This window comes from Tachypleus tridentatus, chromosome 3 (genome assembly GCF_004210375.1).
Source record: "Tachypleus tridentatus isolate NWPU-2018 chromosome 3, ASM421037v1, whole genome shotgun sequence".
NCBI classification, from domain to species: Eukaryota; Metazoa; Arthropoda; class Merostomata; order Xiphosura; family Limulidae; genus Tachypleus; species Tachypleus tridentatus.
In genome coordinates, this window is record NC_134827.1 from 88,411,099 (window position 1) to 88,472,607 (window position 61,509).

The following is a 61,509-nucleotide window of genomic DNA, read 5'->3' on the forward strand; positions in this document are numbered from 1 at the left end:
CTATCATGCAATTCATTCAGGAATAAGACTTGTTTTACAGTGATTCTAAGCGTGCAGAAAATGTTTTGAAAGGTTACGTGAAAGGACAGAGAAGATAATTAAGCAACTGCAACTGAATGAATTGGTTTGCAAAAGATTCCTAGTATAACTGTTATAAGAATGTTATAGAACAGAGAAGGTCAAATGGCAACTAAACAACTTGGTTAAATTATGGAAGGTACATGTTACATTGTTCATCATCTTTTAAATCTTTGATTTTTTTCAGCAGGAAGAGATTTATATTTCAGGTATTTTAAATTTCAGGTGATTCATTAGTAATTCAGCCCAACATTTGAACATCTCAAGATGATGATGCCACTGCAGAGTGTAGTGGATGGAGAGGTGGGATGATGTCATTAGAAGACGCGGTCGTTGTTCCAAGTTTCCACGATAACAATTCTGTTCTGCAACAAAAAAAAAAGTTTGTATGAAAAGAAACACTAATTAATATTCACTTTGCCATGTTGAAAAGCCAACAAATATAGTTCTATACATACCGTTTAATAATTTGGAAACTTTAAATACTAATATTCAAAACATACTCAACGATAGAGTAAATAGTAAAGCGAAGTAAGAATATGTGTTTAGTCAAACCATGTTGATAAACCAATCAGCACATGCTTATAGAATAAGGATATTTTAACATCGGAAATGATTTGAACTACAGTAGAAAAAAGTAAATCAAAGTAAAATATATATATATATATATATATGTACAGGTGTGGCCCGTAAGTCCCTACCCATCCATATGTTATTATGTTATATTCAATTACGCATTTATTATAAATTTGTTTCTTTTTTTCAGAGAAATATGGCCGACGTAAGCCTATTTACACTTGAAGAGCGTATTGTGACAAGTACATGAGCGCAATGAGAATGAGGGACAACACACAGGTACATTGGATACATTAGATATATGGATGGGTAAGGACTTACGGGCCACCCTGTATAAAACTGAAGTTACTATGCTGGAACGAGTAGGTAGTACCAGATGTAAATTATCATATATCAGTCTTGGCAGGCGTAAGAAAAATTAATTATTCCTATAACTAACAACAATGACGAGCTTTGTTGTGCTAAAAGCATCACTCAGAAAGATTGAAATTACAATTATATTAGAAACAACAGCAAACATTATAGAATCGCATGGCTAATATTTCACAAGGTCCAAGTGGCATAGAAGATATTACTAAATTTGAACGTCATTTTCAAATACATGTAGTTTCGTCTGAAAAACCTTAATCGTGTGATATATAAAGGCTTTTCACACGCAGAGAAAATCTTTCGTGGTATCACGATCACCATTTTGACGTTATAACGTCAATGAAATGTTTCCTCTGAATAAATTATAATATTTCTGCATGCAACAAATCATTTGAGCATTTAAACAAACATCATTGTTCAAAGTACTGTAACGTTTGTTATAGTAATGATTGTTTTAAAAGTCTATTTCTTCTGATTATAAGATATTTTGTAAATCTGTAGAAGGTCACAATCATTATAAATCTATGACCAATGAAATCTTCGTGTGATAAATTTTACCAGTGCAAAAATGTTATCATTATTGACATATAGAAACGTAATCCTGGATTTCACCGTTCTGGTAACTTCGTTTGTGAAGACGTAAATTATATGTCTTAAACAATCATTCATGTTTTCTTCAGGAAAAATATTTCAAAGACCTTTCAAATGAATATGTATTTTTTAAATTCTGAGACAAATCAGTAAACAGCAATTAAGGAGGTGAACTGCTTTGTGGTTCGCGATTTTAATATAAAGGAAACAGTTTTCAAAAAAATATAATCCATGTGACGACATCTGTAAATTCTTATGAAAGGTCTTGATGGCTACTTTATTTTTAACTCTCTTATTAGTCAAGGGATAAAACCTGAGTTTATTGTAAACAGTGAAAAAATTATGATCATGACCATCAAAGGTCTTGGAATATGGATAATTGTCAACTACAATTTACACATGTCTTTGTCATTGTTTCCAAAAACATTTGGATTAAAACAACTGAAGAAAGGATATTTTCCTTACTCTTTCAACAACAAGTGAAATCAGAAACATCGGGGATGTATTCTGGATGCCAGTTTTTACTCAGTTGATACAAGGAAGTAGAGTACATCTTTGATTTTCAATAATCATTATAATTGTTTTTTCTTATTAATTGCCTTTTGTAGTTCTCGTGAAAATCTTTTGTTGATAAAAAAGACTATCATTATTGATTCTTATTAATTACGTTTTGCTGCTGTTGAATTTTATATTTATCATTTCTTATTTTACTTTAGATACTGCCAATCTGATGTAGATATACTTCGACTGTGCTGTTTCCAGTTCAAGGATACATTTCTCACAATCTGTGACATACATTACATGGCTAAAAGTATCTGGACACCCGACCATCACACCCATATATACTTGTTGAATATCTTATTCCAGAATCATGGGGATTAATATGAAGTTGGTCTTCCCTTTGCTGCTATAACAGCCTCCACTCTTCTGGGAAGGCTTTACACTAGATTTTTGTAACATGGCTGCGAGGACTCGCTCCTATTCAGCCACAAGAGCATTACTGAGGTCAGGCACTGACGTAGGGCGAAAATGCCTGGCTCGCTGTCGGCGTTTCAATTCATCTCAAAGGTGTTAGATGGGGTTGAGGTCAGGGCTCTGTGCAGGCCAGTGAACTTCTTTCTCACCAACCTCAGCAAATCATGTCTTTATGGACTTCGCTTTGTGCATGGAGGCATTGTGATGCTGAAACAAAGGAGCTTTTCCCAAACTGTTGCTAGAAAGTTGGAAGCACATAATTCTCTAGAATGTCATTGTATGCTGTAGCATTAGGATTGTCCTTCACTGAAACTAAAGAGCCTAGCCCAAAGCATGAAAAACAGCCCCAGATCATTATTTCTCCTCCACAAAACTTTACAGTTGGCACTATGCATTCAGGCAGGTAGCTTTTCCTGGCATCCCCAAACCCAGATTCGTGCATCAGGCTGCAAGATAATGAAGCGTGGTTTATCACTCGAAAGAATGCGTTTCCATTGCTCCAGAGTCCAATGGCAGTGTGCTTTACACCACTCCAGCATGGCATTGCGCATGGTGATCTTAGGCTTGTGTGCGGCTGCTCGACTAGGGAAACCCATTTCATGAAGCTCCCGACGAACAGTTCCTGTGCTGACTTTGCTTTCAGAGACAGTTTGGAACTCGGTAGTGAGTGTTGTAACTGTAAGCAGACGATTTTTACACGCCTCAGCACTCGGCGGTCCCGTTCGGTGAGCTTGTATGTCCTACCGCTTCGTGACTGAGCTGTTGTTGCTCCTAGACGTTTTCACTTCACAATAATAGCACTTACAGTTAATCGGAGCAGCTCTATCAGGGCAGAAATTTGACGAACTGACTTGTTGGAAAGGTGCCACGTTGAAAGTCACTAAGCTCTTCAGTACGACCTATTCTACTGCCAATATTTGTCCATGGAAATTGCATGGCTGTATGCTTGATTTTATGCACCTGTTAGCAATGGGTGTGGCTGAAATAGCCGAACCCACTAATTAAAGGGGTGTCCACATACTTTTTGGCCATGTAGTGTAAATTCCTTTAGATACATTACCATTGCTTCTGTATGCAATGTTGTATATAGAAACAACTTTAATCCACCGTGGTCTATAGCTCTAATGCCTAATCATAGATGTATTATAACCAATAACTACAGCCAAGTAAGTACTTGATGATAAGAATATATACATAATTCTGAGAGGGTTAAAATGCAACATGCATTAAAAGGTGGCTTCTGTAAGGAACAAAACATGATTTAGGAGTTTTATGCGTGTTACTATCATGTTTTGATAAAAGTACTACTCTCACTGAGCTGATCCCTGAAAACATAAATTTTAATCCAGACAGAAGGTCAGTTGCAAAACTGTCTTAACTGTTTCTGGGGTTGTTTAGGTATGTCAAAGGACAAATCACAACTGATATACGTAACTTCTGTTAAATAATATAATTTGTTAATGAAATATGATGCCAAAATTATAAAATATGTTACATTGACTAATGAATAATGTATCATTGGAGACATTAACACGAATATCTGCTCCAGGAAGATCAAAGAGTCTTTCTGGAGGCTTTCTAACAACAAGTACCAGTTTAAAATTACATGATACATTATAGAAGTTATGTTCGTCTGTTTGATATTATGATATTATGATACGGATTCGCGCCCGCGTCGCGCTAAACATGCTCGCCCTCCCAGCCGTAGGGGCGTATAATGTGACGGTCAATCCCACTATTCATTGGTAATAGAGTAGCCCAAGAGTTGGCAGTGGGTGGTGATGACTACCTGCCTTCTCTCTTGTCTTATAGTGGTAAATTAGGGACGGCTAGCTTTAGATAGCCCTCAGAGTAGCTTTGTTCGAAATTCCAAAACAAACAAACAAACCAAAACAAGTTTATAATATATATGTAAAAACGGCTCGTTTGGGCTGAGAATTTTTTTTTACGTAGAGGAGTGAGCAACGTTTTGACCTTCTTCGATCATCGTCAGGTTTTTATTAAGTTTAAAATATTGTTTAACTAAACATATACACAATAAATTTTACTAACATGATTAACATCACAGTAACTGTTGCAGAAGTAGAAGGGTTTTATCTGATGAATTAAGTTATATGCAATTAAAGATCCTGTATTAACATATTTATCCATTGGGTATATAATAAAGTTTTTGTTTATACAACCGTTTTCAAGTAAATATTTTTACAGATTCTAATCGACATCAGTGTAATTTGGTGATGTAGCATACTCATAGCATTCGTTGGAAATCTAGAAATATTAACTATCCCTACTTGTGAAGTGTGGCTAAATTATCGAAAGAGAACTTTACTATCGTTTGTAAAAGAGAATATAGAAAGTCTTGTTACAATCTGGAATTTCTGGATGTCCTAAGGTTGATCAGCTTCTAAAATCTACTGTGTCATGTCCGTTTCATATCATCAATTATTATAACTGTGACGTGGAGAAAGATGTTGTTATTGGGTATATAAATAAATGGCTTTCATATGCTGTACTCACAGTCTCTTTACATTCATTCATCATGATACTGAGAATTACACAACATCAAGAGAATGCTTCGTGCGTTACATAAAGCTATAAATAAACAGATTAAAGGAATAATTGCTGGAGCTAAAAATCCCTTTATCTTGTGTACTTGTAAATGTGTTTTATATATTTTTTTAACAGAGTAGTAACGTTCCTGTGACGAATATATAAAACAGAAACTTAGATGATACAGATCATTACTAAGAGAGTTGACTGTCAAGAAAACACCAGTTAAACAGGGAAGATGATTTTTATTATTATTTGTTGCACCAATATATATATCTCAGGACGGCTTGTATGGGTATTAACACTTTCACTAATAAAATAGAGAACAATGTTTCGACCTTTCTAGGTCATCTTCAGATTAACAAAGAGAGTTTTGACCAATACTTTCATTATTTGGTGGTTTTTTGATTTGTATATATATATTTATGCTAGAAACTAAAAATATGGTAAAATAAAAGATTCTCATTCAAAGTTTATGAAACGCCTGTACATAAAATAGTAAGCTTTATAGATAATTATACGAAGTCATTCATAGAAAGTAATAAATTGTCCTCAAATGATGAAACGCAGATTATAAACCAACTGCAACATGGTCATCAGGCCTTTTGCTATTCCTCTTCCTTTCCCATTTTTAAATTTACCTGTTTCGGTTTTACGATCTAGGTTGTACCTTACAGTGCATGGGGGCATTTCAAGTCTGCAGCAATTTTTGGAGAGTCCAACCAGCATCATATAAAGTTTTTACGTAAACTCTCTGCTTATATGCTTTTTGTGTCATGGAATGACAAAAAAACAACAACACACAATATATAGTATTATACACTGTATTTATCCAGACTTATTTGTGAAGTGCTATTAAATTGGTTTCTTCTACATATACTGGTACCATATACTATCTCTTCTCTAGCTTCTTTGTATATAGTTTAGACAATGCATGAAGTATCTAACAGTTATTTAAGATCTTAATTTGATCAATATGTTCATTCAAGCAGCAACCTGGGAATTTTGAAGAATGATAAGTATTCTCGGTCTTGCTTATTCAATTGTCAACAAGGACCAATGAAGCGTTAACATAGTGTTTAAATTTACATTGTGTAATGCCCTGAAATAAGTAATATCTAGACTAAACGGTCTTTTTACTTCATGCCAGTTTTGTAATACAAATCAGTATACCTGTTTGGCTTTTACAGAATATTACACTCTCTTCACGCTCTTTATTCTAGTATTTCACAAATGATACTGGGTATATGCAAAAACTACGTTTTCTACTAGTTTGTTATTTATTACAATATCATATTCATTAATGTTGCTACTATTTTCTCGTACTTTCATTTTGCAATATATATTTCTGTTACATCTTAAAACTCATACGAACAATTTGGAATTTTGGGCATATTGATGTGATGTTAATTGGGTGACTCGTGTGGGACTGATATAAGATATTCACTATTACATCCTTGTGAAATTCAGGAGTATGTTTAAGATAGGCCCTATTTTGTTCTTATGAATCTAATTAATGCCAACAGTGTCAGAATCTGTGAACGAAAGAAAAAGGATATAGCATACAAATATGATATTTATTTTTACCTTTATAATGAAGAATTCAAAAGAAAATCTTAGTGAAACAGCATCAACATATTACAAAAATATTCCTATAATCTGTGAAGTCATTTCTAAGACAGATTGTGTATCACTCTCTTTTATTTCAATGACTATCGTATGCTAATGCAACTTATAAATGGTGGAGACCTTCATACTTAGAGGTTTGGAATATCAAACCATTTTATATGGATCTGTTTAAAAAAAAAACACATCCAACTGGCATACCTATATTTTAACACTTCTATTCCCACTATATATATTTTCTTAATTTTATAAAGAAGTACTTCTGTTACTAGTATGAAATTCAAGCATACTTTTTTGACAGGATAAGAATCTCTTCCAGAAGATCATATTTTCCTCCCTGACAAAAGTTTTTGTAAACATAGCATCAAAACACATTTTATATAATTTTGCTTGATTTGTTTAAGAAATGCACATATTGTTTTAAGAAATTAACTTATTAAAATTAATAATATTATTGATATTAGTTTCAGTTTGATTATAACATTTAGCTGATTCAATTTTTCAAACACCCAAACTATTACACTTTTTTTTTACTTCTTCCGATTCAGAAGAGTTTACATGACAATTTTCAAATCTTATTGTTTTATATTGTTGTGTAGCATTTTTTCTGTATTCAGTTACTGATATAATGATCTTCTTGAGCTTAGCAGAGGGTTCTTTTTTCAGCCGTTTGTGATGTAAAAATTACATGGCAATAGAATGATGCTTCTTTTCAAGTTTGCAAAATTTACTGTGTTTTTTGCTTATGGAATATTGAGTTTGTCCGATTTCTCATTTTAATTTAATTTCAGATATTTTTGTAAATCATTCAAATGTCATCTAAGCTAATGCTTTTATTATTTCAGTAGCTATTCTGATTAACCAATCGTTAACAAATAAAACACTAGTGATTTAGATGTACCAATCTTCAGCGAGCTGTATCTCTATTCTCTTCAATATATTCCTATACTTATTTTGTTACAGTTTTCTTTGACAACACTGCAAAGTTTCTTACAAAACATGTGTTATTAATTAATGGTTGTTTTAAATTTCTTCTAGTACTTGTTCTTTAATGATGTTATATTTAGTACTTTCAAAGGTCAGTACTGTAAATATACTATAGTACTTTGATCATTTACACCTTCCACAACCTTGCAGTTCTTGAGCTTATATGAAACTCGTGGAAACTTCTTATTACAATCTATCTTTTTACTTCAAGAGTAGATTACGAAAATCTAGTTCTACAAATCCACGGTGATTGTCAGTATGGTTCTGGAAAAACATTTTTTTAGCTTTTCTCAGTCTTCTGGTGGTGTAACGATTAGTTTGCACACTTACATTACAAACATCTGTGGTTCTATTTCTCGCGGCGAACATAATGTTCCTTTCATCCCTCTCTGTTTTTATTTGTGTTCTCTAAACATATATTGTGCAAATCAACATAATCATATTAAATTAGAAGTCTCTGTTCGTGTAGGGTTTCGAGTTTCATCGTGTAGAAATTGTTTTATATATAGATGCATACCTTACTGATTTGTTTTCTGTCTCACTAAAGGTAAAGTTGAAGGCAAATACGTGATGTAAAGGCCCACCCGATGCTGTGTACTGTAGTTTCGCTTATTCAAAGCTCATCAGCGCAGTTTGAGTCAACGAACCAAACACTCAGAACCTTGTCTTGTTGGAATTATAAAAAATATAATTTTTATCAAATTGTGCCTGATTTGAATTTATTCTGACTATATTCCATTTTCAGATCCATCATTTGAGATCCCCAACACATAATCCACCACCTATGATGCCTAGGTTAATTTGTATAATTTAACCTCACTCTCACCTAAAACGTCTCTTCAGTGACATTTATGAAAGTTGATAATCTTCTGTAACAGTAAACCTTTATTTCGACAATTCTCTATTGGAGTTAAATTAAACAATTTATAAAAAGAAGAAACACATTTCTTTCATACACCGTTCAGAATGAAACAACTAATGTTACTGAACCCATTTTGTTTTGAAAAAGGTACATGTTTGATTGGTACATATATCAATTAATGTTCAGGGGTTAGACTTCACATTGCAAAGTCCAAGGTGCAAATAATATTATGCTACTAAACATGACTTTGTAACAGGGACTCACTCATGTTGTTCGGATAAGAGTAAATACAATTTGCTAACTGTTTTCCTTCCATCTGGTGAAAAGCTCTAACTACCAAATGGATATGTCTGAGTCCTAACAACCATTGATCTGGCCTCTTACCTCCTGAATAGCATGAAGGAGCAACTTGTGTGGAAAAATATCATGATAGGAAAGGCTGATGTTGTTCTGTCATGTAGCAAGCTTTCTATTGTCACTGGGTTCGACCTACCTTCGTTAATTTATTTATTACCATGATATTTTGTGTTAGGATCATAAGTTACCGACTCAAGGAAGTTTATATAAATAAAAAACAACAACTTGGAAACCATATAATACAAAACATATAATTGAATACATTTCGATAATTTACACCCACCTTGCCATCTTTAACGTTCAAATATCTCATGAACAATTCTTGTATTATAGTCTGCAGGGTTCTCAGTAAATTCCTAAAGTTTTTTCACTCTACAATATAGTAGTTTATGTCGTAAAAATAATAGTGTAACCTAGGTGATCTTAATGATATTTAAAATATAAACATAACCCAATAAATTTCCATTCACAGGAATGTACAGAAAGATAATTTAAAATGACTTGCTATGTTGTTCACCTTTTGATTCATAGCATTAGACATTTATTAGTATACATATCTTGTTTAATTACTAAAACGAAACATATTTTAAAATTCTTCAATAACTAAAAACAACAATTTTTAAGGAAAGATAAAACAAAAAGTTTCATACAATAATATGATATAATGATCAATTTCACAGCAAATAAGATAAAAATGACACAATTTGCATCAGTATTATAGCGTTTACCAACCTTAATAGGTAGTAACTCCTGAGAATTGTCTTTAGAATTGGTGTTACAGTGTTACTGTGACCTCCAGAATAATTTATTTTGAACCCTTGAAAAATATTCAATTTCGAAAACAATTATAATAAATCATTAAGCAAATGTTTAGTAAACATGAAATAGATCTAATTTATTTGTAAAGGCTTTTTCTGCAAACTTTTTTTAGTAAGACATGCTCCCATCACTAGCGGCGCTATTAAACCATTTGCTAACTTGAGTCGACTATTAGTTTTACCTGCTTTTTTCATATACTGAATCTGAAAATCTGTCTTGATTCTCTTTGTTCTGAACCCAGCATCCATAGTGTCTGCCACTTTTTCTTGCCAGTGATGACTTTTTAAATAACTCCAGCTGCTTATGCTGAGGTTTTTGTTGTTGTTTGTTAGTGATAGATTTGCAATTTTTCTTGGCAATATGTCCAATTTTATAACAAACATAGCATCTCTTCTATATATTAATCTTCTATTACCTTTGGTAGACTCTTCCTTATCACTGGTTTCAAATTTAGCTGGATTTGTTTAGATTTGTTACTTATACGAGGGCTGTTCAAAAAATACGCGGACTGTTTGAATTGCGCGGCTCCAGTTGGTTCCAGGGGAATCCGCTTGGTGTCGCTAGGTTCGCACAGATCAGCTGATTACGACGCCATTTCCCGATTGCAGATATCTTCATTTGTGTATTAGCTACGCGGTTTTAAGTCAAGTGCGATTTTTTTCGTTTGGCGGATTTCAGAATGAATAACCTGAAGGAGCAACGACTTGCTGTGAAATTTTGTGTTAAACTTGGAAAATCTGCGACTGAAACTTTTGCTATGCTTAACACGGCTTACGGTGATGCTGCTATGAAGCGTACGGCATGTTTCAAGTAGCATGAACGTTTTAAGGATGGTCGACAGTCCATTGAAGATGATGAGCGTCCTGGACGTCCTTCCACGTCAACTGACGACCCACACGTCGACAAAATCAACACCCTGGTGCGGGCAAATCGATGTCTGACTGTCAGGGAGCTTGCTGAAGAGTGTGGGATATCAGTTGGATCTTGTTACGAGATTTTGACAGAAAAATTGAAGATGCACCGCGTTGCTACGAAATTCAGCCCTCAGAACTTGTGAGTTTTTGGCCAAACACTCGATCACTGTTCTTCCCCACCTCCCTACTCACCTGACCTTACTCCTTGCGATTTTTTCTTGTTCCCCAAACTCAAAAGACCCTTGACAGGAAGAAGATTTGAGACGATTCTCGAGATTAAGGCAAATGCGACGAAGGAGCTGGAGGACATTACAAAAGGTCTGTCAGTTCCTCAAAACTGTTTTCACACATTGCCGTGTTAGTCCATTCGGTGACAGATGTGCCACAAACTGAAATAAACTATTGGATTTCACTTCTCTGAACTTCAAGCGAAAACCTTTATTAAGTTCATATCGTTTCATTAAGCCACTTTTAACATGTTATAATCCACGACATCTCATGATGTCAAGTCTGCATATACTTGTAGATCTTTCTCTGTACGAAGTAGACTGAGACAGACTGCTCAGTCGACTTTGTACAGTTCTGACTTTCAGTAAATTATTCATATTTCTCAGGAAAAGAATCCATGCCATTTATATGTTCATCATGTTTGGGCAGCTATGGTCGGCTGGCCCTAACTCCATTGTCATCCTTGGATTCTTCTTCTTTCAACTGTGTGGATTTTGTAATCTCAATTTGTGCTCTTATTCTCTCTATTTCTAGTCTCTTTTTTTCTCATTTTCTTTTTTAGTCTTTCTCTCTTTTTTATTTCTTAATTTGTCTATTTTGTTGCCAATGAACAAATTCTAGTTGCTCAATGTCTTTAAACCCAAGGTGAGATTCTCTTTCTACTTGTTTATCGAAATTTGTTGATATGGTTATATATCGTTATCTCTACGCTATTTTCTTCACTGCTACAGTTACGTTTATATAGACTTACTACTTTTTGTTGTTGTTCATGCTTACTTCAATCGCCGCTTACCATTGTACAATCCTGGCTGTGGTTCACCAATTGTCAGATGTTAAAGTTGTTCTTGTCAATTGTCAGTTAAATTGTTTTACTTCTTTATAGGCCACTCGGTGGCACAGAGGTATGACTGCAGACTTACAATTTGGGTTTCAATATCCGTGGTGGGCAGAGCAAAGATAGTCCTTTGTATTATGTATGTTTCATAACAAACAACGTATTAATATTCAGTTAGTGAATAACAAAGTTGAATGTTAAAAATCTGAGATATTTGAACAACGCTTAGCTGTTAAAAAAGACATATTAACAATACAGTAAAGTATAAATTAAGATTAAATCCCAAAAGAAATGTATATAAACTATGTAACTTTAGTAATAATTATATGAAAATATATAGTCTTAAAGTGTTACTTTGTGGAAAGTACATCTCTTATTACGGGAAGACGAAATTTTTACTATTCAATAATATGACGACCAAATGTGAAATTTATCTTGTGAACAAAAGTTCAGTATTCAATGTATGAGGCTACAACGTTTTTCTGCTGTTACGTATTACACTTCATCTTGGACGAGTATCCGATTTATTATGTTAAGTGGCCATTTTATTAGGTACACTTGCTTTTTAACGCAAATAACTAAATAGCGAATTAGTTGTTGTTTGATCATACGTTATAATGGGGAAGATGCATTGATCTAAACGACTTTGACCGTGGAATGACTGTTGGTACCAGACGTGATAGTTCCAGCATTTCAGAAACTGCTGAACTCCTGGTATTTTCACGTACTACAGTCTCTAGAGTTTACAGGGAATGGTGCAAAAAAAAACATCCAGTGAGAGGCAGTTCTGTCGGTGAAAACATCTTGTTAATGAGAGAGGTCAGAGGAGAATGGCCAGACACGTTCAAGCTGACAGAAAGGTCACAAATACCCAAATAATCTCTCTTTACAACAATGTGCAGAAGGACATCTCTGAACGCACAACGCATCGAACCTTAAAGCAGATAAACTACAGAAGCAGAAAACCATGCCGAATTCAACTCCTTTCAGCTAAGAATAGGAAGATGAAGCTACAGCGGGCATGGAATCACCAGAGCTTGATAATCGAGGATTGCGAAAACGTCACCTGGCCTGATGAATCTCGATTTCTGCTACGATATGAAGATGATAGGGCTATAATTTGGCGTAAACAGCACGAATACATGGATCCATCCTACCATGGGTCGACGGTACATGCTGGTGGTGGTGGCGTAATGGTATAGGAAATGTTTTCTTGGCACATAGTAGGACCCTTAATACCTATTGAGCATCATTTAAATGCCGCAGCGTACCTAAGCATTGCTACTTTATGTGCGTCCCTTTATGGCCACGGTGTACCTGTTTTCCAATGGCTACTTCCAACAGGATAATGCTCTACGTATGTCATAAAGCACGCATCATCTTAAGCTGGTTTCACGAACATTACAGTGCCTTAAGTGTACTCTAATGTCCTGCACAGTCCCCAGCTATCAAGTAAAGAACCTTTGGATGAGGTCGAATGGAAGGTTCGCAGCATGAATGTGTGACCAACAAATCTGCAAGGAGTGCGTGATGCTATCGAGTCAGAATGGACCTAAAGCTCTAAGGAATGTTTTAGCACCTTGTTAAATACGTGTCATGAAGAATTTAGGCTGTTCTGGAGGCAAAAAGGGGATCCTATCTGGTACTAGATAGTTGTACCTAATAAAGTGACTACTAAGTGTGTGTATTAAAATTTCAAATAGCTGGAAACTTTAATTTGAATTTAAATATTAATTGAATGTCAATATGTATGAAATTTATTATATTTGCGAACAAGATTGATACACACAGTTTTCTTTCTTAAAATAAATATATTTTAATATACAAATAACAATACAACTTATAATAATGGTTATTACAAATAATGGTTTACATACAAGAGTTTGATAAACTTACAAACAGTACTGAGTTTTTATCTGGTCTGCAACTGAATCTTTTATTGACGTTCACAGAAAGCGAATTAATTCTTTGTTCACACAATTGTCATTTCTTTTGACGACTAGCTTGCTTGAAGCTTAAGTAAGCTTTCTCTGACGACAATATCTAATGTCTTTGTAGAAATGCTAGAATAAATGTTAACTTCCAAAGTTAATTCACTGAAGTCGAACGGATTATAATTTTCGAAATCTATAAACGTTCTTTGTCAAATTCTATAGTATTCAGATTAATAAGCGTCAATCACAATTGTAGTTTCCGGGTCTTGTAATATACTGACAGTAACGACTAACAATATTCTACTACTGTCTCTTGTCTAGCTTTTATACCAATAAAGCGAGATTCTCGAGCGTTAAACAACATTCAAAAATATGCCAGTGCTTTTGTAAAACATATATTGTTGATTCTTACTCTCGAGAATGTTTTACAAATTTAGAGAACAAGCGGGACTTGCGCAATACACGTTTATCAATATACGTTACATGCATTCAACTAAATGTATAACAGTAAATCCCTTACACTGTAAAAATGTTTAATAATTATTAGATTCTACTTTATTTCAGTAATACTCTAAGGCTAAAATGTTTCAAGACAGTCATTGGAGCATACATCAAAACCATCCTCAAACATTAAGGCCAGTTTCATTTAAATATTTTGAAAAGTTACCCAAAAACGTGATTGGAAATATATTTCTTTGCCGTTTCTTTCTTTATAAAGCCAAGCCACATTAGAAATCAAACACATGATTTTAGTGCTGTAAGTCCACAGAATTACCTCTATTTAACACATAATCTTAGTCTAGCTAAGTTTAAATACACATAAGGTTTTAAATTATGTAGAAAGGAGCATGTAATGCTTTTTCAATGTGACTAATCAAAGTTTATCGACTGACCAGGCAATAGCCTCACACTGTATGCGTGATCGCCTTCAAAACAATCTTGTCTTGACATCAGTGTTTAGACTGATTGTGTCTGACCTTTCTAATTCTTAAACTTCTGTTTCTATATTATGTGTGTGCAATTGACTGTTTGTGTCTTAACCTTAGACATTTTGAAAGTTGTAAACAATAGCTTTGATAATCTGTGTATTGGTGACGTCAATATTTCTAAGCTTTACATTTGGTAATATATTGTCACAAATAACTATTTATGTTGTAGACATCAGATAAGGGTTTGTTAGTTTTATGAACTTGGAAACGACATGCAGACATTTGTATGTGTGTTTCGTGATAGACAGTATAAAAGTTGTGGTATTTTAAATATTAGTAATCAGTAACTCGTTCACTTAGATGTAGGGGTGATTATTGGTTATGTATGATATTTGAAACAGTGTTCTACAAATCATTTAAATAACTTTCACAAGTTTATGTGCATTTGGAGGTGATAATTGATTACTTAGAAAGTGGACGAATACAGTAAGTTAGTAATATATCATTTTTAATTAAAAATATTGATTTTAACATAATGAAATGTAAATATTGATAACTTTTCAACAAATTATTTTGTTGCAAATTTGCAAGAGATTTGTTGCATAATAATCATTTTATTTGTGATGTACACTGTTGTATTATATGTTTTAATTATTGCAAGATATTGCTCTTTTTACGGCAGTTTAAACCTATAGGCATGTATTGTATGTATGGTAAATATATATATAATTTTTGTGTTAAATTTTTTTTTTATATTTTATTACATCAGTGAAAATCTTTAATCACTTGATCAAGATATAGCCTTTTAAGGAGGGGAAATTAACTTAACTTGTAAATTAGCATTAACCATCTTTTTAACGAAGAATTAATTATAAACGAATTAGTGTTAACTGTCCTTTTTAGGATGATTTAGTTATAAATGATTTAATTAACTAGGGAATTAATGATTAAATATATTCTTGTTGAGACACTATTGCCTAGAAACATGTTCTGTACTTTGTGATAGGATGATTTAGTTATAAATTAACTAATTCATTAGCTTTCACTTTCCTTTTTAGGACTAATTAATTAATTTATTATCAACATGAAGAAACATGTATTGTATGAGTTATAGTCACCTGTCAGATGTCAATTGTTGGCAAAACGCAAGAAAGCGCATACGGAGGTCGAACCAGTCATTGCGTTAGCGTCAGCAATCATTGTTGAAACTATGCTTGGAACGGATGCCGCCAAAAAGGTTAAGCAAGTTCCACTGTCCAATGACACAATTTCGCGCAGAAGGATCAAGTTTGCGAACATTTTGAAGCGCCTAATTTTTAGCCTGAAGGGCTAATTCTTCTATGATATTTCAAAATTTGAACTTCAACTCCATGGTAATGCTTCACTGATCCTCGTTGACAATGAATGAGCCGAGATGAAAATATTTATCCTTCTTTACTACAATTTCCATGTACTTGTATCAGGGCCATGCCATAAGGGTTCTGCTTGAATGTACATACTTATATATATGTTAGATGAAATTAATTTAATAGCAATCCACAAAAAAAAAAACCTTGATAAAAATGGTGTTTAACATTGTATATTAAGTTGATTGTTTGGCATTTTATGGCGTTAAGCAACTAGGCTATCTGCGCCAAACAATCGGCAAAGTACAGAAAGCCTCCGTGCAGAGCCAAAACCTCTGATGATGAACGGGGTCCAGCATCTTCAAGGCTGAGGTCCTGGCAGAGCCATAGAGCAAACACCCGTAGTCCAATTTTGATCGAATGAGAGCACAATAGATCTTTAGTATAGAACATCAATCTGTTCTCCAAGAGGTAGAAAAGAGGACACGTAGTATGTTCAGTGTCCTCGTACACTTGCTTCGTAGCTGCTTGATGTGTGATATAAAGGTCAGCTTAAGGTCAAAGATAAGCCCCAAGAACTTTGCCTCAGGAATCATCGGAAGTGCAACTTCACCAACACAGAGTTCAAGATCAAGGTGAATACTTCGTTGGCAGCAAAAGTGCATGCAAACGGTTTTAGAGAGAAAAGTTAAAACCTTTTGCTGTGATCCACTTCAGTAAACGACTGAGGGCAGTCTGAAACTGTTGTTCAGTAAACCTTATGTTTGGCGACTGACACGCGATGTAGAAGTCGTCGACAAATAACTTGCATGTAACAGTAGGAGGGAGTTGTCCAGCGATGGGATTAATCTTTATACTGAAAAGTGTAAGACTCAAGATACAGCCCTGAAGGATCCCAAGTTCTTGTAGGAAAGAACGGGAAAGTGTCAAACCCACACAGACTTGGCATCGCCTGCTCATCAAAAGGTTTTGATAAAAATTATCAAATGGCCATGCAACCCATATGGTGAGGGTCTCGCAAAATGCCATAACTTCACGTAGTATTGTAAGCCTTCTCAAGGTCAAAGACTACTGACACAAGAAGTTGTTGTTTGAGAAGGGCTTTTCTGATTGACGTTTTAAGTCGAATCACGTGGTTTACAGTGGAACATTGTCGTTGGAACCCACACTGGGTGGGCGAGAGAAGGTTGTATGGTTCGAGGAACCTAACAAGACGAGCATTAACCATCCTCTCTAAGATCTTACAGAGACAGCTCGTCAAAGTAAATGGACAGTAGTTTGAAGGAATTTTGGGATCCTTCCCAATATTTAAGAAAGGTAGGACTATAGCCAGGTGCCACGCATCAGGAAAACATACTCCTGCCAGATTCAGTTAAAAATAACCAGAAGAAGAGCAAAAATAGAAGGAAAGAGATAGTGCAGCATCTCGTAATGTTTCTCAGGACAGCTGATATGGGTATTAATACTTTTACTAACAAAGCAGAGAACAACGTTTCGACGTTCATAGGTCATCTTCAGGTTAAAAGTTGTCTAGCCCCCCCCCCCCAGTAGCTCAGCCGTATGTCTGTGGACTTACAACGCTAAAAAACGGGTTTTGATACCAGTGGTGGGCAGAGCACAGATAGCCCATTGTGTAGCTTTGTAATTAATTCAAAACAACAACAAAAGTCGTTTACTTTGTTAACCTGAAGATGACGTAAGAAGGCCGAAAGGTTTGTTCTCTGCTTTGTTAGTAAACGTTTTAATACCCATAGCAGCAGTCCTGAGATACGTTTTTACTTCAAATTGGTTTCTCGCAATACGAATTACATCTCGTAGTGCATGCCATTGGATCTGACTGATGTACTGCCAGACTGATGAAGAGCCAACTTGATTTCCACCAGTGTAAAGTGGCGATTATAGTCATAAAAGACGATCAACCAGAAAGGAAAGAGGCGATTGCTTTGCTTGAGTCTTGATGGATAAGAAGGTGAAGGATGAAGTGTAAGTGCGAGATAACTGGCAAAAGCTTTCGCCGAAAGTATCGACGATGCTCTGGGCATCAGCAACTTCCTGGCCATCGGAATCTTGTTCCATATGATATTGAAAATGGTGGTAGAAGAGATGGTGGTTGTGAATTTAATCCAAGATTTCTTCTGGCATTGAAGTCTGACCTGTTGAGCATGTGCACGGGCTTGCTGAAAATCAATGCAGTTCGAAAGCGTGGGATATCTACAAACGGTATATCAGGCCCATTTCTGAGCCTTCTGTGCTATGTGGCAAGCAGGATTCCACCACAGTCGAGGATACCGTGTCGAAGTTTTAGTTAAAGATTAAGAAGCTGCTTGGACAATACAGTCAGTTACTGCTGTCATACAGTAATCTATCGATAATTTACAGACGATGGGAAGATCAAATTCAAAGAGAGCAGTGAAAAAGGGCCAATTAGTTTGGTCTATCTTCCACCGAGGCACGCGGGTCGGGTGGCATCGACCACGGCCAGTCTCTCTCAAAATGATAGGAAAATGATCACTGTCCCGTGAATTACCGTTGATTATCCAAGAAAAGTAAGTGAAAAGTGAAGGGGAGCAAATAGAAAGACCTATAGCAGTAAAAGACTGACTAAGTGCATGAAAATAAGCATAAGAACCAGTACTGAAGAAAGACAGGTTATGGTCCAAGAGCATATAATCTACATAGCGACCTCTCTCGTCAATATCAGCACCTCCTCAGAGGGGATTATGTTCATTAAATTCCCTCAGGATTAGAAGGAAGCTGACAACTGTTCAATGAGAGAATCGAGGTCTGATTGATCGTAGGACTCTAGTAGAGAGAGCAAATAGAGATAGTACGACCCAAGGAAACACGAATTGCTACGGTCTCCAAGGGTGTGTCAAGTGGCAAAGACAGGACAGGAACATGCTGATTGACAAGCAGTGTCACCACTCCTTGCACTCGTCCATCACACAACCTGTCATTTCTGTATAAAAAAAAACTGCCTAAAGGTAACTGTATCATCAGGTTTCAGAAATGTTTCCTGTAAAGAAAGACACATAGGATGATAGGAAGCAATTAGTGCTTTGATGTCATCCAGATCAGAACGTAAACCTTAACAGTTCCACTGTATCAAAGTGGCCATTTTTACTTATGTGTAGACCAATTGGGTGGAGACCCTTTCTGTTTTTGACCACGTCTTTTCTTTATTCTCCTTATTAGAACAAGGTCTATCGACATCCATGGATCCTGTCCTGGGTCGATTGGGCAGGTCTCTGTTATTGGAATAAGATTCCAGCGACTAGGAGTGTGAACAAATGATCGTTCTGCATCTCAAGGCTGGAGAAGAAGATAGACCCGAGGAAACGTTAATACTGGGAGCCAAAGGAAGTGGATCATGGGAGCCACCGGAAGAAGTAATGGGAACAGAAATGTGAGTAAACACTGCTTCGTCTACTCTCTTAATCATGAAGGACAAAAGACTCTTGAGGTGATTTAAAAATTACTCTGTTGGAGTCATGGAGAGATCTGTTTGCCTTCTCACTGTAGCAGTGGAACAGAGTGCAGCAGCGTGTGTCTAAGATGGAGTGTGAGACATTAATTTCAGAGCCTCTGGATAACAGATATTATTTGTAGTCTCCATACGTTGTCCTCTTTCTGATCCAACCACCAACTTAGGGCAAGAACGAAAGTAAGAGGGTATGAACCACTACAGTTGACACAGTATGATTCAAGTTCGCATTTGTAGGCGCCGTGTTTATTGCCACCACAACGAGTACACATTAAAGTTCCACGACAATAGATCTTTGAACGTCCGAATCTCTTGCACTGAAAAAATCGGAGAGGGCTTGGAATATTTAGCCTAAACTTACAATATAAATATCCTGTTTTGATAGTGGCAGACACACGTGGCGATGTGAACGTCTTGAAAGTAGTTTGAAATCTAATTTTTGAGTTTGTCCCAACACTTTTACGGCTAGCACAGATAGCCCTCGAGTAGCTTTGTGAGAAATTTTAAAAACAAACAAACAAACCTCCTGTATTCTATATTGAAACATGTCTGTTAATAAATATATACTCTTCAAAAAAAGAAACGCAAAAGGAAAAATTTGAGACAAATTGTTAACAAGTTTATTCCGGGTAGTTCTGTATGACATGTGTGAAACTTTGCACATTCACTGCTGAGCATCCAAAGTCTGCAAAGGCGAAGTCCACGCTCACTAGTTGAAGTTTTACGTCACTCAACGTCAATAACGAGTATGCCCCCCGTGAGCATCAATAACTGCTTGGCATCTCCTACCCATGGAAGCGATGAGATGACGAATCAAATCCTGTGGAATGGCTGTCCACTCAGCCTGCAAAGCTGCTGCAAGCTGAGGTAGAGTCTGCGGTTGAGGTTGTCGCCGTCGCAGATGTCGGTCCAACTCGTCCCAAAGATGTTTGATGGGGTTTAAATCTGGTGATCTGGAGGGCCAGGGAAGAAAGTTGATGTTGTGGTGTCTCAAAAAGACAGTGGTGAGTCGGGCTGTGTGAGGACGGGCGTTGTCATGTTGAAAAACGTCGTTGACGTTCACCATGATGGGTTGCATATGGGGCCTAAGAATCTCGTCGACGTATCGTTGAGCCGTAAGATTCCCTCGGATGTGCAAAAGATCTGTTCTGGCATTGTAGGCGAAGGCAGCCCACATCATGACGCTGCCACCACCATATCTATCAACATCCTGCACACAGTTTGCTGCAAAACGTTCACCTCGGCGACGATAAAACGGGTTCTTTCATCCCGCCTACGAAGCATAAAACGTGATTCATCGCTGAACCAAACATGCCTCCATCGTCGATGAGGCCATACCCGATGTGCCTGAGTCCACCAAGCCGTGCTTGACGATGTTGCTGGGTGAGGATGACGCCTCTGACTGTACGTCGAGGTCGGATTCCTGCATTTCGTAGAGACGTAGACGGTTGCGTACGGTCTGATCGGAAATCCTACGCAGTCCTGGCATAGTTGAGGCAGTAGACGTCGCAGTGGTGGTCCTATCCCGAAGGTGACGTAACCGGATGTAGCGATCTTGTGCAGGCGTGGTCACACGAGGTCTGCCAGATCGTGGACGGTCACGAGTTGATCCATGTTGTTGGTGACGATTCCATAGCCTTGTGATGGTGCTTGGGTGGACACACACAGCTCTGGCATCATCTGATCGAGATTCGCCTGCTTCCAAGCGACCAATGGCGTTGTGCTTCAGTCAGTCTTGGCGTAACTGTATTGCGTGTCGGTGGCTTAACACTGAGCTATGGAAACCGAGAACCCGTCACTTTTATAGGGATTTTGCACATGTTGCACTTGCAGAACATGCAGATCTCTCAAACAAATTTATTGGACACGAATGCGTTTTGGCGAAAAATCTGTTGTTTTCCTCAGTTTTCAAAGTGCACAACTTTTATTGTCCTTTTAGTCTGACAATTAGTGCCTTAACACGTGTAACATCACATACTTTGAGCTTGTAACGTTATTACATATATTTCTCTTTAAAATAAAAAATATCCCTTTGCGCTTTTTTTTTGAAGAGTATATAAGTACACAGTGACTTTCCGAACACCCTGTATAATGAATATGTCTTTAGGCTGTTTCCACGTGGAGATTACTGATAAGGTTCAGCCAATAGCTCGCTAGATAAGCTTCCATGTGGTTGATAGTACGTTCAAGTTAAAAGTCTAAGTTATGTTAACGTAGAAAGGTGCAAGTTTTTTAGTGCATTCTTTAGAGCTGCATTCTTTCAAGTTGTTGATCAAATATTTTCAGGGACTAGTATGTTGAAAGAGGTTGGATAGAATTTTCTTATTCTAAAGTTCTCGAAGGAATTGATAAAAGGTATTTAAGAGCAAAACTTTTTATGACAGTTTTTAAGTGTATTAGTTATGAAAAATAATTCCTTTCCAGTTTTTGTTGTGTTATGTGACAAGATATATATAAATATATACATATCTGATTGGTTTGAATGAAATCCATTATTCTCGTTGGTATAAAAATACAAAAGTACCTAAAACAAATGTGTTAGATTCAGTGCAAATGTTTTAAAAGTCATATGTTATTGAACCTTTCACTGATAATGTGGATTTCAGTTCGAAATATATGGATATACATATTCTGCTAATTTTGTATAAGCAAATTTTTGCAGCTACTGACCATTTTGTGAATTTATAGTGCAGCCTGGAGAGTTGTATTCATTGTTAAAATGATAAATGAAGCCTGTTATAAGACCTATTACTCCAGAAAAGATAACTGGTTTTACTTGAGCCAACATTTTGAAATTACGGCTTTATCAGAAGAAATAACACACTTTCTAACTGATTTAGGCTTAAAGAAAAAATGCTATTTACTGTAGCTAAATTTTAGCTACTATAGCTAAAATTTACTAAGGTATTTAGGTTTTTAAAAACACTTTTTTTTTATAAGATTTTGATGGAATTTTGTAATACGTTGTGCAATAAGTTAGGAGATCATTTTAAGTGCATATTCTGTTGTGATCGGGAGTTAATTCTTATTAACACAAAATATACTATATTATACTAGCCTTTTGTATACTAATTATTTTGTAAGTGATGGCTTCAATTTATATATTAGAAAAAGTCAAGTCGTTTTTGGTAAAAATCTGGAACTATTTTCTTTTTGCATATTATGAATCTAAAAGTACTTGTTACTATGCTGAGTTTGGAGTATTCAGCTCTTAATCTATAAAAAGTAAAGCAGCTTATGTTAAGGTTTTTATGCGGATGAGTTCCATTATCTGATAAAATTACTATGAGAAGTATTATATCAGTAATGTTTCATCTACAATTAGGTACCGAACTACTTTAGTTATTTAACTTTATGTTATGCTAGAATATTCCAGAAGTAAAGACGATTACACAAATTTTTTTAGTCACAAAATGCCATTTTCGTGACAGGATCATTGTATAAGCCCAAATGAAATACCAAGAAGGTATATTACAACTACTCCTTAAAATAGTTGTGACATGAGTTAATATACTGAAAACCAACAAGTCATTTAAATAATTAAATCTTGCAGTTTCGTCAGTATAGCAAACTTAATTAAATAGTTTTGCATATTTTTTTGTCAGAATATGAACATTATGTAAGTGCCAAGTATAACACCGCAATCTTCGAAATAACTTAAAATGTAATTTTATAAAACGTAGCTGTTGCTATTGTTGATTATTCATAAATATCATTGAGTGCACAAATATTGCCAGTGAAAATGTAGAACTTCTGTTTTAGTACATACCTCAGCAGATTATAAAAATTATTACTTCTAGTGGACTAGAAAAGACCTATAGTAGTTGTAGGTAGTAATTAGAAATAATACTTTAAAACTAACATAATATTCGCTTTGTTGTGCTGTATTTTGTATTTACGTGTAGTTGGAAAACGCTTGCTTGGTTTCTGCTGTTTTCAGATAACGACAGGTCAAATGTCAATAAATGTTTATCTGTGAATTACAGTTTGTGCATATGTAGCTTAAAGTCTCAATAAACATTCTATTGATATCTCTACTCTTGTTCTCTTGTTGTTGGTTTAGGTAGAGTTCTTGAAGACCTCTTTCTTCCTCCTGCACTTGACTGATATCTGTTCAATATTTATTTAATTACAATAAGAGGGTCAGAGTTTAGACAGTCTAACATTTTAATCTTACCCTTCGCAGGGCCAAGTCCATATCGATAACTATATATATATATATATACTGATATTCATGTGTTAAATACAAGTGCATTGTATTTGATTGTGGTGAATTCCACACCACACGAAAGTTCCAGTCATATTTTTCGCAATTTTTAATAATTTTAAGTTTCGGCAAGGGTATATACTTATATAAACCATATTTTAATATTTTCATTGTAAATTAAAATTATAAATAATATTTTTGTCCAGTTTTCATTGTTCATAATTTATTTTTACTTCTAATATAAATATAAAAGGGAGAGAAGTGTTTAGTCCTACTTTTCATCACTGGCCCGGCATGGCCAAGCGCGTTAGGGCGTGCGACTCGTAATCCGAGGGTCGCGGGTTCGCATACCCGTCGCGCCAAACATGCTCGTCTTTTCAGCCGTAGGGACGTTATAATGTAACGGTCAATCCCACTATTCGTTAGTTAAAGAATAGCCCATGAGTTGGCGGTGGGTGATGATGACTAGCTGCCTTCCCTCTTATCTTACATTGCTAAATTAGGGACGGCTAGCGCAAATAGCCCCTCGAGTAGCTTTGCGCGAAATTCAAAAACAAACAAACAAACTTTTCATCATGTGTGCAGAAACGGCCGAGTTCACGTAGTAAATCATTCCTTTACCAGTTTTTCGCGAAATAATTTATCAGTTAGTGTTTTCATATTTGTGTATAAATGCTCATGAAGTTGATTTAGACACTCTGTATGCTGTTGTAAGCAGTGTTTTCTGTAGTGTTTGTAATTTACTTTAATTTGTCTTAGTGCTGTAGTTATCCATGTTGGTGCTTCCTGTTTTATTACTGGTAGCTGTTTTACCTGTTAGACTCCTTGAATAGTTCGTTTACTACCAAACTTTGGTTTTATAATATTTATGTGTTCAATCCAAGTTAATTTTGTGTCATATGGTGGACCTAAGAATTTAGCTGATGTTTTAACCTGAGAAGTTCTTCATTTATACATAGTTCTGGCAATTTTCTTTTGTATTCAGTTAATTTTGCAAAATGACTAATTGTTTCTTAAATGCATTGATCTTGATACGATATTTATGGCAGTATTCTGGCGTTCTATTTAATTGAGGTTGGATATTTGTAGCTGTGATAGATGGGGTGGGAGCACCTTTCTAAAGCGCTACATTATCTATTAACTGCGACGAATACCCATGACTTGGATCGTTTATGGGCATACTTTTTATGTATATGATGAATAGAATGGGGCTAACCACCTCTCCCTGTGGGGCATCTGTCTCTGGAATAGAAGGTTCAAAGAAGGTTTCTTTTGCATCTATTTTGTATTTTCTGCTTCCCAGTGAATTATACCTCACGGAAGTTCCAGTTCCGAGATATAGAACCTCAGACCATTATGTTATTCTGTGTAGAATGATTTCTTGATAACGAGAAAACATGCGACAATGCATTTTTCTTTGTTATAGATTCTCTGAGTCTGACTAGATGGCCAGTTGTCTGTTTGAACTTTCTGAATCTATTTTGTTCTTCGGGTAATTTTAGAAGTTATTTCGAGAAATGTGAATAGTCTGTTATTGATTATTCTTTTTAATATTTTTTTCCTATTTTGCTGGTAAGGGTGACTGGACAATAAATATTTGGTTTGCTTGATTGCTTACAAAAAACTGGGATGTATCCTGATTTAAATCATAAGTTTAAAATTTATAATACCCTTGTAAAGGAGTATTACTTGTATGCTATCTTCTTCTGGAGCTTTGTTCTTTGTTGTGGTTGAACTTTTGTTACTGTTATTTTTTTATCATATTTGCTGTTGTGTAGTAGTTGTTTCATTTGTAGTTTTTTGTTTTAATGTTACTTATAATTATTGAAAAAAATGGTTTGTTCAATTCTTTGCCTTTCTTACAAACTGGTTTGCTTAGTTTTAAAAATGAGTAGAGTATTCATATCTGAATGGTATCAGATGAGTCCAGATTTGTTTCGGATCTGTTTTGTGATTTAGTTGTGGGCACACCATTTGCACTGTGTGTAATTGCCATGTGCCATTCATTGTTAAGTATTTTTGTGTAGGTATTGTTTCTTTGATTATTTTGGTGAGGCATTTGATAATGGTTGATAGTATGAAACAATATCCGTTTGATTCGTGACTGTAAAGATAACATTTTTTGTAGTAGTTGATCTAGTATGTTTTTTGTAGTAGTTGATCTAGTATGTTTTTTGTAGTAGTTGATCTAGTATGTTTTTGTAGTAGTTGATCTAGTATGTTTTTGTAGTAGTTGATCTAGTATGTTTTTGTGGTAGTTGACCTAGTATGTTTTTGTAGTGGTTGATCCAGTATGTTTTTGTAGTGGTTGATCCAGTATGTTTTTGTAGTGGTTGATCCAGTATGTTTTTGTAGTAGTTGGTCTAGTATGTTTTTGTAGTAGTTGATCTAGTATGTTTTTGTAGTGGTTGATCCAGTATGTTTTTGTAGTGGTTGATCCAGTATGTTTTTGTAGTGGTTGGTCTAGTATGTTTTTGTAGTAGTTGGTCTAGTATGTTTTTGTAGTAGTTGGTCTAGTATGTGTTTTGTAGTAGCTGATCCAGTATGTTTTTTGTAGTGGTTGATCCAGTATGTTTTTGTAGTGGTTGATCCAGTATGTTTTTGTAGTGGTTGGTCTAGTATGTTTTGTAGTAGTTGGTCTAGTATGTTTTGTAGTAGTTGGTCTAGTATGTTTTTGTAGTAGCTGATCCAGTATGTGTTTTGTAGTAGCTGATCCAGTATGTTTTTTGTAGTAGTTGATCTGGTATGTTTTTTTTTTGTAGTAGAGTATCTAGTATGTTTTTTGTAGTTGTTTATCTAGTAGTAATTTATATTTGTCCCAGTTTGCATTTTTTATAATTATATTTTTCGGTTTCGTAGGGTTTATTTTTATGGAGGATGAATTTAAAGACATTCCAGATTAGCAAGTGTTCGCTATAAACATCTTGTTCTATTCTAAATTTTACAAATTTTTGGGTTATATCGAGGAAACATAAACATACTGTTTCCTACTCGTATGATGTATACGTCAGTGTTTTATTGTTTAGTAATACCACATTTTTTTCTTCTATGAATTCTAATAGCTTCCTTCCGTTCATATTTGTTGTTTCATAGATCTAAAACTTCTTAATTGCTAGTCATAGAAATTCGCTATTATTATGTGTTCTGTATAGACTTCTTTTGTGCTGAATGATAAACGTAGAGATTGAAGAATTATCTATCGCATTTTTTTTGTAAGCCAATTCATGTGGAAAAATCACAACCTTCACATAGTTTGATTTTTACAATAATTATGTCGGCTACAGTAAATTGGTTTATTATTTCAATTAGTCATCACTTTTTTATTAGTTTCGTTTGATGTTAACTACCATTTTCTCACTGCAAGCTTAAATTAACGAAGCAACTAAGGACAAATACAAGGATGACGCAGAATTTATTCTCCTGACTCCCACTAATGAAAAACTCACATTCTGGGTTCTGTCACGAAGAATGATATAGCTACATGTTGTCGGACGATAGGTCCTTAGCCAAAATAAATGTATTTAGTTTTAATATTTACATACGTACAAAAAAAATTCAAGTTTTCTTATCATTTTTCTTCAGTACAATAACTTAGTTTTCGAACAAAAAAATATATAACATTTTTTTCGTAATTTCGATGGGTCAGATGCTTTTCATATCAATTAATCAGTATTTCTAGTACTTCTTTTTTTGTTAATTTTTTCAGAACACGAAGCGCTAAAGAGATTAATTTGTGGTATAACGTACCTGTTAAATCAACAATGCCGAGAAAGGAAAACCCGTCTTCAATCGAGCATTCACAATATTTCAGTACGAAGCCGCAAAAAACAAAACACAAATTCGCTTCTGTAAGTTTGCACACAGATAAAACACCATCTTCTGGAACTGGGAGGAACGAAAAGCATGGAGAAAGTTCAGGGGAAAAAAATACAACTGTGGCAAAAAAACTGAAAATCAGTTCATTTTGTAAACAGCAGTTCTATATTCTTGCCACTTTGTGCTATGGGAATTTCTGCATAGCTGCATGCGTTTCTTTACAAGCTCCATTTTTTCCGAGACAGGTGAGTGACAACTAAATATAAACCAAAGTTAAAATTAAGTTTTATATGCAAATAGTAGACGTTCCTATACTGCCAATGACTTTTGTCTTAACCAATTTCATAAAAAATGTGTACTTAAAAGCACTTATGGTTTTAAGTAAAGCAACTTCACCTAATAGAAGAATGATTTTTATGTGTACTTACTGTCAAACAAAATTTAATAAAACGTTCAATTAATCTTTTAAAACATACTTTAATTACACGCCGAAAAAAAAATCACTAATTTAGTTCCAGATTTAAATATCTTATGGGTAATGTTTCTTTAATTTGTAATAAATAATAATTTTATGCAGTTTAAGATGATCTGAAACCATCCAGTGGTTACAAGATGATTGTCACTACAAACAAGTACATGTTTCAGAATGTTTGATGCTTTCACACATCTCGGTCAATTATGTTCCTATCACTCGACTAATAATTCGAGGGTCGCGGGTTCGAATCCCCGTCACACCAAACATGCTCGCCCTTTCACCCGTGGGGGCGTTATAATGTTACGATCAATCCCACTCTTCTTTGGTAAAAGAGTAGCTCAAGAGTTGGCGGTGGGTCGTGATGACTATCTGCCTTTCCTCTGGTCTTACACTACTAAAACATTATATAACTTCATCGGTGAAAAACTCGACGCAGAGCTAGCTAGTTACCCGTTATCAACTCAAAATTAATTCGCTCATCGTGAACCCTCGATAAGATATCCAATTTCAGACCAGATAGAAAACTCAATATTGTATGTAAGCTTGTAAAACGTTTTTATATAAATCATTATTTGCAATAACCACTATTATAAATTGTATTATTTTTTGTATATTAAAATATATTTGTAATTATAAACTGTGTGTAATAATCTTGTTGACAGATATTATAAATTTGATGCATATCGACATTTAATTAACTTCTAACTCTAAATAACAATTTAACTCAGTTTTAGTCTATTTCAATTATAAAACGTAATATAATAAATTGGAGGTTTGCCTGAGATAAATGATAATACATAGTGACAATCAGAAATAATACTTTTATTGCTTAAGTTTCTCAGAAAACCGAGTTTTTTTTTCGAATTGTAAAGTATGGAACAATGATTCTTTATTTATAAGTTTGAACTAAGTGCGATCATAAGAATGCCAAGGAATTTTAAAACATAGTTTTGTTTAGAATAACAACTCGATTTCCTTTTTATCGTTCGAATGATTATGATTTTTTCACTGCTTGAACATTTTTCAGTTCTTCGAGTTTCAAATTAGAGGGTGTTCACCGGGTGTTATAGTTATAGAAAATGGAGAGTTCTATATTTTCCAACTTAATAGTAAGCAAATCATACGCTTGATTAACATTACTCTTAAAATAAAAACAAAAAAACGTATATATTTTTAATTTCCGGTACGAAGGTTCCTGAGAATATAAATAATTGGCGTAGCAGAGTTTTGATGATGATACAGATAAACCCAGTCACGAGGCTGGTGCAGTTTTCTGATTACTACTTATAGTGATGTTACTATAGTTGAAGGTCCAGTCACGAGGCTGGTGCAGTTTTCTGATTACTACTTATAGTGATGTTACTATAGTTGAAGGTCCAGTCACGAGGCTGGTGCAGTTTTCTGATTACTACTTATAGTAATGTTACTATAGTTGAAGGTCCAGTCACGAGGCTGGTGCAGTTTTCTGATTACTACTTATAGTGATGTTACTATAGTTGAAGGTAACATGGTCAGGGGAGACTTGACTATGAACTATGCTGCTTGTTTTAATTTAACACAATGTACGTGTTCGTTTCTAACAGTTTTCCTCTCGTTATTCCGTTTGATAAGGTTAATAATGCGGTTGAAGTCCAGCAATGATATGAATTTGGGGAGTGCAATGCAGTTGAAATAAACCGTGTTTTCATGAAAAATAATACTTGTGTCGGGATTTCAATCTAAGTTCTTCATCAAATGAGTGCTTTTAACAACCATGGTATAATAGGTAAGCAAACAATGATTTATAAACACAAGGAAGAATTTTATTGATAGTGGAACATAATACTTGTTTCGACTGAACATTTGTCTGTCTTTTTCACGGATATACTATTGCGTTTTGAGGGCTTCGATTAACAACTGAATTGAAGAAACTTCGATGTTAATGACAGAGTTGTATTGTGTTAAAAAAACTGATGTAAATATTTATTTTGTTCGTTTGTTTTGTTTTCCAATTTTTTAATAGTCCTATAAGTTTTGTGATAATCATTTCCCTATCGTCGTAGATGTACATGAATAATCGATTCATTTTTTGGAAAAAAGTATTTAAATAATAAAGAAAAACAAAGAACGTAATTACACGAATCATTTGTTAGACGTTTCAGAATCTTTACAATTCCATTTTCAGTAAGCAGAGGAACAAAAATAGATAACGGTAATTACAGTAGAAATGTTATATAATCTGTAATAAACAACTGTAAACAAATTGAATGAAAAATGAGAAACAGAAGGAAATGAACATCATGTAGCCCATAAGAAATAAGCTATAAGAGAATAGATATAAACGAAATGAAGAATTTGACCGAAAAATGTTTTATGTACAACGTCTCAACAGACACTAAAAGCATTATCTAAAAGTTACAGCGATAGAACAAATAATTTGAAAGCTAACATTAAAATTAGAGAGACTGATTAACTGTTATAGTTTAGATGTCCTTGGGCTTTTCTCACACTTCTTTGTCAGTAACATAATCTAACAAACAACAGTTATTGATCATTCTTTAGTTTATAAGAAGTAAATCAGTGGAATATACGATCACAATGAGCGTATTGAGAAACATTCCTTAAACTTCTTTAATTTGTACTCTAATAACTTTCAGTTATCGGTTATGATTTGTATTCAATTGACGTCAACTGATATAATAGCAACTGTTTAATAGTAAAATGAACTATTTCACTGCGTTGGGCACATAATATGTCTCCGCTTCTAGTAATGCTATGAACACATATTCCTCCCTTTAAAGCACTGCTATAAACACACATGCCATTCTCAAGAGCACTGCCATGAACACATATTTGTTATATCCTAAGACAGTATCATGAAGACAGATGTCACTCTCTGAAACACTACCGTGATGACATATGTCACCCTCTAGAGCACTACCATGAATGTTTGTACCACCATGAGAACAATATACTCTCCTTCAAACCTTCAAAGTTTCCAAAACTTAACAATGTCAAGTTTCAGATATGTAACGACATACTAAAACATATGTCTTCTTTGTCTTTTAGTGCTGTTACTTTATTAACATGGCAGTGAATGTGTTACTCAACGGTAGTTTCACTGTTTGTAGTGTTTTGGAAGAAGAGTTAGTTATTGCAAGGTTTTTAGTGACTTGGTAATTGAATATTAATTACTACTTATTTATTTATTTTCCCAAGCTGCACATAGCTTAAATTAACTTATTTCACTCCATTCAACCTTTTATTAAGATACATATCCTTCCAAAGGTTTTTACAATACCATAGATCTCACCGTTTACTATCTCCTTCTAAGTTTTATTCTTTTTTTCCTTTTGTAATTGCCTCCCAGTGGCACAGCGGTGTGTCTGTGGACTCACGCTGCTAAAACTAGATTTCGATACTCGTGGTGGGGAGAGAATGGATAGCCCTTCATGTAGTTTCGTGTTTACTTCTACACAAACAAACCTTTTGTAATTATTTAGTATCCATTTCAGTGCTGCTTCAGTTATTTTCTCTGTGTTCTTTCTGGTTGTACGACCAAACCATCTCTGTCTGTGTAGTTTAGTACAAGTATTCACTTAACTTTTTTTGGTTAATTTCAATAGAGCGACAATGGCGATTCTGCAGACGTTGCTAAGGCATGAAATATAGAACAATAATTTTGTCAGCTTCCTCATATTCTTTAGTATTTTCCATCAAAATTCTGAGCCACATTAGGAAACTGAATATACGCTGTAGTGATTACCTTATTTTACGTTTTATCTCAAATTTTTGTGACCTCCATACTTGCCTAATTTGGATATTACTAATTCAATAGTTAACGTAACTTAAACCGTTATATGCTCACTTGAGAACTCTGATATAAACCGATGTATTAAGATACACATAAACTTGATTTGTTTCCATAAAAATGAACCAGAAATCCGTAAGATTAATAAAAATGGATTTCTTAAAAATAATCATTGCAATTCGAAAACATTTTATATTTTATCACGTAATTATCTGCACAAATTAGTCATTGTAGTTAGAACACGTATTATAATTGTGTTTAGTTTTTATATTTTATGACAAAACAAATGTTTTGTTTTGATTTAGACTAGGTTCAGTGATATGAAAAAAATTATTTTTGTAGGCAGAAGAGAAAGGTGCGACGCCCACTCAATACGGACTGGTTTTTGGGGTGTTTGAGCTAGCTATAATTGTAGCATCTCCAATATGCAGCAAGTTGGTGTGTATTGTTTTTATTCCGTTTTCAGATTGCAAATATCTTTGCTCCATTTATAAAGTGGCAGGTTGTGCAAAGTTCTTTCGAAAGGAGGAAAGCCCAAGTAATAGTAAAAATGTCGCAAAATAAAACAAACTAAATTGCTGATTAGATGACAGTAAAGTTAATTCATATAAGAGAATAATAATAAATTAGTTAATGTTAAAGATATATAATATTGCACTATTAATCCTTAACGCAATTTTCTTTGTAAATTACGTAAAATAAAATTGATTATTATTACAGCTAACGATTTTAAACTAGACCACGTCATTAAAATGTTGCACATGCAACAGATGAGCTACTTCTTACTTACTTTAATAGTGCTTCACGGTGAAACAGACAATTCTCAACCAATCCAAGCACAATAACCTCTCTAAAGAACCCTGAAACGCACCCAGCTAAATATGATTGTTTTGGTCTAATTACCATTACCAGAGACGTAACTGTATTTTTTCTTATCGTTCTACTGTGATAAATGTTTATCATAATAAACACGTTCCTCTTAATTGTCTGAAATTCAGCTCAAGTCTCCAATTAAAGACAAGACTTATTTGCAATTCTAAATGAGTGGTAGCTTTATTTCATGTCAATAACAATCGACCTATTTTTAGGTATAATTAGCTTGTTCAGTTTTAGTTGATCTTATTTGAGTAGCAAACATTCATATTGTCATACACGCCCAAGAATACTGAAGAAATCAATGATACGATTTTTTGAAACATAAACTCATATCACATATTAATTATATTCTCCGGTGGGACAGAGGTCATATTACAGATTTGCGACGCAAAATTTGGAGTGGACAGAGAAATATGACTTTGGTATAAGACAAATTTATTCATTTTGCTATTTCAATACTTATTTACTAATATTTCTAATCCAATTCTCCAAAATTAAACTGAAGCTAAATGTAACATAAGATCTGTAAATCAATCAAGTGGTAGTTGTACTTTCATAAACACTTGATCAACATCTGACAAAAGGAGCATCGTATTTAGACCTATAGCATGGTAATATATATGTACAATATCCAAACGCAAACAACTTCATACTTGAAACTAAACCATGGTAACTTGTACGTAAATTAAAGATATCATATTTGTGTTTACATCCATACTTGAGCAGCTGATGATTATGTAATAAGATCTATATCAAGACATCTGTCGAATTAGTTCTAATTCATGAAGCTAAAATACTCCCCATAACACCTTGTAGACTATTATTACTAATGATTTATATTTTATTTTTTTGTCTTTATTTCTCTTTTACTCTCTTTCCCCTTTTCCTTTCTTTCCTTCATTCTTTTTTCTTCTTTTTTGACGTATTTCTTAGTATATATAAATATATATTATTTAAAATTATTCCACTAAACTCGTCACAGTGATTTACTGCCGATTCTCAAAGTTAGAACACGCTATACATACAGGGTGGCCCGTAAGTCCCTACCCATCTATATGTTATTATATTATATTCAATTACGCATGCATTATAAATTTGTTTCTTTTTTTTCAGAGAAATATGGCCGATGTAAGCCCATTTACACTTGAAGAGCGTATTGTGACAAGTACGTGGGTACATGAGCGCAATGAGAATGAGGGACAGCACACAGATACATTGGATACATAAGATGTATGGATGGGTAGTGACTTACGGGCCGCCCTGTAGTTTAGATTTAAAGTAAGCCTAATGAATATTATGCATCGTTGACGATTGTCATTGAATTGCAATATATAATATTTTATTAGGGCAGTTAGACTGCTATAAAGTATTTGCAGTCAATTTATTTCTTTGGAGGTAAGTTTAGAGCAACAAATATACTGGTAGAACCAGTAAGATAGAATTAAGGGCAATGGCGAATGTAATGGTAGTGACTGGCTTCACTTTAGAAGGTTAGGTTGTGTGCTGTTTGGAAATATCTAAGGATATTTATTAAAATTAATGTAGTAACGGTTTCTATCATTGATTAATTTTTATTATTCGCTAAAAATAATGGAAATCCCTGGGCAACGTGACAAAAAGGAGAGCATGTTTTGTACCATACAAATTATTGGTCCAACTCATTAATAAAACAAGACACAAACATTATTTTTATATATACGGCACGATCTTTTAAAATGGACAGCATACTCGCTGATTCAGCAAATCGTTCATTAATATGGTAATAGATGCAATAGATTCACTAATTATCTCTGTCTAACTAACTCATTAACTCTGGTGCTTTTATATTATTATAATCTTTTTCTTAAAACTTTCTTGATTATTTATATTTGACATAATTTGATTGATAGTGGTTTCTTTTGACCCTCTTCTCTTCTTCTTGTTTGTTTCATGGTGTAACTTCAAATGCTATATTATAATATAATAAAAATGTGGTACGTAGTTGTACAGCAATTCTGTCTTGCCTTGATAGGGCCATGCTCTTTGACATAATACTAGCAAACAATATAGAATGTCAACATTAGAACAATACTTACAACGATAGTGGTTAGGGAGCTTAAGAAATAGGTAATAAACTGAGAGAATATACAAGGAGTTTTTAAATTGTAGAATTAGAGTATAATACTTAATAATGAAAAACAGTTGATTTATGATGTCTATAGTTGCTATTACTCTATTTTAAGAATAATAGAAAGAAAATGGAAGACTGTGAGTTAATGGTAACTAATAAAATTGAGTAACTTTATAGAAGAACGATGATGGAAATCACAATAAAATTCTGTATTTTCAGAGCATATGAAGCAACTGCTTGCGATGGAGGTTTTTTTTTTCAACATTTTGAGTCACTGGAAATTGGTTTTGTATTCATGTTCTTTATTTGAGCATATTTCAGATAATTGTGGGAATAAACCAGTTTATCATCGTCATTTATGGATGCTACATCTTGGACTGTACTTTTCTCTATATCAGGTTGTGTTTTTTTTTTCTATCCCATCATGTCCTTTCCTTAAAGTGTTTACACTCATTATCAATGCTTGGTCTCATAGGTACAACTAATTCCTGCTTCCCAATGTCTGGTTAACCTTTTGTTGTATCTTTGATTTCGTTTAAATTAAAGATTTGTATTTGGAGTATTGTTTCTTTGGTGCCTTAACAACTTTTGATTCCTCACAGTCTTTTCAAGTGTCTTAAGAGAGGAGTTCCTATTCCTTATACAAGCTTTCATTTGCAATTCTTGACAATATTTCCTTTCAAATTATACTCGAAACACCTGTTGTTTTGTGGTTTATTCCATACATTCTGTGTAATTAATTGTCTAATTAAGCTTTTTAGTCCTTCTAGGCTATTATCAGTGTGGGCTAATGTTTCAGTATTACTTAATCTGATGATCCTATACCTTTGAAAGGGTATGAGAGTATCTTTTGTTGTTTATCTGCAGCCTTAATAAATTCTACTTTTAATATTCACTTCAAAGCTCCACTAAGGAGGAGTGCCTACTTTGCGACCTGTTATGGTACCTATACATTTTATTAGCTAGGTGTCAACGAATCTATCATTTCATGAGGAGCATTTTGATTCAATAATTGTATGAATCTTTCCGAACTTCTGCAAGTTCAGCTAAGGTCTTACCTTCCTTTTTTCTCTACTCTAGGATCTTAGTGATATAATTCTCTCTGGTGCAACACCTATACCTGTTAAAGAAGGTCGCTACCAATTCCTTATAGTTATAATGGCTCTCAGCTGGGAGGCTACTCAATGTTGTCAAATGTAGTCCCCTTAAATAGTCAGAAAGACATGACATATTTATCACTATTTCATCATTTAAAGTTTGAAATGATTTCAAACTGAGTATAGAATGACTTCCATGATACCTTCCTATCACATTCAGCTGTTGAAAAGACTAGCTAAATTCTGGAACTGGATTTGGCAATGTAATGGATGGAGTAGTCCAGGAAAGTGCTTTAGTAACAAGCGGCACAACAGTATTGGTAATATATTTAAACCAAATAAGTCCTCCTATTCCGTATTTTGTAACAGATGACATCTTGGGTTAGAACTCTTGAGCGAATGTAGTAATTTTTTAAGCTGGTTTAAACTTATATTTAATATTGACATTACAGACTGTTTGTAAATGATATTTTTTTCCGTATCACTAATTCTCTCTTCTTTCTCGTTGGTGTCTTTTCATACCTCGCTTTAGACTTCTTGAATGTCCTGTTTAACTTTAATTTTATCAAACACCAAACTGTATAACATTGTTCTTTCTTTACGGGTAGTTTGAAGAAGTTGATGAAAATAATTTATAGTTTAATCCACATAAACTATAATAGTTTCTTTTCCTCTTTCACACTCTTGCAAATTAGAACACTTTTACTGCCGTAAACGTTCTGTAGACCTACGTTATAAATGACGTTAACTAAGGTTAAACATTGCTATTCAATTTATGTGCCTTTAGCCAATTCAAAAAATGAACTAGATTGAGTTTGGACATTATATTGTAGTTACTATTTATTTACATTGTATTTAATGGAATGGAGTTTCCTGTTTGAAATTGAAAAGAATCATTATTATTACATATAGTTGATATAAAATACTTTCTTTTAAGAGTCTAAGAAATTTATTACACGTGCTTATACCTTAATGTCAGAGAATCAGTTGATAGGTTATGACATGAATAATGTATATCATGCATTTTAAAATAATAAATGTGTTTACATGATTTCTTATCTGTAGTTATCTCACGTGTCGCCGAACTTCTTGATTAGTACAGGCTTGTTCTTCTGTGGAACAACAACAATTCTTTTTGGGTAAGGCTTCTGAGCTACTTTTAACACGTTTAAAAACATTCATTGATATTTTTAGTCTCCAAATGTGCGATGAAAAAGGTGTTTTTCACATCTTATAACATTATAATTGTATAATATTCCGATTCATTCACATACAATCTCATTTAATGATTTTTGAAGGGCATAAATAACATTAAAGAAGTTATAAATTAAGCAGTTCATTTAACAAACGTTTCTAGAAAATTGAATAATCTTTCATTTACCAAATACTTAAAAAATAGGTAAGTATTAAAAAATTGACAACACTGCTAAATTTATGGGTTATTACCTTGTTTCATCAGATTTGATTTTGACACGACAGTGTAAATTTTCAATAATTATAATGTTAACTACTATTGAACTTGAATTTCTAATATGAAGTTTCATGCTTATCCTTTCACGGGTTCAAAACCCTCTCGACATACCCTGATAACCTTTACTCGTCATATTTATACATAAGGGATCTACAGCAAATAGACCCTTAGCCATATTTGAAGGAGTATTTTAACGATAAATATCTATTTTCGTTTTAGAATCAAACAAATTAATTAAGTTTTATATGATATAAAAGTAACTAAATTCATCTTATTTATTTGTTGTAATGCTTATTATGTGTTGTTGTTTTTTGTTTTGTTTTTTGCAAAGAAACAGCAACAACAACTTGATACTTGTTTCCGTTTATCGCTTGATAGTTCAGTTTTGCATACTCTCTGCAGAGAGAGGATATAAAAGCATTATCGGTTTGTAGAACGGAAGGAAACCTGTTTAATACATGGGCCAAATAGTTTTCGGACATGGATAAGGAGATCCCGATGATTAATGGAAATGGCACTAGGGGTGTTGTGCATGGTTTATACACAATTTAAATAGGTATGTTCCTCCAGTTGATAAAGCATAGTTAATAATGACATATATTTGGGTTAAAACAAACATTCAAGCAAACGGTAAAAGAGAAAGTTACAGAAATAGATCATGTTGGTGGAGGTCTACCATCAGTATAGTTATAAGAGAAAGGCACCACCAGGGGATATTGCACGAAATTAAACACAAAATATTACTATATTTGGATATTATTTTCCAATGTATATAATACTAAAATAACAAGTAAAAAACACAAATTAAAACCGATACAACTAAAATAATCGCTAAAATGTGGTCTCTACATGTTTTGTTATTATTAGGATTGAAGTTGCAAGACATACGTGTCATATATATTTTTAACGAAATCGTGTGACCTGTGTGTAAGTTTACAGTTCTGCATAAATCGCAGGGGAAGTCCTGCCACATTCTTACAGAGATATTCGCTGGACTCTATCTAATAATTAGTGATCTTTTTAAGCTTTATTATCTATAAATATTCGCTATAAATATTATCTATAAATATAAACAGATATTGTTGGCTATAATAACCCTTTGTTCAGACAATATTACTACTTCCCTCATAATATCTTGTGTTGTGCTTTTGTATGGTCTTCAGCAGCCAAATTTTTAGTGCTTTTATTTGTTACACATTCCTTGTGTTCTGTAAATGATATATTAAATTACGTTTTGTCTGTTCAATATAAACACTTCCACATTCAATTTTATAAATTTCAGCTATATCCAAAAACCGTACGTTATCTGTAGTATGACCAAATTTGTTTTATCTTATTCACCGTTTTAGATATATAGAAAACTATCTGTTGTTTTTAAAGACTTTGATTGTTTGTTTATTTGGAATTAAACACAAAGATACACATTTGGCTATTTGTGCTCTGCTCACCACGGGTATCGAAATTCGATTTCTAGCGGTATAAGTCTGCAGACATAACGCTGTGCCACTGGTGTGTGTAAACACTGTGAATAAACTACATGTTAAACCTGGAACATATGGGTACACTAAACATTCCTTTTTAATTTTATTATAACTCTGTTTTAAGGTATTACCTTCATCCATTATTACCACACTAACTGAATTTCGTAATTTCTCTATCTACAATATGTTCTGTACGTACCTTCAGAATTTTGTGAACATAAATGTAAAATGCAGACATGTTTCAAGTTTCAGTATAACATGATTTCTGGTGTGAACAGAAGAAGGTTTCAGATAAATGGATGTTTCTAAGTTCTATTGTTCATCCCTTCTTAACAATACATCTAGATAAGGCAAATTATTATTTTCTCAGTTTAATATGTGAAATGTATAGATGGTTTTGTTCTTTTCAAATAATTTGCAAAAACTCTGTTAATGTCTTATTCCTATATTTCCACAGCAAGAACGTTTCATCTACATAATTTATCCAAACACCAGATTTACATTTTGCACCATTTATGGCTTTTGTTTCAAATGCATCCATAAATAAATCACACAACAATGATAATAGTGAGAATCTAATCACAGACTCCTCATTTTGTTCAGGTGAATCATTGTTATCCTAGAAAAAAAAAAGGGTCTTTCACACACACACACCTTGATTGGAACATTTACAAGCAACAGTAGAAATGGTTGTAGAGTCAGTGAAACTCTTGCTGAACGATCAATTCATGGTGGGAACAGTGTCAAAGATATAGAACATTAGACCTGTTTATCAGGGTTAACTATATAAAAGAACTTTGAAGAATCTTAAATATTCTCCAAAATAACCAGTATGTTCGTGATTTAAAAGTGTGCAATTATAAATTTGAAAAGTAGTGTGTATTGGAATTTACGGTAAATATCACACTGGATAAAAAGTGGCTATATATCCATGAAATATGAGGCCAGTTTCACTCCTCATGATCATGCGTCTTATTTATAAAATATTCACTATACTATATTATATATACTATACTATACTATATTTGGAATATTCACTATACAAAAATAACTCTTACAAAGTCAAAGTGTGATTTTGTACCAATCGTATTTGAAAAATAAACACTCCAGGGTTTGGTTTTATGTAGTTGGTCGGTAAACATTACCATGAACTGTTTCACACTCATGCTGTACCGGATTTCTAATCAACTTCTACGTCACTCAAGCAGATAGAGAATGAGATGAGTATTCATGCAATTCCATATATAAAGATATCCTGGTTGTATAGCGAGACATAGAGTTTATGGATTTCTGTGTTATCTGATTGTTGAAATGGCGGTTTGAAAACCATCATCCTCGTACGTTAAATGGATTGTGGAAAGTTTATTTGTTAGTAATTAAGCACAGAGCTACACAATGGGCTATCTGTGCTCTCCATACCACGGATATCGAAAACCAGTTTCTAGCGTTTTAAGTTAGCAGACATATCAATGTGCCACTGTATGTTAGGGTGGGGAACCTAAAGCTATTGTTAATACACACAGCTATGAAACAGAGCTTGATTGGAGATGACAACATGGATTTTAATGATATGATGATATTTTAGTTTTTTTTTATATAGTACCAGTGATTAAACCCGTGCTTCATGCACAATGTATGTAGTACAATTATTTGACTACTAAAACATTGTTTAGCAAAAAATCATAGCAAAAGTAGTTATATATGTATAATTCGTCTTCTGTGCTCTCAATTAGGGCTTTTCTACCATATTGGGGGCTGGAAGGCTATCTTCAAGAGGTAAGTTTCAACTTACTTACCCATAAAATGGTATTACCTTATTTTCCTATTCTTATTTTATTTCAGTTAATTGTTCTTCTTTACTTTGGAGAGCATTTAGTTACCTTCCCACATCTCTCTGCAGGCAGTGAACGGTGATATAGATGTGGGACGTTGTGAACTTGAGCACCCACATCTCGCTCTCCTAATTTTTATTTTTATATTTATTACTACTCTTTTATTTCTTATGTGAGACTGGCGAATAGAGATTAAGACTGATAGACGGTGTATCCCCACCGCAATGTGGGTCCTATTTCCTCAGTCACCTCCAAAACCTAGGGTTCATTTTAAAATCTCACATTATAGTTTGTACCCTGGGATATTTTCAATCAGTGTAGCATTTTTTGTTTAATTTATTTTTGTTTCGACTTGTTTTTAAATTATAACAAACTAATATACAAATATTTATATATATTTGTGTAAAGAATAAATTTTTATACTCATCTATGCTATTTGAATATGATAAAAGCAAAAGTAACAACAATATTCAATAGATAAGGATATGCATCACCTCTGCAAATTCCAAAATTTGTTAAGTTCATGGGAGCAGTGCAAAGAGAAAGACTGAATATTTGTTATATTTTATTGCTGACTGCATTGAAAATGTTATACAAAGTGAAAAAGAGTAATTCTAAAAAAATGTGAAAAAATAATTGTTGAAATAGAGATAGAATTATTATTAGATTAACATGAAGTTTCAAATATCATGAACATTTGAAAGGTACTTACTGGATTGGAATGGGCTTACAATAAGCAAATACCCGAAAGGAAAAGCATTAAATAAACTAAAAACAAATCTTTGGTTACAACAGCAATTTGTAAACCTCTTAACGTATTACATGGTGTTCATGATAAAATTGTAACTGGCATGCAAGTCTAAAATCTATAGCAAAATAGACTAACGTTATTTTAGTCAGCAAAGATACATTCATGTACTACAGCAACAAAAAACACAAGATCTTTCTCACATCTAAAATTATTATAAACTCACAATGTTTATGGTAATTTATTTGACTTTTTTTGATTGATTAGGTATTACTCAGGTTCATTCTGATTGTTGGAAGGGGAAGGAAAGACGTTTACACAAGACAACTATTTAAAGAAGTGTTTTGATATCGTAATTTTTTGTGTGTTCAAGATCCTATTGTGATATATTCAGCAGGCGAGTTAAGTCACTTGATTTTTATCTGTGGCTTCTTATTGGATGAAAATTAATTACATGATTATGTCAGTAATCGTCTTTTCTCCTTTAATCCATTTATATGGGGTCAAGGAGTCATGTTATCCCAATCCCTTTTAAATCTATCATTCAACATATTGAGGTTTACTTGACAAAAAACGCAACCGAACGTGGCAGGAGTTTAGTTTAGAGAGAGAGAAGTCTGAAAAATTCTCTCTCCAACTGGGGTGGTCAGGAACCTTGTGGTTCCTCTTCGTCCCCTCACGTGAAGAGTTATTAAAATTTACATGGGGTTTTTTGCCTTTATTTTATTTTGACTTTTTTTAAGGTGAAGAAGTGAGGTTGGTCATAATATAATTAACTGGTGAGCGAAACAAAGGCAGCACCGGAGAGACCAGCCAGGCCAGAACCCAACCAGCAGATGTCAAAGTAAATATCAACGCGAGACGATCCCTTTCAGAGCTGGGCAACAATGTTGCCCTGGCTGGGATCTAAAGATCCAATGTCTGAGATTTGACTGTGGGAGGAAACGGGAGAGGTCTACTTGACTTTTTAATAAGAACCTTTTATCTTTTCTTCAGTCTCCCTCTTCTGCCCATTTCACCAAACTGTCTTCATCCATACTATCTAAATCGTAATTCATGTACCTTCTCTCTGACGTTACAAACATTCACCTCCTGTCTAGCTTCTAAGCTTAACTCGGGACATCTCAAAGTTATACTTGTATAGAATTTCAGTCACTTCTAGCCTTTTCAGATAGCATTCCTTTATAACCTATATTTCTACACCAAATAGTTAAGCAGCTTGATCACGGTTTTGTACAAAAGACTCTTGAACTGCGTTGGCAGCCATAAATCATCAAAAACCTCTTTACAATTCTTTGTCATGCCCCTCTTGCACTTTATAATTTATTCTGCAATTCTGTATTCAGCTCGCCATTCTCCTATAGTCAATCTCCCAGTATTTGAAACTCTTGCTTCAACCTCTATATGCAGCTCAGTTGGATTCACTTTCGATGACACTACTCTTATCTTTTGACTTATTCACCTTCCATTTATAACTCCTCAGATCTTTGTTCCATCTACAGACCATTTATTCCAGCTCCTTCTCTAAATGCACTCTTAAGACTATATTATCTGCATAAATCAGTTTCTTGACTCTCTCTTTATTTAACTACTTAATAATGTAATAAAAAAATAGTAATGAACAGCAGTGGACTAAGTGCTAAGCCTTGATGAGAAGAAAGCTTCACTTCAAATAACCCTAAGTGTCAAAAACATATTGTTACTCTTGTAATTAGTACTCTATATATGGCCATAATAATACATATTATTTGTTCTTGTGCTCCATACCTCATCAGTACTAGTGGATTAATATTTTAGTCACTTTGTCTGCTTTTTCAATACCCAGAAAAGTCCACATACTCTACTATCGATACTCTAACTACTTTACTTCTCATTACTTGCCTCACAAAAAATAAAGCATCAACTTTATCCTTTCAGAAACCAAACTTCCGCTAGCTGTAGCTCCACTGTTCTGCACAGTCTGTCATCATTTATTTTTTCCATCACTTTCATAGAGTGTGTTAAGAGTTTATAGCTGTAGCTCCACTGTTCTGCACAGTCTGTCATCATTTATTTTTTCCATCACTTTCATAGAGTGTGTTAAGAGTTTTATCCTTTATAGTTTCATGGATATTGCTTTGCTTCTTGAAAATAGGCACTAGTATAAAAACTCTCTATGCCTTTCGTATCTTCCTCTCTTTTGACATTGAATGGATCACTCTAGTCATCCATAAATCTCCTACTTTCCCGACTACAATTCTACCTGTCTTTACTTTAACAGTTGCTTTCTTCACTTCCACAATAAACACCTTTGACATTTGGTGTATGATCTGGCAATTGCAATTCAAATAGATTTTTCATATTAAAGGTATCTCTTCCATCTCTTATTTACTTGCTCTGAAGTTCATCGTAAAAAACTATTCTTATCAAATATTTGATTCTCTTTTGACTAGTTTCTGCTTTTAGGTGTTTGGAAAACGTATTTCTCTCTGTAACTACACCACTTTCCAATTTCTCATACAATTTACCCAATGTCCATTTTCTAACATTACTTGATACCTTACTTGTCTCCGTTTTTGCTATTGCACCCCCTCGGTGGGCTAAGCAGATAGCTCGATGTGGCTTTGCTATAAGAAAACAAGCTATTGCACACTACTCGTTACATCTATATGTTGGTTGCTATTTTACTGCTATCTTGTCTTTTTCTTCTATTTCACCGTTTTTTTACTACATTTCTCACCCCTTATTCCTTCCTATTGTTTCTCTTCTTGAACTTTATTCTCTTACATACCTTATCTGCTGTAAGTAATTCCACTGTTCTGCTGTTTTCAATAGTTCAAATGGTTATTTTGCTTCCAAAAGTTCTACAAACTGTTCTGCACATGTTCCCTTCAGCATCCATCTTTTAATACGTATTTTATTGGAGCATGGATCTTTCTTTTCCACTTTTCCAGCGTAATTGTTACTAGCACTGGTTTGAGCTACGATCTGTTGTTACACTCGAAATCACCTTACAATCACTTACACATTTCCATAGTGCTTTTTGCACTAAAGTGTATCTACTTGTGATCTTACATTAACGCTTCTATAGATACACTTTGGCTATCTAGCTTCTCAAATAATGTGTTAACTACTATCCATGCATTGCTGACACACAAATCTAATAGCTTTCCTTTCTTGTTGCATATATAACAACTGGGCTTTCCAAGATAATCCTCCCATCTTGTCCTGTCTTACGCAACATGTGTATTAACGACTCTCAGAATTAGTAAAAACTCTTCGTCTCGTGTCAAGCCACCTTTTTTTTTTACCTGAATTATTATTCTCAATTATCTGTTACTGTCTCTAATCGGCTCCACCTTTTCTAATTTCCACACTAAGGAAAGTTTCACTACTCTTACCTTTTCAGATATACAGATGTCTGAATGAAACTGACAGAAATACTTTTAATATTAGCATATGTATTTTGGAATGTCGTTACTCGTGTTTCCAACACATCTACGATATTTTTGGAATCTGTAAATTTCGTTATATTTTATGCATCGGTTACAATAAATTTGTTCCTCGCTGGGACAGTAGTAAGTATATGGATTTATAAAGTTAAAATCAGGGATTCGATTACCCTCGGTGGACACAGCAGATAGTCCGATGTGACTTTGCTATAAGAAAAACACACACACAATGAATTTATTAGATAAACAAATGATGTATTGTTTCTGTCTGTTAAAACAGATATTGGTATCTTCACAACTGTACTGGCATCCGCATAACCAGTTTACCTAAGATAACAGCATTGATGGTTCTTGGTATTGTTTACATTATCAATTAAAGCTATCGATTTTTACTCACTATGTACATGTTGGTTTCATATAGTAAGATTATTTTTCATACTTCAATACTTCTTTGTTCTGAAGTGAAATTCCACATAAAATGAGTTGTGTAAAAAGTCACAAGGAAGTTAAACTTTCGATATATTATTAGTTCTGTTTGTACATTTTTAGTAGTAATGAAATCCTATCATCGTCTGTCATAAACACTTTTTGTTTTTCAATTCCAACATTATACACATAGTTTTGCCAGTAATTAGTATTTATGGTTAATGTTTTTGGGTTCTTATTAATCTTAAAAATACGAAGTTTTCTCTTACGTATTTCATATCAGAAACATCGTTTGATTTTAGATTTGAAATTGTACAACAATACTACTTGCTACAACAAACGAAATAAATAAGTCAAGTTAATAATAACTTCACATCTACACATGTCAACATCACATCTACACATGCCAACATCACGCCTACACACGTCAATGTACTTTATTTTATAACAAGACATTATAGAGTAATTAATTTGTTACAATGAGATGCTGTATCGCAAAAAAGATTCTTTAAACCAGAACACACAAAAGTATTGCGTATAAAATACAAGGAACATATTATCGCACGATGATTATCACAGAAAAAAACGTTTCCCAGTGTGAGTTTGCAGCTGAAATTGGAAGTCTGACAATAGTTACTTAATTATTTAATTAAAACATGAAATTAAGAGTGATTACAACATTAAACTGTTTCATCGTCTTTTGTTTTCAAAAACATTGAAACGTTTTTATAGGGTAAATACAACAGTGTAAGCTGGAAGCGTGATATTTGGCATTTTATGTAAGTAGTTTTGTATATTTGTTGTATTTAAATTAGATTCATAGACCGTGCTCCTAGTGGAACCCCCTTCATTGTTCTCGCCTTTACCATTAGAATAGTGGAAGGTTTGGGCTCTGCATCGTTTATGACTGCAGCTAATTCTGTGTGTGCGGGAGAATTTCGTGATCAAGTCGCCACGACTTTGGTGAGATAACCTTCTGATGTAATTTAGATTTCTAACTCAAAATATATTTATAACAGTATTTTTATTCTATATTTATTGAAAATAAAAGTAACATTTTCAGTTTATTATCCATAACAAGGCTTTGAAACCAATCCTGAATAGACGCACAAACAAAAAACCTAAAATATACATGCCGAAATAAGTTCATACAAAGTACGTTTTTGCATCAATGGGACACCAAACTTCGACCTTCTAATTTATAATCTGGAAAACCAACTTTAGTTTGATTAGTCCTAGCTTATTTTCAAATGATGTCTTCGTGACGAATAAATAAAATGTTCTAATAGCTTGTAAATGAAATTTTTCAGTGACATTTGGGATGGCACTATACCTTCTTATCGGGATGCTCTCTTGACAAAATGTGATATAACCAATAGCTTTTACATCGCCGTATTATCTTCTAAATATTATATTTTAAGGGAAATTTCTGTGTTTTCTTTCATTCTCCAAATATCGCGTTAATTAAAAAAAAAGTATAGTTGATCATTCTGTTGAAATTTTCTTTTCAAATTTCAAAGGAGAATTTTATTTTTATTTATCACTTGGTTTGTGAGTTATTACAAATGTTTTTGATTTACTTTAACGAAAATGATTACGCTAATGTTGCTTTAAACAGAAATCACTGGTCTCTGTGTTTCGTCATTGCAGAATACTTGATTTTCTTTAACTGTCTGTTGATTTAACACAATAAATTTTGTGTGAATATCGATTTAAGTTATAAAATATTTAACTGCTATGTTACTTGCAACATATTTATGAAAATAATTTGCCAATAGGAAATTATGAACATAGATAAAACAAAAGTGTAAATTATATTCGTTGGATGTAGCGAGTTTATGAACGAAATGGGTAAGAAAAGAAATTACTTGTAATAAAGTTTTGATTTCTGTTTAAAACTTCGTACTGATATCTCGAAGATAATCTCACATTTTGGAAAAGAAATTAGTGAAATAAATGTTCATTAAATTTATTTCTGTTTAGATTTTTATACGTTATAATTAATGATATTAGATACTTAATTTTTTTTTTTGCATATAGAATATGATAGCTTATACATAAAATATACCTGCAGGTATTCAAAGACTGTTAAAAATAATTACTGGCTTAAGCACTTTGTCAATTTTCATTATTTAACTTTAGATACACGTCAGCGACACCAAACATGCTCGACCTTTGAGCCGTGGGGGCGTTATAACGTTCTTTCAATCCCGTTATTCGTTGGTAAAAGAGTAGTCCAAGAGTTGACGGTGGGTGGTGCTGCCTTTTCTCTAGTCTTAAACTGTTAAAATAGGGACGGCTAGCGCAGATAGCCCTCGTAGCTTTGCTTAAAATTCAAACCAAACCATACACGTTAACCAAATCATACACGTTATCTGAAACCATTGTTTTAATAGAAGACATGATTTAATACTTTAACTTGGATTTGTCCGAGGTTTTTTAATGATGGGTAACGTTCCTTGTATTGAAGTAATCCAGAGAAAAGAGCCTCCTCTTCAGTAGCACTTCGGGGTTCGATACCCATGGTGAGTAGAGCTTTGTGCTTATTATTACGCAACAAGAATTTGAACAAAATATTTGCGAAACGTATATTCACTCAGAATAATTTGATGAAGAAACTAAGTTTTCATTTACATCTTTCTTTGAAAGGTTTCCTAAATTAGAAAAAAATCTGATTATGTTGCCAATTAGTTTTATATAAAAGGCAAATGTTATGTCCCACCAATGTTCCGTTTGCTTCTTGTATAATAAGTGTAAGGGTCAATTTATTTGTAAGTAGTTTTAAAATTTCGTCTTCATCTTTCTTTTTTCAGTCAATTCTACATTCATTTTTTGGCGTAGGACTAATAGTTGGTCCAACTCTTGGAGGTGGTCTATATCAGGTGAGCTGCCCTAGTTAATTATATTTTTAATTTTAATGACATTAAGTAGTTATAACATTTTATGATATAATCTACTTGAAATTGTTTACATCTAATAATATTAATTTCTTAATAGATATTTATTCTATCAATACATCCTTTTTATTAGGCAGTTTTTAAAATCTTGATTTTAGCGAAAACATTCAAAGTGTTAAGAAAATAATCAGATATTGAAATATTTCACAAGCTTATGACTATGTTTATTTACGAATGCTCAATATCTTTACGAAATTCAGCATTTAAATTCATATGCTCATAGAATACAGAAAATGTTCGACTGGTGAATACGTTTGTACGTTCTTTATTCCAAAAAATAAAAAGTGTAATCCAAATTTTTCTTTATACTGGATCATTTAATAGATTACAATATTTTATTAAACTCAAGGAAAATGTATAGTTACAGATCAGTTTAGTTAGCTGACATATTTTGCATATATGTTACACATTTAATGTGCTTATAGCAATACTAAAGAGGTTGTATATTTATTTATGCGTTGATTTTAATGTTTATAGAGATTAAATTGTCTTTATTTAAGAAAACATTACGGAAATGTATGATAAAATATAAAAATCTCCATATCCATCTAAATTACGTTTGCTTACGCATTTAACTCGCACTATGCTTAGTGTAAGTGTTTTGCGTAAGTTACAGCAATATCTCGACCGATACGCAATATATTTTAATCAATGTTAGGAGTAGCCTAAAAGTAAGGGGGGAATGGAGAGACTTACCGTGCGTTTCGTATTACATTTGTTAATATACACATTTTTCAAAACATCTGTCATGACGTGTGTGTTTTTAATATAGAATGTCTGTCAATAAGTTATATTCCACACGATAGACAGATTGCAGATAGACTATTGAGTAGCTTTGTGCTAAAACAAATATCTTTGTGCTGCAACACAACGACACTATTTCCAAGTGAACAAGCAGGACCTCCCTAATTCTTCCATCGCGTTTGTATCACAAACTTAGATGTCAATTTGAAATGGAAGCCCAAAGCATCACTTTCATACGTAGCCAACAAGGTCACTTTAACAAGAACTGTCAATACTTTCAATGTAGCAAAGGAGGTAAGGAAACCAATCTCAACTTACTGCGCAGGAGATTCAAGAGACCTAGCACCAAGTTGTAGCTCCTGCTATTTTAAACTTGCAAAACTAAACGAGTATAGTCACCAATTCAGCGAGGCGTAGGAGACAGTTCATACTGAAGGGTGTGGAAGTCCATCTTTTACGGAGCTTGAAGGTACTCGGAACTTTTGGTTGTTATAATAGCTACCAATGCACTTCCCAAACACTCAAAATGAAGTCACCGTCCAAGACAGTTAGCACTGTCTTTTTTTTCTTATGAGTAATTATAGGTGTGAATGAAGAGGTCTATCTCTGACTTCTACGTGATGTCCACCACAGAAACGAAGGTACTCATCACCGAGCTGAGTTCATTTGGATGGATTTGCTGTGCAACAAGCAAACTGCATTTGCACATCCATATTGACCATCCAATACCAGCCAGTATGAGCATAAAGCCATTGGAAATCATGACTGTACATTGTGAAGGGAGTCACATACTTTTGTAAGCACAAATGGTCTTCCATGGTTTACTACAGATGAAGCATAGTGTGATGACCAAATATAATACACTTATAACGCTAAAACATAAAATTCACTGTTTCCTACCCAAAAAGCAGACAACACTTGATTACCTGATCCAACTTGAAGAATTTCTCATGGATTACAAGCTAATTTCATTTGTTAATTATTAAGTTGTGTAAAGCGTTGAATGTGATGAAGCTATGTGTTTCACCTTATCATCACCTCTCTGATTGGGTAATGAAACCTATGAAGCAGATACTTGCAAAATATGTTATTGACTGTAATAAACAAATACCAAACTCCATGCATTATGATAGCATAGTGCACAATGGAGTAGAGGTTGAATAATTGTTAGCTAAGCATGCTTCTTTTTTGGTTGGGAAATATTGTTTCCTGTGAATGTTAAGCGTGATTGTCACTAAAGTAGATATGCTACGGGGTTCACAAGAATATCTTAGGTATGAAAGATCTGAATTGGAAAATGCACACAAGTCTGCAGGCCAAAAGATAATGAAGGCTGCTATATGGTAAAAGAGATGTCATAACAAGATAGTTAGGGAACATATATTTTATGATAGGGGTGAGGTATGGCTTTGGAACATTCCAGCGATATAAAAGCACCTGACTTATAGCTGGAAGGGTCTGTATTTAGTACTTCAATAGATCAGGCCATTAAAGTACAAGAAACGGTAGTAACATGGTAAAATGTAAACATGTACAGCATGTCAACAAGCTGCAGCTGGATGTTACTGATGAGCTTCTTGATCATAAATCATAAGCACTGTTTTCATCATCTCAGGCTAAGGAAATAAAAAACAAACAAAGTTTATTTATTACTGAAGTTAAGCACAAAGGTAAACAATGGGTCATCAGTGTTCTACCTACCACGGGCATTGAAACACAATTTCTAGCGTAGTGAGTTTGAAGACATACCATTGTGCTACTAAGGGGGGCGGCGATAGAGAAAGTTCTTTTCTGGCTGTGGAAGAAAAGTGTGATGAGAAATTACCTGAATAAGATGTGTTGTAGCTGTTCAAGGAGATGCCTAACTTCTTATTACTATGGCTGGGAGTAAATACCAGAGCAACAGCTACGATAGTAATTTGGTTGAAGAATTATTAACTGGAAGGAACAAGAATTTCTTTCTTTCTGAGCTATCAAGGGAACTTTGTCGTAAAATGATTGTCACTTTATTGCTTTACATTTAAGACAGTCATTTGTTGCAAAAACAAACGACTCAAAGGAAGAAACAACCCTCCCTTTCTGTAATGTTCATTGTACGATGTGTGTTATTACCCCTGACTATCATTGTACGATGTGTGTTATTATCCCTGACTATCGCAAAGTTTACTGATCACAAGATCGAGGAAGCCAAATGTGTGTTAAAGCTCTTACTTTCTAAGCTATATAGCATAGTTTTGCTGTGAGATATCTGTTCGATTATTATACAGTTATGAAGACAAGTACCAGTGACTGTAACTCCTGAAACTTTAACAGTTTGCAGAACTGTAAATGACAGGCAGGAATTCAAAACTTGCTGAAAGAGCAACGTTACCATTACTTTCTGTAGTAAAATTTTCAGTTGACTTAAAATCTCTCTCTTCATCTGGCAGTTTGAAGAATTTATATGGAACAGATCTTGTAATACTAGAAAGATTATTTTCACTATACGTAAATGTGTAAGACTTCTCCACGTGCAGAAAAGGAGTTGTATTATCGCTCAACGTAAAATGGTTTGTTATGAATATGAGTGGAATAGTTTTTGTTTCTCTGAACATTCCTCTTTTTACGTTTCTGTAGCTCCATCTAAATTGAGTATATCAACTTTTGTATGAAACACATTATTTTGACAGTTCAACTACTGGAGACAACCGAGGATGGTAACTGTATTATACTATGGATTATTGTATTTAGTTTAGGTTGGTACAAATATGTATTGATATATACTTTAGTGAAAGCATCGATATTAATCTGAGCTTCAAGTTAATTTGAATCAATTTGACTAATTATTATCGTTGTATATCATGATTGTGATAGCATGTTTTTAATTTAATGGATCATAGATGACAGCACATAATGATATAACTATTGATAGTATCTGTTACTATTGCAATAATCGTACATGAAGCAGAGGCAATCTTTATACAGTTACTAGTTATATAAAAATGTTTAGGAGTGAGTAGTTTTTCGAGATTTGTGACTGTAATGCAAATCACTTTCACGTATCAACTCCCAAATACTGTCTCCCATCATGTTTTCGTTACACGCTCCCAGGTCACAAAAGCAAACTTTGAAGAAAAAAACAGGTCTTTTTTATTTACTTTAGGGATAAGCAATTGGGAAAAAAACACTTTCTGCCCAGGAACAATAAAAAGTAAAAAGTACTGTTACGGTTACCGTGAATAAAATATTAACCTGCAATGTTGGTAGAGTATTAGATGACAAAGACGAGTAGTTGTGTATATCACGTTAAAAATGCTTTTAAAACATCATTTGTGTTTGTAGAGTTGAAAAGGTATTGGAGTGATGATGGCTATTTAATGATGTATAAGTAAACTGTTTGAAGAGTTTTGAATTTTATTTCAAATGTGAGAATTATTAACTTAAACATGTCTCGTGCAAAAGTCTCATAAACGTGTCTGCAAACTTGCAAAACATAAATATAGTATGAAGTTTGCTTGGTGATTTAATGAATTAAATAGAACCTACATAGAACATACGAGTATGAAAATCGTCATCCGAAATCATATGCAGGCAATTTGTATCAAGATATGCAATATATAAGCTGTATTCTGTTGTATTCTGCTGTATTCTGCATAGTCAAACTGATTTAAACATTATCCTTCCACGTTGTTGTGGCCATCGGTTTCTTGAACGCAGTTACCTGAAAAACGGAAAAGACTTCAGATATTCATATATCTTTTGTCAAGAAAGATCGTTACATCCAATTAATTTCTGTTATAACTCATTTCAAATACATTAAACATATTATTGGTAGATGTTTAATTTAGACTCATTACTTTCAGAATTTCATAATTAATAATATTATTATTTAGAATATTTATTCTAATTTCTACGTTTAGGTAGGAGGATTTGCATTGCCTTTTGTGGTTCTTGGAAGTTTACTGCTACTGGGTATTGCTAAAGTTTTTTTCTTGTTACCAGAGACAGGTAAGTGTTGAACAGAACGCCTGAAAATTTTATTAACCTCTTTGTTGCTAATTATAATGCTACTCAATGACAATCGAAAACCGATTTTTACTGTTATAAACCTTCAGTCTTACCAGTGAGGAACCGCCTGAAATAAAAATACTCTGAGTATTCAAAAACATTTCATAAAAAACTATGATTATATTAATTTATTAGATATGTTCTTATTAAGAGCATGCTACGTAGTGAAACTGTTATATACATATTAATATCCTACTCATTATTACTAAAGATTACGAAGAAGAATACAATAGAAAGGTAGCGTTGTAATAAATATTTTTTAGGACTAAAATATTTTATGTTTTGAAAGTTTCTGTTGATTTCAGAGTGGAAAAATGAAGAAAAGTCTGGTGGATTTTTCAAGCTTTTATCAAATTTTGGAATAATTATAAATTCATTAGTAATAATTTCGTCTCTCCTTGCCATTGGATTTAATGTAGCTACGCTGGAACCACACTTACGCCAGGTAAACTTTCTTGAACTTACATAATATTTATGTAAACTAAGCACATAGCATCTTTAGATTGAGGTATTGTATTTACTTTTTACTTAATAAATTTGATTTAAAATTTATCTTCACTGACTTAATTATCCAAACAAATATTCTTTTCTAAATATTGGTGAGGAGATGTGTATTTTAAAGGGATTGTCAGTGATACATAACGCACATGGATGGCAGAGATGTTAAAATAAAGCGCATACAGCTAAGATTTTCATCACTGGTTATAGTAACATCAAAATATAAATTATCCTTTAGACCTTAAAATGAGTAAGAAAACAACCGTTGATATAATTTCATGTTAACCTACAGTAAGTTGGGTTATGTTATGATATTTTATTCAATACTACAATAGGACATAATTCCATGGTAACATACAGCTACTTTGTTTACGATACATAACATTTTGACAATCCTTCAGTGTTATATAATTATACGCTAACCTGAGTTAGTTGGGTTATGACACAACACGTTGTTTAATACACCAAAGTGATATAATTCTACGGTAACAACTAGTTGAGATATAATTTAACATTTTGCCCAATTATTCAATGTACTATAATTACATATACAACTGGTTAGGTTATGATATTACCTTTTGTCCAGTTCTTCAGTAAGCCTGATGTCAGCCAACTTTATTTTCTAACTTGAACCTTAACGAATTTCATTATAATTTTCTAATAATATAATCAGATACAGATACAATATCTTATTCTGCACCAGAACTTATCATTAGGTGGACGACTTACTACACCTACACCAAAACACCAGTCACTTCGAAACTGGACTCATTAAATGGTCTGATCTACTTACTACACCTACACCGAAACACCAGTCACTTTGACACTGGACTCATTAAATGGTCTGATCTACTTACTACACCTACACCGAAACACCAGTCACTTTGACACTGGACTCATTAAATGATCTGATCTACTTACTACACCTACACCGAAACACCAGTCACTTTGACACTGGACTCATTAAATGATCTGATCTACTTACTACACCTACACCGAAACACCAGTCACTTTGAAACTGGACTCATTAAATGGTCTGATCTACTTACTACACCTACACCGAAACACCAGTCACTTTGACACTGGACTCATTAAATGATCTGATCTACTTACTACACCTACACCGAAACACCAGTCACTTTGACACTGGACTCATTAAATGGTCTGATCTACTTACTACACCTACACCAAAACACCAGTCACTTCGAAACTGGACTCATTAAATGGTCTGATCTACTTACTACACCTACACCGAAACACCAGTCACTTTGAAACTGGACTCATTAAATGGTCTGATCTATTTACTACACCTACACCGAAACACCAGTTAATTTGAAAGTGAACTCATTAAATGATCTGATCTACTTACTACACCTACACCGAAACACCAGTCACTTTGACACTGGACTCATTAAATGGTCTGATCTACTTATTACACCTACACCGAAACACCAGTCACTTTGAAAGTGAACTCATTGAATGGTCTGATCTACTTACTACACCTACACCGAAACACCAGTCACTTTGAAAGTGAACTCATTAAATGATCTGATCTACTTACTACACCTACACCGAAACACCAGTCACTTTGACACTGGACTCATTAAATGATCTGATCTACTTACTACACCTACACCGAAACACCAGTCACTTTGACACTGGACTCATTAAATGGTCTGATCTACTTACTACACCTACACCGAAACACCAGTCACTTTGAAACTGGACTCATTAAATGGTCTGATCTACTTATTACACCTACACCGAAACACCAGTCACTTTGAAAGTGAACTCATTAAATGGTCTGATCTACTTACCACACCTACACCGAAACACCAGTCACTTTGAAACTGGACTCATTAAATGATCTGATTTACTTACTACACCAACACTGGAAAACTGTTATTACAAATCACTTTGACGTCTTATGTTGTATGGAAAATAACGCCGAATTTGGAGAAGCATGATTCATTGCAAGTTAATAAAGGTTATTTTCTTCATATAACTAAGCTAGTTAGTAGCACGTTTTGAATGCTATTTGTCGTGATATTATGCTTCAGAACGCGTATCAGTCTTCATAACCTTTGGTATAATGCAACATACAATGTTTATTCAAATGTGTTAAAGATGAATCTTCGTATATATTTGTTTAAATAGCTGTTAATCACTGGTTGAATTAGATGATTTTTTATGTTTATGCCTGTTATTTATGTATATAGTTCAATAACGTATATATTAGGCTAAGGATGAAAGTGTAAATTTTCTAGAACTGTATATATAAAGCTTTATGATAAAGACATGTAAGGATTTGCTTTTTTTTGTCGAGTATAAGATGAATACAGCTTTAGTTAACTCGTCAAATGTTTGTTTGATTATTCTCTGCTAATGAGATAGTATCTCATGACCGTATTACTAGTTTTGTTGCTAAGAGGTTATTCTTTATGTTTATTTATCTAGTTTGACTTAGAGGGAGGTGTTTTAGGGACCATCTTCATTATAAACGGAGGAATTTATGCGTTTACTTCCCCAATATTTGGGAGGATATGCGATAAAGGTGTGAGTACAGACCAATTCGGTAATCTTACTTCAGATCTCTTTACTTTAGATGAATTAGTATATTAAAATTTTACCAAAGTTCGGTTACTTTTGGTGAACTAGCATAATAAAACTTACATAAGGTCGGCTTTCTTTTGATGAGCGAATATATTAAAACTTAAATAAAGTTGGCTTAGTTTCGATAAGAGAGCATATTGAATCTTACACCAGATCTGTTTACTTATGATGGAGTTCCCCGCTGATACAGCGGTAAGTCTACGGATTTACAACCCTAAAATCAGGGATTCGATTCCTCTCTGTGGACTTAGCAGATAGCCTGAGGTCCTTTGTTATAAGAAAATACACACACACATTTATGATGGATATTTATATTAAAAGTTAATCAGATGGTCTTGCTTTTGATGAACTCGTATATTGTAACTTACTTTAGGTTGGCTTACTTTTGATGAACTAGTATATTGTAATTTACTTTGTTAACCTGAAGATGACCTAAGAATGTCAAATGTTGTTCTGTACTTTATTTTAATTAAAGTTTTAATACCCATACCAGCCATCTTAAGAATGCATTTTTACTTTAAGTAGGTATTTCGTCATCACGAAGGGTTTTTATTTCATGTTACATAACTTTATTATTACATTTTACATTTATATTAATATTTGAAGTGGGGAGGAAGATATTTATCAATTAAAAATGTAATAATAAAATTATTGACAGTTATGTTTAGCAGAACAGCTTTCCTATTAACAAAACTTATTTTAACATTTATTTGTAGAAGTTACTTCAATTCGAGAAGACCCACTAGTATATTTAAGACAATAATTTAAATGTCTTATCTTACGTTTCTCTTTTATTTTATAAAGTCTTATTAAATGCCTCCTTTTAAAGCGATATGCTTCCTATAGGCATATTAATATTTCATATGGAAATGAAAACAAAATCATTTTTCTTCTCCTTCAGGTTCCCCCTAAAGTTTTGTGTACGTTTGGCAGTTTTCTGTGTGCTTTAAGTTTTGTATTTATTGGACCTGCACCATATTTTTCATTCTCTGCGTAAGTGCTTGCTTGCATTTCAATTGTTTTAGTTAAATGTGTTTGATACTTAGTTCTAAAATATATATTTTCTAACTGTTCTTGCAAGATGAATTCTAGTTACAGATTGCATCATAGAAGTGATTACGTTTATATTTCACTTTTTGAGAGATCAGTTAGAGTACAAACTGTATTCAACTTTCACTTGGCTATTCTTCTTTCAAATGTACTCGACTTGTGTTTGAACTCTGACGAAAGCTTCTTGACCAAATAAATAAAATAAGGGTATGTGTGAGATGTGGCGAAAGCGTTAAAGGTATAAAGAAAACACAAACAAACAAGTAGACAGGAGAACTACATGTATTTATAAATTCTAATTGCACTTTATTATTTTTGTATGCTTATAAAGTGGCTATCTCTATAGATGATACGTATTTCACCCTCGTATATATCGAGGTCACAGCAAATTCTTTTCCACAGTAGAAAGAAGTTCTACTCAATAGTGCAGGCCCGGCATGGCCAGGTGAGTTAAGGCATTCGACTCGTAATCCGAGGGTCGCGCGTTCGAATCCCGGTCGCACCAAACATGCTCGCCCTTTCAGTCGTGGGGTCGTTACAAGGTCACGGTCAATCCCACTATTCGTTGATAAAAGAATAGCTCGAGAGTTGACGGTGGGTGGTAATGATTAGCTGCCTTCCCTCTAGTCTTACATTGCTAAATTAGGGACGGCTAGCGCAGATAGCCCTTGAATAGCTTTGTGCCGGGCCACTTGAGGGCTGAAATGTCAGCTTTACGGAAGAAGTTTTACCTATTATTCCAGTAGTCCATTTATATTTTTTCCACTTGTAACTTTTTTATTTATATAATCCTATTTCCTGAGGAACGACTATCTGTAAAACTGTAAAAATCAATGTAAAAAGACGAAAAATAAGCGATATTTGGCATAAACTGTCTCCAAAGAAGCAAATATTACATCGACCCAGTTTTACCTAAACTTATAATGACTGTTGCTATTTTGACTGTGATAAACACAACTCTTTACTTACAAACACATCTCCGCCTAGACAAAACAGAAGTCGTAAACCTAAACCTAATTTGTGCGTGACACGCCTTCACTTCTCACTGACTTTTAAGAATTTAACTTTTCACACGTGTTGATTGGTTAGTTCATCTATTAATAACTGGAAACAGTAAAGTCAATTGTCAATTGATCGTCACATTTTGGAAAAATTTGTTTCTCCAGTTAGAAATTTGGTGGTTTCAGAAAGAGAGAGACAAAAAAGATAATCCTAATTACAAGTTTGTTATCACAGAAACGGTGCCGGCATTGGTAAGTTTGTGGTTATATCGGTGATAGGAACATGCTATGCAATATATAGAAATATAATTTGAAAGTTTCTTTTACGTGTTATGTGTTCTAGTGTTGTATAATATATCACTTTCACGGGAACCTTGAAATATATATGATTTATTTATAATTTATGTTTTGTTGCAGTGAACTTTGGCTGATCATAGTATCACTTTCCATCTTTGGATTGGGACTATCAGCCAAGATTGTACCAGCGTTTTTTTAGCACGCTCAAGGAAACAATGTAGGTCCATTTTTCTCACCATAATAAGTCGACACTTCTCTTGGGAATCAGATAATTTTTGTAAATTCATTAAAAATAAAAATCTCCAAAGATATCTATTACAAACTTTTAAAGTAAATAAAATCACTAAACATAAGGTCGCTTAATATATATCTGGTGTCAGATAAAATTACTCCAGACCTCACGGTTTGTGCTGTTTTAAAGGTGTATGCAGGTATTTTTATTCATAATGAATGTAATCACCTACAACGCATAGCGGTCACCAACTACTTCCTCAGGAAACACCCGAACAAAAAAAGCTATTTGCGTCCGTGGGTAGCAGAACCGAAATTATCTAGTCTACTACAAAGGCAGTGATGTAGAATGCACGTGACAGAGCCACCATTTAGTAATTCTATAAAGACGTAAACCGGTAACAAACATGTAAACAAGATAGGAGCATTCGTGGGCCAACGCTCTGCCCGGTACACTCACTTAGCTTCACTTGTTTGAACTTCTTTTTATCTGAAAGTATGTGAAGGTCATCGTCTGTAAAACAAAGGTGGCTGATATGAGAACACTATGTGAACGGATAAAATAGCTATTGTAATGCTTGATATACTGACTGACTATTGTCTCTAGCCTACAAATTGAGAACATAGAGAAGTGTTATGATGGCATATGAAGTGTGTCAAAAAACTTCATACATGGGATGTTAATACATTACAAACTGTAGGTTCAAAACTGTAACTGTCTTGTGGCTCGGGTTTATCAAACTATTTTCGGACATTCCTCAAAATCATACCTATATTGTGTGTATGTTCGTACGTACGTATATATAAAGTCATCTAGGAGAACAATTTTTCTAAAGATTATATGTGTAGTTCGTTAGTATTATAAGACCTTGTTCAGCAGCTGAATTCCATGTATTTGGTAGAGGTTCTAAAGTTGTGTGACGTTTTTGTTGAATTTGCAGCAACCTTGGATTTCCTGACAATTTTTCAACGAAGACTTTAGTGTCAGCCATATTTTCTTCATCTATATCTATTGGGTAAGGCACAGAATACCAATTCTTTCATAAGTGTTTCCATTACTGAATAAGATACAATGAATTTAAAAAAGTGACATAATTCCAGTCAAATATGGCATCTCATAATTTGTTTTCCATGTTCATTAAGTATATCTCTTTTGTGATTACTAAGTACGACATATTTATATAAGTAAGAGTATTATTAAAACGACTAACACCACTCTTGCATACTGTGTATAAAATGCAAAATTAGAATATTAACGCTACAATCTTATACTTGAAAAGAGCACCATGTATACAAAATTCCAGTTTAATTTATAGTATTTAGATTGTTTATTACCAACACTAATTTTTATTTTACTGGCATCAAAATATAAAGTATAGGGTATATATTTGTTATTAAGTTTTAGCTTATAGATTAATTGCTAAATTTTAGAAATAAAACAACTGTTATCTTAGGGTATATATAAACTGTAAAGTATTAGATTATAGACAAACTTTTAAAGTTTAGGGATTATACTAAGTGCTAAATTTATTGTGTTTTCTGAGAGGTACAGGGGGTGGACAAAAAGTGATCCTCTTATTACATAAAAGAAACGTATGTAAAACTATGTAGAATACACTCAACGAGATTTCTTCAAATATAATATCAAATTTTAATTTTGACACTGGCTTTCGTAAATACCTGAATGGTTTTATTTACATTTTCTAATAGTTTTTCGTCCATGCCCTGTATATGTTAGAATATTTTCGTAGTGTTGTTTGTTTAAGTTTAAGTTAAACACAAAGCCACACAATACGCTCTCTGTGCTCTGCTCACTACGGGTATCGAAACACAGTTTCCATTGGTGAAAGTACACAGACATGCCGCTGTGCCACTGGGGTGCTTAATAGAGTATACATGTTCCCTTAAATATTTAGAGTTGATAGAAAGTGATTAATAATACATATATGATAATATCAACATTAAATGTTAGGATACGTACTAACCATTTAATTGTTATGGCATATACTAAACGTTAGATGTTGAAGTAATATTGTACGTGTTAAATATGGGGAACATATGGACTGTGAACTCTTAATGTATACTCTAACTGTTGTATATTGTAGGTTACAAATACTCGGGTTGATACAATAGTAGCTGTGAAATCTTACAGTATAAACGAACACTTAAATATCAAGGTTCATATTAATTACTAAATGTTATGTGTATTTGCAGCTGTTAAATGCTAAGCATTTTTTAACAGTTATATATTACAGTGTTTATTGTTAGGGTGCATAATAACCGTGAAATGTGACGAAATATATTAATTACTAATCATTAGCCTCAACACTAAATGTTACATGCTATGGTATATTCTAATTTTCAAATGATAAAGTAAGATTACCTATTAAATTTTAGTGTATATAGTAACTGTTAAGTGTTAATGTACGTATTAAGTGTTAAACACTGTGATATATACAAAATATTAAATGTTGAAGCATAAAATAGCTGTTAAATATAAGGGTATATAACTAAGTATTAAATGTTTGTGTATATACTAACTTACATATTAACTTTTTAATGGTAGGAAAGGTATTGACTAGCTTTTAAATGTTGTGGCATAAATTAGCTGATACTGATTATGACACACTATAGTTTTAATGTTAAAGTATGTACTAGCTATTAGATATTAGTGTATATAAAAGCTTTTCAATATTAGAGTGCATACTAGCTATTAAACTTTAGGTGTATGCCATCTGTTAATTATTGGCATATATACTGATTATTAAATGTTGAGTATATACAATTTTTAAGTATATGGGCATATGCAAATTGTTAATTTTTAGGACATATATAATGTTAAATATTAAAC

The 61,509-nt window shown here is 33.7% G+C and overlaps 1 protein-coding gene across 3 annotated transcripts; it reads left to right on the top strand.

Moving 5' to 3' along the window:
- Nucleotides 1-21,704: 21,704 nt before the first annotated feature.
- LOC143247427 (MFS-type transporter SLC18B1-like) lies at nt 21,705-59,700 on the top strand. Of its 3 annotated transcripts, XM_076495502.1 has the most exons (12): nt 21,705-21,815; nt 27,374-27,728; nt 32,091-32,186; nt 36,897-36,970; nt 46,036-46,183; nt 48,034-48,102; nt 52,821-52,908; nt 53,274-53,413; nt 55,924-56,022; nt 56,981-57,072; nt 58,548-58,644; nt 59,600-59,685. In XM_076495502.1, exons 2-11 carry the CDS (start codon nt 27,429-27,431, stop codon nt 58,624-58,626), a joined length of 1,185 nt encoding a protein of 394 aa, XP_076351617.1. In that variant the 5' UTR covers nt 21,705-21,815; nt 27,374-27,428; the 3' UTR covers nt 58,627-58,644; nt 59,600-59,685. The 3 variants fall into 3 exon arrangements, with proteins under 3 accessions (XP_076351617.1, XP_076351616.1, XP_076351618.1); XM_076495501.1 differs by having other exon boundaries at nt 58,548-59,700; XM_076495503.1 differs by lacking the exon at nt 32,091-32,186 and having other exon boundaries at nt 58,548-59,700.
- The last annotated feature ends 1,809 nt before the right edge of the window (nt 59,701-61,509 follow it).

What these genes read in the sequence shown, in the direction of transcription:
- LOC143247427 (XM_076495501.1), top strand. Translation starts at nt 27,429, where the DNA reads ATGCCGAGAAAGGAAAACCCGTCTTCAATCGAGCATTCACAATATTTC. An exon ending in CTCCATTTTTTCCGAGACAG is followed by an intron (nt 27,729 to 32,090) that starts GTGAGTGACAAC and finishes TTATTTTTGTAG; the next exon opens with GCAGAAGAGAAAGGTGCGAC. An exon ending in CTCCAATATGCAGCAAGTTG is followed by an intron (nt 32,187 to 36,896) that starts GTGTGTATTGTT and finishes TCTTATCTGTAG; the next exon opens with TTATCTCACGTGTCGCCGAA.